General features: G+C 38.2%; 1 long non-coding RNA gene across 1 annotated transcript; it reads left to right on the top strand.

The window, feature by feature from the left end:
• The first annotated feature begins 331 nt into the window (after positions 1-331).
• On the top strand, positions 332-30035 carry LOC144318034 (uncharacterized). Its single transcript, XR_013383894.1, has 4 exons — positions 332-429; positions 1135-1176; positions 22685-22761; positions 29704-30035. It is a non-coding gene; the product is annotated as an uncharacterized LOC144318034 (long non-coding RNA).
• Positions 30036-60948: the final 30913 nt, after the last annotated feature.

Here is a 60948-nt window from a genome sequence, read left to right as displayed (position 1 = left end):
TTGTATATTTGTACCGCATTTTCTTCATTTCAGTATCTGTTGATGAACACTTAGGTTGTTTTCCTACCCAGTTAAATCCTTTGTGGACTTTGGATTTCTCTGAATTACCCTTCTAATCTTGCTCTCAGCTTCTTAGGACTCATCTGATTATATTGGGGCTGCCTGGATAATTCAGAATAATCTTCCTATTTTAAGTACATCTGCTTAGTAACCTGAATTACATCTACAGATTCCCCTTTGACATGCACTGTAACATATTCATGGGTGTGGTGTTTCATCATAAACACACTCTAAGGACTAGGGTGGGGCATCTTTGGGTGGTCATTTTAGAAATTCTCTCTACTACATCCTTATTTTATTTCTTCCATAGAAGTTAGGAATCTCTTGTCTCAAGCTGCTTTTAGGATTTTCTCTTTATCTCTGAAATTTGTAAGCTTCACTATTATATGTTGGGGTGTTGATCGGTTTTTGCTGGTTTGGGGAGGGTCCATTCTATCTCTTAGATGTGAATGCCTTTTCCTTCCCCAGATTAAGGAAGTTCTCAGCTATGTTTTGTTCAAATAGACTTTGTGGTCCAATCTCTCTTTCTCCACATCTTCTGGAATTCCAATAAGATGAATATGATTCCTTCTCAAACTATCATTTATTTCCCAAAGCCTCTCCTTGTGGGTTCTTAATTGTTTTTCTCTTTTTTTCCTTAGCTTCCTTCCTTTCCATCAACTTGTCTTCTATGTCACTCACTCTCTTTTCTACCTAATTAACCCTAGCAGGTAGAGTATCCAGTTTAGACTGCATCCCAGTTAAAGTATTTTTAATTTTAGCCTGATTAGATCTCTATTCTGTAGTAAGAGAATCTCTAGAGGTCTCTATGCTTTTTTCAAGAGCCACCAGTAATTTTATAATTGTACCCTTGAATTGTATCTCTGATATGCTACTTAAATCCATATCCATAGATCTGTGGCAGAGTGTATTACTTCTGGTTCTTTCTTCTATGGTGAATTCTTCCATCTAGTCATTTTTTCCAGTGCAGAATGGCTGTATGAGTGAGCAGAGTCAAAAATATCAACCATGACCTTGTAAGAAGTGATCACTTTTTTCTCTGTAGCTTTCTAACGGTTTCTCTTTACATCTCAGGTTGAATTCATAGGTGTTCAGGATGGTGTGAAAGTTATCTAGGTAAGTTTGGGGGACCAGAAGAAATGATGACCACTGTTCTGCCATCTTGTCTCCCTCTACATGCTTATCTTAAACTGGAAAAAATTATAAATAGAAACCACTATACAGTTTTATGTAAACTAATCAGTAGTGTTGGGCATGTTTTTTTCTGGGTAAGAGATGTCCCATCTCTTTTAATACATAAAATTTGTTACCTACTGATATTTTAAATTTACTTGTTTAATCTTTCCACCCTTCCGTCTGAAACTACTGTGTTAAAAGGGGCAAGGATCAGATCTTCGGTAGGAGCGTGCCTAGATAGGAATGTCCCAATCATGAAGAAAATCAGGTTTTGTGACCTGAAACATTTGGAGGAGATTTTTAGTTATGGGGAAGGGGAAAGGAGACAGGCAGTATGAGCCTGCTGTAATCATACTAATTACATGATTTTGTTTTCATGAGGGATAAAGAATCATGACTTTTTGGATAATCAAAATTCCCTGATAACCCTAATATTCAGAATGCCTTTTCACTTATTCAGCTAAGTATTTAATGATCATCTACCAGGTTCTCAGGCACTATTCTATGCATCAAGAATAGAGTGGTGTAAAAGGCATGCCAGGTTCCTTTCTTCTCAGGACTTCTTGTTGCTTTATACTTTAATGATCAAAGGAGTAAAATGACAAAAAAAAAAAAAAAAAAAAGGAGAGACAGGGAGTGGTCATCTCTTCTCATGGATCATTGTACTCAGAGAGCTTCCCATACCAATCTTCCTTTCTTCTTGAAGAGCAGCCTTGAATTTTGAGGGCTCAAGGAGAGATTCCAAAGAATTAGCCTTTACCAGTTTGACTCATCAGGGATATAGGACTAGGGGTAGATAGGGCTGGAAAATTATTCTGATTAAACACTAGTGACTTTTCATTTTTCAAAAGGTTTGGCGTTAAGAAAGGGAGAAATCACAAACAATAGCCTAAGGAGAAAGTTTCAGGGATGACTTTAAATATTCAGCTGGCAAAGTTCCAGTTGGTTTTATGGCATATTGGGAACATAGCTGGTGACATGATAAACAGTTAATAGTTCTTTGCTTTTGTGTTATCACCTGTTTGGTGTAACTGAGGCCCGTGATGAGTTCCCAAACAATATCAAAGTGTGAATACAAATTGCCAATCTTGAAAAATCAGTTTGACAGTCAAATAAAGCAAATTCCTGACTTTGTCTTTCTTTGCTACAGAGCAAAGAACACCAATGCCATTGAGCTTGTTTGAGAATAAAGATGAGGAAATTGTCAGTCATTAGGTACAGCACTAGCAAATGAAAACAATGCTTGAGAGGTCATTTATTATGAATTCAATTCAGCTTTATTTGTGGATATAAACTTGTAGTGAGTGTTTCTCCATTTCTTCTTTGTTTTTTCGAAAAACAAAAGCAAAAACAGAGAAATCCACAACACCTATTGTTATAAGGAGCAGAAAACATGTGTAGCCATGAAGATACTGAGAAAAGGCAGCAGATAAATTTGTATTTCTGAAACGAGGAATCTTTCTGATGACTGTAGAAAAGGGCAGGCATAGGAGTAAAGCATAGTGTGCTTCTTGATGAGGATTTCACCCTGGATCCATATTACCCCAGGATCTGACCAGCACAAACCGAGTCCAGTTTTCATGCAGGAAGAACAACCTGCCACTTCTGTCTCGAATCATTTGCTGTATGAATTTGGGCAAGTTTCTTACCCTCTTTGAACCCTCACTTTTTAGAAAAAAATTTTACAACTGAAACAGGAAAACCCTGTTTTCTAGAATGCTACACGTATGAAATCATGTGTCAAATATCTAGTATCTTAATTGGCCCATGATCTGTGCTTCATAAATGGAAACTATCATTGCTATTATGACTGACTTTGCAAAAAAAATAGCATTTCTACATACTTCTCAAACTCTCCCCCAAAGTTTGAAACACTTTGGTACATTTATTATTAGCTTTGAAACACAGATTAAGAAATTGGCAAAAATATGCAGAACATTGTTCCTAAGCCACAGAGGTAAGAACATGCCAGGTATTGTCTCCTTAATCCGTATTTACAATGCCCTGAAAAGTTCTGAGATGGCCTGAGTGATACATCTTGCACTCCTTCCAACATTCTATTGACAGTCAATAGGAATTTAACTCATGTAAAAGGCCTGGATCAGGCTCTCAGACAAAAAGCATTGTAAAGGTGCCCAAGAATCAAGAGGTGTCAAATAAGTGGCCACCATGAAAGCAAATATGTCTGGGTACCCATTAGCTGTAATAAACAGAGTGCATTTGGCAGTTTGATTTCAACATGGATGTATCAAATAGATTGCCAAACTATTTTTTTTCCATATAAAATGTCAGGGAAAGAAGAAAGAGGGGGCTGGTAGTCCCATTGTTGGATAATTGTGTAATATTGTATAATGAGAATGGGCCATCTGATAGTCAAGGTATGTCTGCTGCATAAAGGCAGCACTTTGGCAGGGCAATCGACACTTCTTTGACCAACCTTCTAAGCACTGGCTCAGAGTATTTCAGCCCCATCGTGTAGTAAATGGCCAGTGTAGACTGCCATGTATAGAGGTATAAGCATTTCTAAGGGAAACTTAATTTAGCAAACTATAAGAAAACACTCTTCTTGGAATATATCTTGTAAACTAGGGCATTAAGACTTTCTAAAACATATTGATTCAATATCTCTTGACTGACCTTAAAAAAAACTGTTTAAAATCAATGTCCTTTTATTTTTATCTTAGCATTTAATTTCATTTGCATATGACTAAGTCTGTTTCTTTTTAGTAAATTTAAATCGCGAGAGTTTGGTCCCCAACACAGAAAGAATGGCATTCTCTAAGATAGGGCTGCCAACTCTGGCCAGCAGCATTGCAAGTAAATTTGATCTCTGTGCTTTTCAAAACTTCTTAGATGTGATCACTGACATTTGGCCTGATGAAGGTATCCCTGAGGACTGGAAAAACCCCGAGCTTGCTACTGCACTGACATGCAAAATGTCTTATAATCTGTCTTTATCTTTCATGGCTGCGGTGGTCTGGATAAATTAGACCAAATTGGGCTAAATACTGTCCTTGGCTATACTCACGTAGCTGTTTTCAAAAGCTAATGGGAGCTGTGTGTGCACATCCAAGGACAGAATTTGGCCCCTTTTGTCTTCACACAAACAATTGTTTTAGTTGAGATGATTATTCGTGAGTGTTTTATAAGTGGTGTTTTTGCCCAGTTTAAATCTCTTTTCCCTTTATTCTTCATAGTCAAGACATTTATGAATATGAAACCATGTAACTCCAAATCTTCCATTTCCAGAAAAATAAAAATTCCCCCAATAAAACCTGTGGGTATTGCAAATGAACTGGGACAGAAGTAAAGCAAGTCATAGAAACAACAGTAGACACAGAAGTAACACTGAGGAGAAGTGCCAACGCTCATTAATGATAGCAATCTGATTAAAATGCTTGCAGCACATTGATCCTTGGTCTCTCAAAGGGTAATCTGTCATTAAATAATATTTTCAAGGAAAATATAGAGATCGAATATATTTATTTATTCAGATGAAAAAAAAACTCCCTGAAATTAACCCTCAATATAGCTCTTTCCTTTTCCCTCAAAAATATATTACATAAATCTCACTTTTTTCCAAAGGCCAAACCTTTCGAAAAAGAAGAGAACCAGTCTGATAGGAAAGTTTTTATTACCACAGATTGCAACCTTGGGTCATCTTTGAATTTCCTTCTAGAAAATCATACATAGAATCAGGCTGGGCCTTAAGGTTTTGGAGGGGACTTCTTGCATAAATCAATATGAGATATAAATAATATGAAAGATACCTAGAATTTTTTGACTCTTTGAGGCATTTGCAAAGGTTCACTCATTTCTTTTGTGCTTTGAGCAAATCTCTTTATTTATGGTTTCTTTTTGCCCTTTCTCTGAAGATGATTCATTTAAGAATGTATTTAGTTATACATTAGAACAGGACTTTCAAAGCTCATAGTTATATACACCATCCATGCATTTACAATGGCAGGTTAAATATTTTCAGTTTATGCAGGGTTAATAATTTATGCAAATATAATCCCACTGATTTGAGTGGTTGATAATTTGTCTAACATAGTGGATATTTTTTTTTTTTTTTTTTTTACTACCTGCCAGTATGAACAGTTTCCAGGTCTTTGAGACCTATCTTATCTCTGCTTGAAACATTTTGAATTCCAACTCCAAAAACTTGACATTAATAAAACATTAAAGTTCCAACTTAAGCCCATAAAAGTCAAGAAATCCAGAGTTAAGGTCGACCCAGCTCTCTTAACTCTGTTCTCCTGCATGTATGCATGGGTGATGGAACAGCAGTGCAGGCTGTTGCTTAAATCAGTCTTCCTGCATAATCTGAAAATGTAATTGAATTAGTGTATAAAGTATTTACATACCCTGCAGTGGAGAGCCCCACATACTATATTATCCACATCCCCTCTCAGGGTCCTCATTTTAACTCCTCACTGCAGTGTTCCTGCGAGGCTTCCTCAAACATTCAGAAATTGGACTTGCAAATACAATTTCCCTTCTTTTACGAGGCTTCAAGATGAGTGATGCACACTCAGCTTTCCTAGTTGCCTTTCAGCTTCTGGCCAGACAGATAGAGTTTAGGTAACATTCTTCCTTTTGGTTAACATCCTCAGGAGTTGCTAGGTATTAGACAATGCCATTCTGTGGTTAAGGACTATTTTATGCTCTAATTCAACCAGATGCAGAACAGTTGCCATATTAATATGAAAACAGAAACATTAGATGGAGTTTCGGAGCATCTAGCTGTTTAGCGGGGCTTTAGGGGGGATTTTAAGGTCTTTGGTTTCAGACAGAACCACATTCCAACAGAGACCTTATTTTACCACTTAACTGTTACTTAAAACTTCCAAATCTCTGTTTTCTCCTCTGTAAAATGGAGGTAACCATTGTCTTGATTTCTAGGACTCAATGAAATTGTGAGGATTTGAAGAGATGATGTGTATAAAGTGCATGAGGTGTGTAGTAAACACTTAATAAATGGTAGCTGTTATTATTATTATTAAGATTTATTTATTTTAGAGAGAGAGAGAGAGCAGGAGGGGAGGGGCAGAGGGAGAGAGAGTGAGAGAGAATCCTAAGCAGATGCCCTGCTGAGCACAGAGCCCTGGAAAGGGGGTGGGTGCACCATCTCAAGACTCTGAGATCATGATCTGAGCTGAACCAAGAGTCAGATGCTTAACCAACTGAGTCACAAGACACCCCTGGTGTCTATTATTATCATCCCTCATTTTGGTAGGAAATAATAGCATACTGCTTCAGTCCATTCATTTTCCTTCATCTCTCATTGAATATGAGATGGGGGTGGGGTGCCTCGTAGAATTTGAATGTTCAGAAATGTTAAAAATGAAATCTAACAGTAAGCCTAAAAAGATGCCTATCCTCAGCCATGATTCAAAAAAGTACAATGATACCATTTTCTGTCATTCAGACTGGCAAGTAAGAAAACAAATGGTAATATCCTGTGTAGGGTTTGGGGAAACAGGCTTTCTTATACACTACTACTGGTATAAACTGGTATCCCATTTTGACAGGCAGTCTGGTAATGTATATAAAAATTTAAAACATGCGTCTTGTTTGACTCAGCAATTTTACTGCTAGAAATTTATCTTCAGGAAATAATCAGATGAATTTTCAAGAATATTCATAAAAGTCTTATTGAAAAATTGTAGAGAACCTAAATGTTAATATGGGACTGTTAAAATAAATTATGGTGCAATCATACAATGGGATACTACGTAATCATTAAAAATGAATGAATTTTACATGTGTAATGGGTTTGATTGAGTAGTCATAAATTGCAGGGCAGATATTTGAATGGCTTCTATTTTTTTCCCAATAGCTGTTACCACTGCTCTCTGTGGAACCTCCCTTTTCTTTCTGAGCAGCAGATTCGCTTAACCATATCTCAGTCTGTTTGTGGAAGTTTTCAATCACTTTTGGTCATTTAAATAGTTTCATTCTGTTTATTGAGACCTAAGGTCAGCTTCCTGGGTCTGTGACCCATGCAGTTGTACAAGTCTGGTATTCAGAAGGTCCTGAACTTCATTTAGTATGTGGCTGTTGCTGTCTTGGCATTCTTAAGAATGTTATTTTACTTATTTTTTAAAAAAGATTTTATTTATTTATTCATGAAAGACAGAGAGAGGCAGAGACATAGGTAGAGAGAGAAGCAGGCTCCCTCTGCGGAGCCTGATGGGAGACTCGATCCCAGACCCTGGGATCATGCCCTGAGTCAAAGGCAGATGCTCAACCACTGAGCCAACCAGGTGTCCCAAGAATTTTATTTTTGAATTTGTGTTTCATAAGTGAAATTTGATAAGATAATGGAACCTGTGTATGAGCAGAAAAGATAAATGCAGTGAATGCACCTGGCCTCCTTTCCCATCCCATTGGCACACAGCATTCTCAATGCTTCTGAGCACAGAATTCCAGTTAAGCCACCACATGTGGAGTTTAGTGAGACTCAAGTGGGTACAAGGTAAGGGAGTTCCATCTCCAGCTGAGCAGGTGGGGGCCCTAACAGCTCCAAGAGACCATTGTGTTCCATGGAAACCAAAACTTGCTTTGAGTGCAGAAAGATATAATGGCATTCTAAGAAAGGTGAATGACAAGAAACCCTATCATGTCCTTTCATACATGTTTTAATGTCTTACACCTGTGTATTTGCCAACCACTTGTGCTGAAATGATGGCATAGAAGTAAAGGGAGAGAAGAGAAACACATAATTACATTTCCTCTAAGTCTTCCCTAACTTACTGGTAAGCTGAAGGTAGACAGTGTTGTAGAAGGTATACCTATCCAGGGGTGAAATTAATACAGTTGAGTTAGCTTCCACCTATACATGTACAGGTATGAGCTGTAAAATGCAAGTTGTATAATTCTGGTAATTCATACATGAGTTAAAAGCTGTATATTTCCATTTGAAACTGATACAGAAAATATATGAATGGTCATATCCATGCTAATAATTTTAATTTTTAATTTTTCTTTGCTTAGAATATCACACAGTAAAAAAAAAAACAACAAAAAGCAAAACAAAACAAAACAAAAACCCCCCATGATCAGTTGATGGAAAGACTGCAGAAGAACAGAAACGGATTTATATTTTAGTACTTAATGTCACTTTTTTACTACTTTTTGAACACGATCCCCTCAGATGAACTGAACCTCACAAATCCTTTAGCTGGCCCTGATGCTGATGGTGAAAGAAGCAAATATATTTGCTACATTTGTTGTTGTTGTTTCTTAGCATTGTTGACAGCACTCTTCTGTCAACAGTCTATGATTTTCTGGGAGGCATCTGTCCTTAGTCCATGTGACTAGGAAGTAGTTGATTTCACAACTGGCTCCAGGGGCTTATGTGAGACTCAGGCTTGGTCAATCAGAGTATTTCATTTTCTTGGGCATATTGATTGGTTTGGAGATGATCATTTGAGCCACGTTGATCCATACAGATCCTACGACTTGTGTAAGAAATAGTAGGAATAGAGTCTCTGCCTTTTGTTGCTAGAATTTAATCTTAGGACAGTTGATCTTGGAGCTGCTGGTAGACACCAGATGGACCCCAAGAATACTACCATCATGAAGAATGGCAACAGTGAGAGGTAGATAGAAAGTGTATCCTGGTAATATCATTTTAGTCCTTGGATTAAGCTATGCCTGAAGCTAGCTGGAGTTTTTAGGTTATGTGAAACCTTTTGTGCTGAAGATAGTTTGCATTAGATTTTGTCCCTTGGAACAGAAGTCTAGCATAGCATGTTCATTAATGATTGTATATAACAGATCTCTCTAAAAATATGTACCAAACTGGTAACAGTAGATATCCGGCCAGGGAAGATTATGAAGAGGACTTTCATTCACAACTTTGTCCTGTTCTCTGGTGTTAGAGTTTTGTAAAGCAGGTAAGGTATTTATTATTTTACAACCAGCAAAAGCGATAAAGATGTTTTCATTTTGGAAAAAAAGGTCAATGATATTTAATCTCAATGTAGTAATTTCCCATATGGAGACAAAAGCAGATGTCTTAGAGTAGATCTTGCATGGAATATTCAGCTATAGGAGCTGGTATTCCCATGCCAACTTCTCTGCAGAATAACCTGGGCATGCAGTGTAGCCACAGAGTCAGAACACAAGCCTTTTACCAGCATTTTCACTGGCCGGTGCCATGAAATTCTACCGCAAGAAACAGCAAATAGGAGATTATTGAGTTTGGCCTTGCTAACTGCCTAGAGGTGAAAAATTTAATCCTCGAGCAGGAAATTTTTTGTCTTACTGTGTTCTAATGCATGCTTGTGTGACTAGAAGGAGAACATTTGGGTTCAAAGAGGGCATTGAAAGGCAGAACGGACTAAAAGCAAGCAGCTAAGCAAGGTTAGAGCAATCTCATGGAGAGAGTTGAAAGAACCCTGCAGAGCACCTGGGTGGCTCAGTGATTGAGCGTCTGCCTTTGGCTCAGGTCATGATCCTGGGGTCCTGGGATCGAGTCCCACATCAGACTCCCTGCATGGAGCCTGCTTCTCCTCCCTCTACCTATGTCTCTGCCTCTCTCTCTGTGTCTCCAGTGAATAAATAAATAAAAATCTTAAAAAAAAAAGAACCCTGCAGAAATATTTCCACTAGCCCATGGTTCTGCAGGTGGAATTGCTGTACCACGTTGAAGGTACCCAGTGGTAGGGTTTTGTGCATATCGTTGTGCTCAGGGCTCTTGGAGACACCAGCAGCATCTGGAGGGACTGGGATCAAGGACCCCGTTTGTCCAGCTTCTGCACAGAGGTGTGTTTGGTCAGGCCCAGCTGAGTGCCCTGTGGGCCATCCTCCAGAACAGGACCCCATCTTCTGCTCATGATCACAATGATCACAGCCCTCCTCTTCCCTGCTTACATACTCCTCTTCCCTCCAAACCAGAACACACCACAGGCATCTTCCCCGATCGATTGTATAATCTAGGAAAATTTGTTTCTGACATTCTCAACGCTGAAGACTTCCATGGATTTCTCTCTGTCGTTGTTTTTTAATGTGCATGTCTGAAAGCACAACTGCTATCCTTCATCTGTATTCATTAATCAGGTGTTTTCTTTGATACTCGTTTTGGCCGGGTGAGAGTCTGAGGACACTGGTTGAGGTGGGAGGTGGAGAGGAAACGAAGGGAGGAGCTGGGCCTCTGGGAGACAGCTGTGGTGGCCCTGGCACCATTTGCTAGTGCTGATCTTGGGGATGAGTGTGGCTTGTCCCAGTGCTGGGGGGGGGGGGGTGGTGAGGGTGAGGGGCAAAGACTATTTAGCCAGCGCTTGGTTGGTTTGTTTTTAAGGCAATATGAACATCAGGTAAAATGTTCAAATGGAACAAAAGAGAACACAGTGAAGGATCATTCTTCCTGCCACCCCACCCCTCTTCTGTCCCCGGAGGTCAGTGCTGCTGGCTTGTGCATTCTTCTGCGGAGCCTGTGCTCATGTATGCCTACCTGTCTCGTTCTTCATCTTGGCATCACCTTGGCTTGGACCTGGTAAGTAAGATCCTATCTGCAATCTGAAGATAACACTCAGCTCTGCACTTTAGCATTCTTTCCTTAAAGTGAAAACAATGACTAAAGAAACACCTGCAAGAGCTTGAAAGCCCCTCACTCTGGGTACATGATTAACTCCTGTACCTGGTTTTCACACCTCCCGTTGCATAAAGCCGAGCAGGTGACTGGTACATTCTCGATTTCTACAGCATGCGATATTTCCAATTCACTGCAAAACAAAGTTCAAGCTGCTAAAAAAGCTAGTTTTTAATTACCTTGAAATGCGAGTTGCAAGGAGGCAGCCTGACAGCTCTCATCAATGAGATCAGTAAGCTGTGAAGACATGTGGCCAGATATGTCTTGTCATTAATATATACAGTGTGATCAGATGCCATCATAATCGTTATTATTACAAGATCATAAAGATTTGAAGTAACAGAAAAAGCAAGTATCTTTGTTTGAAAGGTCAGTCAAAGAAGTAGGCTGAGCTCATCAATAAAACAGCAGCACAAAGATGAGTACTTAGAAGGAATTCTTATCAAAATCAAGTAAGGAAAAAGTTTTACAATAATGTGGGCAAATGAGGTCCTGGTAGATTACTTTGCACTGCAGTAAATTTTGGAGTAAATAATAGCAATGATTTTCCAATGTCTGTAATCAACACTGGCTAGGTATATAAATTGACTCAGATAACTGAATATTTGACTAAATTGTCATGACTGAGGTTTTATAAATTTAAGCAACGGGATACATGTAATTATAAAGTTACTGAAGAACCAAGTTTCCTACATAAAGCAATTACAATGCATTTTTCCTTTAAAAGAGTGCATGTGTGTGTGCGCGTGCGTGCACATTCTGCACGCTTTGCCCACAGATCATCAGGAAGAGGGCTTTCAAGAGGATCTTTTTCTTGCTGTAGTGTCAGATCTTAAAATAAGATTTAAGGGCTGGAGAGTCTGATTGAGTGAGACTGAGCCGTGATTTCTAGTGGCACCGCTCACCAGAGCATGGAGAACAGAAAACGCTCTTTCTAGATGTTGGAGGTTAGACGTTTTGGGACATGTTTTAATTCAGCCTTTTCTTTTGAAATCAAATATATGCTGTAGCTACCTGGAGATGCCTAGTTGCTTATTATAGTTAATGGATTGTTCATCCTCTTTGTCCTTGGGATAATCCTAAGTGTGTGCATAAAACCGAGATCATGTTGCCCACAAAACCCTATCAGCCTAGGGTTGGTCCACAAGGTGTTGAGCGTTCACCAGAGCAGATGGGAAAGATCATGTTTAATAAAGAGTCAGAGGATTAGGTGGTACAAAACAAGCGAAGGGAAAGGGATGATTTTATTTCAGGAGAAGCTCTGTGCCACTTCCTGGACCCGAAGCCAGAGTACAATGAGCCCAGAACCGTGACTTTGGGCCCCGTCCCCCGCCTTGCTGACCTGCTTCCCACTCCACTGGCATCACCGCCTGAATCTGTGAATGACTCAACAGACAGCTTCTCAGGCTTATGAGGATGGATGACGTGAGTCACCCACAAATGAATATACATATGGGGAAATAACAGAATTCTGCTAAATATGTTTATAGTTGAACAACCGATACATCTGAGCTTGACTTAGAAAGGGGTGTGCAAAAGTTTATATAAATGACAGTTAAAAAGATAACTGTCACAATGTTTACTGATGAGGTTTCTGTTTATCTTAATGTTTAGAAGTTAAGTGAGAAAAAAAAAAAAAAAAGAAGTTAAATGAGAAACGGTAAAGCCTGAGCGGCTATGGGCCTGAATTTATCACGACAACTCGTGGCCCACGGAGGTGGCGGGAAGGTGGAACCACGCAGTCAGAACTTCCTCCAGAGAGGTGAGGCTGTGCGGCCTTGGACACCTGGAGCACGACCTCATTTATTTTTCACCGTGTTTACTGAAACAATGAAACGTAGGCCGGGGAGGCGATGGCAGGGCCTTGTGTGGCTCCCTGATCTGGGTTCTGGCCTCCATCCAGGAGGCCAGGGAGGGGCGAGGGGCAGCCCTTGGGTGGGGGACCCTGCTGAGCGGCAGCAGCTTCAGGCGGCTCCGCTCTGTCCTTTGTCCCCGGCCCTGGGCTGTGCCCTTTGCTGTCCTGCTCAGTTTACTGCCAACGTCAAGAGGCACTTCTCATTTAGTGGCTCCTGGTCTCAACTCCCAACAGCCTCGGGGAAGTTGCCAAACAAACCTCCCTTGCTGGCCTCCCCTGCTGGCCTCCCCTGCTGGCCTCCCCGCCCCACCTGGTGTGCAGCAGGGCTGGCTGTCTTGGCAGCACACTTACCCACGTGGAAATGTGCTTGGGGATGTGTTAAACGGAACCGGGGAATATTTCAAACCATTCCTTCAATAATGGAATTGAAACGTTGTGCTGCCGCAGTGGCCTGGGATGGAAACTTCCGAGTGGAAAGTGAGATCCTGATTTTTCTTGAAGACGAAATGGGGCCCGGGGTAGGTGGTTTTCAGGCTTTCTCTGTTAATTTTGGGAATGGACCTTTCACAGGTTTAGTTCCCTTTTGTGTTAAGCCTTCGGTTTTGTTTCTATGTCGACTCTGGATAGAAAACTTGGGATTGGTCTTTTTACCTTGATTCTAGTCAGCAGGCCCGGAGGTGAAGCAACAGTGCATAACAGCCATTAAGAATCATAAGCAGATATATTAATTTTAATGTACAATCGGTGACCCTGATATGGTATCAAACGTAAAAGAGCAGGGCCAGTCAAAGGATCCTACATTGTCAGATGTCCATAAACCCTGGATCTCAAGTATGAGGCCTGGAAAGAGAAAGGTCTAGCTGGCCGGCCTGCCTTCCTTTCCTCCTTCCCTTTCTCTTTTTCTTCTTGTATCCTAAGGGGATTTTTTTTTTTTTCACAACAGAACAAAATATAACTTTTACAGGAAGACAAGTATACAAATTCCCTGAAGGGGTGATTTAAATCTACCATTCAAATCTTACTTTAAGTTCTCAGAGAGTTTGTCTTAATTGTGTATGTAAATATCTCACAAAAGATACCACAGCTTGTGATCTTTGAACAGAGACACACAAAGAAGTCCAAGCTTTAGGATTCTCAGGCCCAGATAACATAACCTTAACTAATGTGACAGCAATAAATATTTTTACTGTTATAGAGTGATTTTTATCAAATATAGGACATTCATGTAGCATCTTCACGGTGTCTGCCATGAGTGAGTACCGGTAGTGCTAGTCTTAGTATTTTTCTTATGGGTGATTCAGCCCAAGGTGTCCAGGTATAAGGACTTAGGGCAGCCCCTAAGGAAGACATGAATGAGTGTACCTTTCATTCTGGTCTGGGGTTAATTCCACTGGATCACTTCATTCAAGGTAGACATAGAGAAGTTATTGTCTTGGGGGACATGAATTTGCATCTGGAAATTGTTACATGAGCTATTACATTGGAAGCAATGACACTCTCTGGCAAGCCCACTAGCAAAAATTCCTTTTTATGGACTTGCCCAGCTATGGAACAGCTGTTCTAATTCCAACTTCCATGATGGAGCCAAGGACTCCAGGAGAAGTTTCTGTCGTGGTGCATGATGATTGGACTGTACCTCTCTACATACCAATACCAGATGCCACACAGTTAGTGGAGTCCTCATCATAACCTAAGGTAGTTTTTAAGTTGTCATCTCTCTTGCTTTTTGTGACTATTTGAACCAAGTGCTATTGCCCAGTCTAATTTCCCAGCCCTTAATGTGATGGGCTTTGCAAACAGGCACTAAGGATATTAAGACTATAGCCTTTTAATCCTCTGATGAGCCCTTTTAAAATGCAAAGTAATTTTTTCTCACATGGTTCAGCTGCCAATGGCCCAGTGTAGGAATTTCTTGTATAGCATTCTGACAATCCTGCGTAACCCCTTGTCGGACCCACTCGGTGATGGGGCACTTACCAGTTCTTAATCTAGTCCCTTCTATTTCAGCAGCTTTCATTAGCAGAAAGTTTTTCCGTAGAAAACTGTAATCTACCTCCTTGCACCCCAACCTTTTGCCTCTGTTCTTCTGCTCTCTGGAGCTACGAAATGTAGATCAACAAGGTGACATTGAACCATCAATACTCTTTTGGGAACACTCCTTCAACTCTTCTATCACATAGTCCACATTTTTCCATCTTTGTAAGCTTTATCACATGTTTCTCTTAAGTTAGAATTTCAAAATATTAAAGAGAGTTAGTTTTCTTGTTCTCCCTATATCTTCACCTTTCCAGGCAAAATTTATATCACTCATTATTTCAAAAAATGTTTATTGTGTAGCTACAAACACTGGGTTAGATGGAGTGGGTGACATTGGGGTGATTCAGATAACTGTTTCTCATCGACTTTGCTTACCGAACTGGCAACACACTGGCCAACTTCAGTGTGTTGGAACATTCCTGTCCTTCATTTCTAGATTAAGAGCCCCTTGAGGGTAGAGATCAGGGCTTCTCATGAATATCCTCAGAGCCTCCTCTTACACACATAAATGGAGGCACAATAAATGTTTTCTGACTTTCCTTTCTCTAAAATCAAGGCCCCTATTCCTGATCACAGTGTTATTATTCCCTTGGTTTGACCAATTCTGAGCATGTAGAGCTGTGATACCGCTTGACCTGATCCTGACTTTGCATGTGGGCTCACAAGACCTTGGTCCACATAGATGGCTCTAAGATTTGGTCTCACATGTTATCTCATTTTAATGGCCTAACAATCCCCAGAGGTGGATGCTGTTATGCCCAGTTTTTCCATGAGAAAACAGATGGAGATAAAGGAGTTAAATGGACTTAAAACACAGGTGTTCTCTAATTCCGTATTCAGGACTTTTTCTAATACAGACGCGAACTCCTAGTTTTCCACCATTTTTTGAATTTGCACCTGAGGTTTTTATCCCAGGGTAGAATGATACCTTACTGGATTATCCTTACTAAATTACATCTTTTTAGTTCTGGTCTATACTTCTTGAATCCTTCTGGTATCTTAATATGTTTATTTTACCATCTTTGCTCTTCCTTTCAGTTTGTGTGCTCGTTACCAATAGGCTGGGTTTATTCTTTTACATAACTTATTGATGAGAAAGGTTCTTGGGCCAAAGGCAAAGAGAAACCTTGCGCCAGGGTGACATTGAGCCATCAATACTCTTTTGGGTATGCTCCTTCAACTCTTCTATCACATAGTCCACATTTTTCCATCTTTGTAAGCTTTATCATGTGTTTCTCTCTCATGATATTTTCCCATTCCTCCCTGCCTCCACACATCTTGATGTACTATATGTTTTAAAATATGAGGGAGAAGGTGTGCTTAAGAGAAAATGAAAACCTTGATGCAAACTAATGCATTTTCCCAAAAGAAACACTCATTTCAATGTATACATGCAAAACCTTAAAAGCTGATTAAAAAATGTATGAAGAAACTCATGTGGAGGATGTTACTTAGGAGCTGAATTACAGGATTTGCTTGTCTCTCTTTTTCTCTTGCCTTGGGCTATCTAGTCTAATTACAAAACTTGCCTTTCATTCTGTTTAGTGTTTTTCAGCTATGCATGAGAAAAGTTAATCAAAAAATAAAATGAAAAACTATGATGGCTAATCGAAGTCCCATACACAGATTTCTCTGCTGTTTCCTAGCCCATCTGCGGGGATGAATTCCAAAGTGTTACCTTTAAGGCATTATCAGAGATACTGTGCCTACTGGTCTCTGCTTCTGTTAAAGAAAGAGAAAAGATACCTTTAATTTCAGAAGTTTCCAAGATTGGAAGTGGAAAGAAAATCATGGTTTTTCCTATGTTCATTTATCCCTTACCTGTAATTATTGGAAGGCTTTATAATCATAGAAGACACTAGACCAATAAACCCAGTGAAGGGCAATCTCTTTAGAGCAAATAGAAAAAGGCAATTTACCATCCCATTTTGTCCTCTAGTATGCTCTTTTAGGGGAGGAAAATAATTCTCTTTCCTTCTACCCATCTTAGGTTCATTGATTAGGGCCCTGCAAATTAGATTGACAAAAGACAGATTAACAAGAAAAAGCCAACAGGTTTATTAACAAGTGCATCTTATGTACACATGGGAGTACTCAGTAATGAGTAACTCGAAGGAGTGGTTAGAACTTGAGCATATATAACTTCTTAAGAAAAGAACAATACATTCTAAGGCACAAGACTAAGAAAAAGGACTCAATTTCTAGGGTAGCAAATTGTGGTGAGGTTAATATATGGGGAACTCATAGCAGATAAATTCTAGTTAGTGGAATTTGTTATATAGAATCCTTTGGTGCCTTCTCTAGGCTGGTAAGGGTCTAGAGTTGTCTTTGGTAATATCTGTCCTTCCTGGTAGAGGGAAGAGCGGATGCCTTTACAAATGTGTATCCTGCTTTTAGGTGAATGGGGGAGGACAGATAGGTTTTCTTGTATCTGTTTCTTCTCAGTTACCTTAAGCTGAAAATAATCCTATGCCAAAGAGGCACATTTTGGGGTGGTATATTCTGCTCCCTATTGCTTCCCTATTGCTTTGGAAGGTCATTGAGTTAAAAGAATTGCTGATTCTTGGCCTATCCTCTTTCTGGCTTCCTTGTCTAGAATGAAGACCCAAACGTCAACCACTAGAACCAATCCTGGCTGTGGCTTTGTGTTGATTTTTCTCAAAGGCTGAGATGTCATCTTAAACCATTTCAAATCCCCTCTGTGACAACATTACTGCAACCAAAAACAATGTGATAGAGTTAGCACCTTTAATTAATTTTGTTAACTAACCCCGATAAGATCACAGAACTGTTTCTTTGTTCTTTGGGAGATGAAAGAAAAGGTATAGGAGAAGTGTGGGAGATTGGAAATCTGATGTTGTTTTGAAGGGTTGGTGGCCATGGTAATGGGTTGATGGTGGACAAAAATAGCATGTTATCAATGCAAGTTTGTGGCATTTTGTCAGACAAAAGAAGATTTCTGGATGGTGTATGTCCATGGCTCCTGTGGCCTAAACAATCCTGTGTTTCTCAGTTGTTTGAAGTGAGTGGTGTTGAGAAGGAACATATGCTTCTCCCCTCCATGCAGAGCAATGAAATTTGGAAATATGTGCTAAAAGAGAGAACACAGTTTCCTATGGCAATTTATCTCCAAGAAAGGACAACTTCCTGGGATAGTGATAATGGTTGCTAAAACCTCACTGAGAAAAATAATTCAATCACCCAAACTTGGGCTTAGCTCATGCTGCAGCTGGCTAAGTAGAGTGGCAAGGGACCATCAATCTGCTTTGGAGTGAGGTGTGCTTGGGAATCATGTGGATGGAGCTTCCCTTTACTGATACTGGATATGATAAAAGAGGCCTGGGGACTTTCAGAGTAATGTGTACCATTCACATAACACAGCATTGTGTAAGTCTTATGAAGTGTGTTTTTTAAAAAATGCTCTTTAAACTTGCTTTCATAACAAGCATAACAGCCTAGATAAAATGAAAAAAAAGTTAGAGTCTTTTGAGGAAATCTGTGAATGCTTTATCAATAAAAGCAATGCGAGCAAAGTCCTGTGCACTTGTTTTTTTTTTTTTTTTTTGTAAACATTGGAGACCAGGGACCCCAAGGCATGAAACATGTAACCTCCTATTTTAACTCCCTGGCTGAGACAAATTTGGTATTCCAAATTTTAGCCAGCAGCTGACTCAACAATTGGGAAGCCAATCGACCAAAAGTTCCACCTTTGACTGTTTCACGATCATATATAGGACAGACAAAAATAGTTAGAAATATTCCAGAGAACCATCAACAGCATGGAGTGAGAGGTAGAGTCTGCAGCTGTTTTGCACACTAAAAAGAGATATTCTTCTAAATTGAGGTTTAACTGACATACAATATTATATTAGTTTCATGTGTATGACATAATAATTCAATCTTTGTATATATTGCAAAATGATCACCACAATAAGTCTAGTTGACATCTGTCACCATACATATAGAATTTTTTCTTGTGATGAGTACTTTTAATATTTACTTTCTTAGCAATTTGCAAGTATGCGATACAATATTATTACTCATGATTGCCATGCCATACATTAAATTCCTAAGATTTACTTATTTTACAACTGGAAGTTTGTACCTTTTGACTCCTTTCACCCATTTTGCCCACCTTCCATACTCCACCCCTTCCTCTGGCAACCACCAATCTGTTCTCCAGATTTGTAGGATCAGTTTTGGGGTTTTTGTTATTGTTGTTCTTTTAGATTCCACGTATAAGAGAGATCCTATGGCATTTGTCTTTCTTTGACTTATTTCACTTAGCGTAATGCCCTCAAAGTCCATCTGCATTGCAAATGGCAAGATTTCATTCTTTTTTATAGCTGAATAATATTCCACTGTAGACAGTTGACCTTTGAGCAATGTAGGGTTTAGGGGCACTGCTATCCTCCTTTGTCCCCGCCTCATGAAGTTAAAAATCCATGTATAGCTATTGATTCCCTAAAAGTTGAGCTACTAATAGCTTACTATTGACTGGAAGCCTTACTAATAACAGTCAATTAACATGTATTTTTGTATGTTAAACTATTATATACTGTATTTTTACAATAAAATGAGCTACAGAAAGAGAAAATACATTTACAGTACTGTACTGTATTTATTGAAAAAAAATCCACGTATAAGTAGATCCATTCAGTTCAGATCTGTGTTGTTCAAGGGTCAGCTATATATACACCACAATTTCTTTACCCATTCATCCATCGAAGGGCACTTAAGTTGTTTCTAAGTCTTGGCTATTGTAAATAATGCTGCAGTGAACATGAGGGTGCATGTATCTTTCTGAGTTAGTGTTTTGATTTTCTTTGGATAAATACCCAGAAGTGGAATTGCTGGATCATATGGTGGTTCTATTTTTAATTTTTTGAGGAACTTCCCTGCTGTTTTAAAGAGGCATAATTTATAACTGAGATCCAGCGAGCTGCCCAGGACTCCACTGAGGTCTCTTGCTTTATTACCATGAAAGTTTTGGCCACATGAACATAGAATAACGGTAAATTGCAAAATCAGCAATGTGGTGTTATGAAAAGATCACTGACTCCCGAATCAGGAGACCTGAGTCTTTGTCCCATGTGATAATCATTAATCACTATCTTCATTTGTGAGCATTACTATATTACTATACACGGGCATCTTTGAATATACTTTCTCTAGCCTGTGCAAATCCTGCAGCCAGGGAGATATTATCCCATGTTCAAGTTTTGGAGAGATTAAGTAACTTTCCCAATGGTCATTCTTCAGGCCTGACTTCACTCTAGCATTTTTAGGAAGACTCCCAGGAACGTTCTGGTTTCTCCCCTCTGTCACCTCACAGCCCTTCTTAGTACTGCTCCCTTGTTGATGCTTGCTTATATATCTCTGGTATGTTCTCTGTAGCCTTTGTCACTTCCCATTTTTGTGAGTAGTGTTCTCAGTGTGACACCTTTCCTTCTCCCCTCTCTCTCATTTCTAAATTTGGAAGACATTAGGGGGAAAAATCATTAAAGTATAGAAAAATACCATATATCCTACTACCCCAAATAAATAAAGTTTACCATTTAAAAATCCTAGCTTCAAATATTTTTTCATTAAATAAAAAAATAGCACCTTACCAATCAAGTTGAGGTTCACATTACACGTTTTCCAATCCCATTCACCTCTTCCTTCTCCAGGAGTAACCACTAATTTGAATTTGATTCCTAACCTCTCAAGCTCTGTTTCTTATTTTTTGTTACACACCGTATATTTGTAAGCAGTGCAAATGTCATTTTATAATCTGTTTTGTTAAAGAACATAATGTAATTATTGCATGTATCTTTTAAAAATTTGCCTTATTTCACTCAATATATTTTAAAAACTAGCCATATTGGTGCATGGAAATCTAATTTATTCTATTAATTTAAACTGTAGTATTCCATTTCACCAACATAAATATCTTATTTCTCTAATCCTCTGCTTCTGGACATTGAGGTTCTTATAGGAAGCTATTTCAGTGTATTGGTTTTTCCTTTACTATTAGACACTAAATTCCCTGATTCAGGGACTGTGGATCACACCTTTTTATGCTTAGCATTGTCATTGCAATTCAACCAATGTATGCTGAACGAGTTGATGAAAATGTCTGAGCAAGTGGAGGTCTTCAACTCTGAGAAGGTTACCACGATTGAAAGCAGGTAAAGGGTAATGCCAAAGAAGTTAGTTGAAATTCCTTTTTTTCCCCTTGTATTTATGGATATGGGAAAGTAGGGTAATAAAAAACTACTTGAAATGATACTAAGGGGCACCTGGGTGGCTCAGTCAGTTGAGCCTCTGACTCTTGGTTTCCACTTGGGTCATGAACTTATGGTCATGAGATTGAGCCACCTGTCAGGCTCCATGCTCTGCAGGGCCCAGGGGTCTGCTGGAGATTTTCTCTCCCTCTGCCCCACCTCCCACTCACACGCTGTGCATGTGTGCATGCTCGTATGCTCTCTCTCTCTTTCTCTCAAATAAAAAAATAAGAAATAATACTGAGATGAGGATGGATAAGTTAGTTAATTTTTTTGTGATCCTAATGAAATTTGTAAAAGACTAGTAACAGGAAATATGTAAAATAATTGATGAAGCTACAAGCAAAAATGCTTAGAAATGTGCTTAAGAATGTTAGAATTGATTTATGGCTGGACAGTGAAAGTTCTATATCTACTTCTAACTAGGTCATCTCCATGATTCACCTTGGAGAAATCTAATTACCCTTGAATATTCGGCCTTCAATGTGTCAACATGAATGTTTTCTCAACCTGGCTTCATGGAGATATGGAAGCTGTGCTTAACAGATAACATTTTTCTTAGGAGTTATTAAGGTCATGGTCTATTTCTTTAGTTTTGTGTCTTCCCTTTTAACCCACTTGCACTTTTGTCACTTTCTGATTGTTGTCCAGATGGATCACATCCAATAATGGGGAGAGAGGTGTGAGGTCAAGAGATAGGGGTTGTTGCAAGGAAGAAATGAGTTTATACTTGTGAAACCTTAGAATAATGTCTGTCATAGGCTTAGATATCAATACCTGTTAATTACTACTCCTCTCTTTTATACTTCTCACAGCAGATATACAATAGTTATTTTATAAGCTTTATTCTAAGTCTGCCAGATGAGTATAGAACTCTTCAGGTCTCTTCAGCCCAAAGTTGTAATTTGTTCTGAGAATTCTAGTGGACAAATGACAAGGGTCTCCAGAGTGAGAAGTGAACTCCAAACACTCTCTATCCATCAGGGGTATCAAATGATCAAGAAGGGACAGCAGGGTTGGGCATTGATTAAATAATTAGAATGAAGCTATATTAAGCTTATTACTTCATATGTAGCTTCTTGAGATGTTGGATATAATCTGATAGCTATAGAACCACTCTTTCCTATTTACCCATAACTCAGTGATCTATTTATTTATTTAATAAATATAACACACTTCTGAGGTGCCCAATATGATTCCAGTTACTTGAGGTACATCAATGAACAAACAGGAAAGAGTTCCTGACCTCCCATGATTTACATTCTAGTTCGGGAGAACAGAAAATGAGCAAAAAATAGAAGTAAATTATATAGAATACGGGAAGGTTGTAAGTGCTATGGAAAAAGAAAAGATAGATCCAGATAAGGAAAATCAGGAGTACGTGATTGAGGTAGAATGATCAAGTTTCACTGAAAAGATGAAAATTGAGCAAAGACTTGAAGGAGGTGAAGAGATTGGCTGTACAGATGTGTGTAGGCGGAAGAGCTGGCATCAAGGCTATGCCTGTTGTGTTTGATGTGAGAAGGGCTACTTGATGGCAGTGGAGTGAGCAAGGGAGGAAGCAATAGGAGGTGAAGTCAGAGGGATTATGGAAGGCCTGAAGGCCATTGTGAAAACATTAGTGATCCAATGGAGGGCTTGAATTAGTATTTCAAAAGACCACTCTGACTTCTGTCTCGAGAATAGGTTCTAAGGAGCCAGTCTAGAAGCCGGGAGGCCTGTTTAGAAGCTATTGCAGCTCGAGGAGAGAGATGGCAGTAGAGGTAAGAAGTGATTCTTTTTTTTTTTTTTAAGATTACATTTATGTATTCATGAGAAACACAGAGAGAGAGGCAGAGACACAGACAGATGGAGAAGCAGTCTCCTCACAGGGAGTCCGATGTGGGACTTGATCCCGGGGCTGGGATCATGCCCTGAGCCAAAGGCAGACGCTCAACCACTAAGCCACCCAGGTGTCCCAGAAGTGATTCAATTCTGCTACATTTTTAAACTAGAGCCAGTATCCTAATAGATTAGATGTAGGGTATAAGAGAAATAAAAGGACTAAAACGCTCCAAAGACTTTTTTGACAGAGCGTCTGAAAAGATGGAGTTTACATCAACTGGACTGTCTGGATTAGATTTGGGTAAGAACATCAGGACTCCTTTTTTTAGAAGTCTATTAGCCATCTGCATATACCAGTCTGAAGTTCAGGAAAGAGGTCTTGGGTTTGGCATATAGATAGATTTTAAAACCAAGGGATTAGATAAGATCACCAAGGGAGTGAGCACATACAGAAAAGGCCAACAGCTCAGAGCTGGGAGCAGTCAATATTAGGAGCTCAGGGTACAGAAGAGAAATCAGAAAAGAAAAAAAAAAAAAAAGAAATCAGAAAAGAAAGATGAGGAGTGATCAGTGAGGTAGGGAGAGAGGTGGGTGCCCAACAGAGAAAGGAGTGGTCAAATATGTCAGATGATGATGATGACATGTCAAGGTAGATGAAGAATAACAGTAGACTCGTGGATCTAACTCTGTGAAAGTCCTTTGGTAACTTTGAGGGGGGCAGTCATTGGTTGTGTGGAAGTGAAGGGTTAAGGGAGAACGGCTGGAGATGAATTGCAGATCGCAAGTAGATGAATTGCAGAGAGTGAAGACTAGTCTCTGAAATGGGATTTGAGCACTCTGTCTTCAAGGACTCCTCCACTCGCTCATTAATATGCCCCAAATACCAAAGTCAGGATTTCCTTACTTTCCTTTTAGGAGAGCTCCTGGATTCAAAGTTAAATTGGTATCTCAAAGTTACTGACACGGTGGTATGGATTTGTCTGTTTGCACTGACTCCTGGGGTGACAATGATATTGTAGGATTTCAGAGCTGTAAGTGATTTTAGATATGATATAACCCAGGCCCTATTGACAGGGGTATATATAGGGAAAGTGATTTGTTCAAGGTCACATACTTGATGGATGACAGAGCTAACACTAGGATCCAGGATTTCTGTTCTAGTGCCTTTTTAGTTGCATAATATTTTATCTCGAATTCGATCCAACACATGTGTAGGACAAGTAAGGACACGAGGAGGTGTTATGGAAATGTCTGTTGTGTGAATGAATGCATGCACGTTCAACAGAAGACCAAAGACAAGGCAAAATTTGAAATGTATGGGAAAACCAGTTCAGGGTCCATAAGGCGGATGGTAGGAGATTTGCTTCGAGGTACAGAAGAAAAAAAGCCGGGGTGAGAAATTATAACAGCTAAGGAAGCAAGAAGTGAGAACTGCACACTGCGGTATAAGTGCTTTTTTACCTTGAAAGCATCAGAGATGTTTAAAATTATTTTAAAAGTAAGTGCAAACTGTTAATGAGGGTTAATGGGAAGGACTAAAGATGGAGCAGCTCTTTACTAACAAGAACTGGGATGATGGCATTTTTTTAAATCCTTGCTGACAACATAAGAAAACTACTGACTTGGAGGCAGCAAGTTTACAACTGCCTGAAAATAACCAGATACAAGGGTTTCAACTTGCTGGAACCCTTATTATATGCTTGAATGACTCCTGGAACAAAAGAAAGCTGCGCATGATTGTTTAGGAAAGTGTAAGATAAACAAAGCGTATGTTTCCTAACATCTACTGACTGTAATCTGATAGTCTTGTTATATTGGTCTCTGCTCATTTTAAGGTGATGTGATGAAGATGACTTTAGTGGTTCTCAAGTTCAGTACATAAATAAATGATGTGAAGACTCCACTTTAACGCAGGCCCCTCAATTTTTCATACGTATTTGCTGCTTTTCTTTCCGAAGGGAGAATGTACATTACTTGTTCTCTTGGAAACATTCCATCCTTTTTTATGCTTTTCCTTTCTCTTTTGAAAGATCCCCCTCACACTGCATAAATAGAAATGTCCCTGAGATTCATTTGATTTCATGGATGGCAGAGTACTCATTTCAAATATCTTGGGGAGAACCGGATAAAACAGCGACACTCTCCTGCCTTACCTGATTGAACGCTGGGGACCGTCGGAGGGCTCGATGGCCGTGGGAAATCGTAATGGGAACCTCAAGTTGGTTTCCACTTTAGGTTCTGCGCCTTGGATCCAGTGGGGCTGAGGGTATCAAGAGTTAGTACCCTCTGATTTCACTGTTCACTGTTCCAAGCGCAATAAGCGGTGCCTCTGGTTTGCCGGCGGGAAGGGAAAGGCTCCTGTCGCCTGGGTGCTGGTGGCAGTTCTGGAGCGGCGTCGGCCGAGAGCTGGCTGGGAGAGGGGACTTGTCCTCTCGCAGCCCTTACTTGGTCAGGGTGAAGGCAGGGGAAGCAGGCGGGGACACCCTACACTCCTGCTTCTCAGGCTGTATCTCTCCGTGGGAGAGGAGAGAAGCCGTCTATCTCCAAAGCTGTCAATCCGCGCCCCCCCCACCCCGCCCCCGGCCACCACTAAAAGCCACCTCAATTTATGTCTTCAGTTCTTTACACTTTGCGGAGAGTTTATTGTAAAGATGCATTAACCGGGAAGACGCCTTTAAGATATATTGTGCTCAGCTTCGGAGGGAGATAGCAGTTTGTGCAGAGGTGCCCATGGTAGTTTAAGGAGGAGAAAAAAGAGGGGATCCCTGGGCGGCTCAGTGGTTTCTGCCTGGGGTGTGATCCTGGGGTCCCTGCATGGAGCCTGCTTCTGTCTCTGCCTCTCTCTCTCTCTCATGAATAAATAAATAAAATCTTAAAAAAAAAGATATTTCACAATATCATTTAAAAAAAAAAGGAGAAAAAGGGAGTAGTGCTTGACGCTGCTGGAAGCATCCCTAGCATCCCTAGCATCCTAGCATCCCAGCATCCCAGCATCCCTAGCATCCCTAGGATCCCAGCATCCCAGCATCCCTAGCATCCTAGCATCCCAGCATCCTGCATCCCAGCATCCCTAGAATCCTAGCATCCCTAGCATCCCAGCATCCCAGCATCCCTAGCATCCCAGCATCCCTAATATCCCAGCATCCCAGCATCCCTAGCATCCTAGCATCCCAGCATCCCAGCATCCCTAGCATCCTAGCATCCCTAGCATCCCCAGCATCCCAGCATCCCTAATATCCCAGCATCCCAGCATCCCTAGCATCCTAGCATCCCTAGCATCCCCAGCATCCCAGCATCCCTAGCATCCCTAGCATCCCTAACATCCCAGCATCCCAGCATCCCTAACATCCCAGCATCCCTAGCATCACCAGCCCAACGCCCGCTCTGTTCCTAGGAGCGTACGGTTTGCATCGCTTATGCCTCCTCACTCGCTTCCTTCTCTTCATATTTAACATCGTTTCTACTCATTCCCACTTGCATTTATTTATTTCGTTCGTTCGTTCACTAGCTCCTGCTCCCCTGGTTTTGCCACCTACAAGGAGGTGGATGTTCACGTCACAACGTTGGGCCTTGCCCGCCGAGTTCGACCATAGCCAGGCAGGCTGGCGCTCCCGGGGTCATGACCCTCGGTCTTGCTGGCTGGGGCCCGGCGATCCCTCGGCGTCAAGTGTGTACCGAGTCCCCGGGGACCGGAGGAGGGCCGGTGTCCTGGGCAGCCCGCCGCAGGCCCGAGGCCGAGAGCAACAGGCCATTTAGTTCCTTTTTCTCTGCGCACACGGGATCGTTCGTGTGAAGTCCTAGTGTGCAAGTTTAAATGAGCCCTCAACGGTGTTGTAGGCGCTGACAGTGTTCCGAGGCCTAAGCCACGTCTCCAGTCTAGGGAGTTACTGGTGTAGGACATTCAAGGATGGGAGTCCCCGGGGAGGTCTGACAATCCTTAAGATCTATGGACGAGGTAGTCGGTAACCGGCTTCTCTTTTTGCCAGGTGGAACAATGTACCATTAGAAAAAAAATTCCTGTGAGCTTTGGCAAACAATTTTGTGTCTGCTGCTTTAAAAATGATGGATAAATTAAAAGATAAGAGAATACATCCAAGTGACTTGAGCAGTCGAATGCTGAGCAGAAATTATACATCAAGTCTGGAATCACCAAACTGAAGCACAGGCTTGTCCATTCTTTTTGTGTGTAGTCTGAGGTTTGTTTGGAACTCTAAAGCATTTTGCAAATTATTGGGAAGTTACTACGTGTGAAAAAGCAGAGGAAACCCTAAAATGGGCCTATTTTAGGTTTTTCTTTATTTCGATTTTCTTTAGGTTCTTAGGGTACTTCTGAAGCATTTTATTTCTATTATTTTTTCTTCTTCTATCGCTAGATGTACTTACTAAGATTAGAAAATGTCCAAGGGCTACGTGACATGGTCATGACATTGAAATCCTTTTACTGCTTTATCTCGTAGGACTCCAAAACACCAGCTGGTAGACATTAGTTTCTTAAACGCTCCTTGAGCAAGTCTCAACCCTAGGATGTTACCCCACTAGCATAGATCCTTTTCCTACCTTTGCTTCACAGATTGACATTTTCTGATCCTTTAGTCTTCCATTTAATACTTACTTTCTCCAGAGAATATTTAGTGAATGAGTGAACAAACTGGGTACCACTTTGTAAATAAATCTCAACTCAGAATTATGACTAGGTGCCAAAATGCCTCTTTCTCTCCTAAATTTCTTCTTTGTTTCCCCTTAGATTTGGTTCTTTTTTCTTCTTCCCTTTCCTTTTTCAATTCATAATATTAATTTTTGACCTATTATTGCAGTTGGAGTAAGAATGCAAAGCACATGGGAATAAAAGTATTCAACATCTTTTATTCATTAATGCAATGTTTTCTGCTTAGTACTTTAAAAGCTTCAGTGAATAAATGTAAAGACTATCTAAAAGACAATCAAGAAATCAAAGACCATTTAAGTGAGGCTGCCATGGGTTAGGAATGAAAAAAAAATGCTCAGTTTTAGTAGTAAGGAAGAGAAATAGGAAAATTTCTTAAAAGTCACCTGGTTTGGTGCAAAGAACATGAGCTTTAGAAGGTAGTGGGAGAAGGTGAATCACATTTGAGTATCTGTAATATTCAAGGCACTATAGTAGTTAGTGCCTCTACCTAACATCAACTCTCTGATGGAGGTACAATTAATCCTATTTTATGGAAGCAAAATTGAGTCTCATAGACTCAGTATTTGTCTAGGGTCGCATAGCTAGTACAGAGCAGAACTGATTTATTTTTTTAAAAGATTTTATTTATTCATTTTATTTGAGAGAGAGACAGAGAGAGAGAGAGAAAGAGGAAGAGACTTTGAGCCAGAGGAGGGGTAGAAGGAGAGGGAAAGAACCTCAAGCAGACTCTATACTCAGCATGGAGCCCGATGCAGGCTTCAATCTCACAACCTTGAGATCATGACCTGAGCTGAAACCAGGAGTCCAATGCTTAACTGACCGAGCCACCTAGCTGCCCCAAAGTAGGACTGAGAATTAAAGTATGATTCTAAAACCCATGTTCATTGTAGTGTATCATAGTCATAACTAGAGTTAGGTAGACAGGTTTGACTCCAACCTTCAAAGTTACTAACTTATACCTGTTTCATTTGATAGATTTCTCTGTATATTGATACTGAGTGAAGAATAGTTTTAATAATATGTATTTAATATTATGTATATTTTACCAGAGGGAACTAAAAAATTCTGCCAGCATATGCCACAATTAGAAAATTGAAGACATTAAATATTAGAGTAATTCCCAATAGTCTCAGCAACAGCTAAAGACAAAGAAATGTCATATAAAGTTCTACTTTCTATGATCATTCTGTCTAGACGGGGTCTTTGTTATAGAAAAAGCCTCTAGTCTTTACTACCCAAAGTTGTAATGTGTTATGTAAGTGAAATGCAGACAAATCAGTAACCTCCCTTAGAGACGAGTCTTTTTCTCGTGAATGGCTGTGGACTCAGATGAGGTCATCATCGATGAAGATACATAGGAACCGCATTTGATTAGGGTTATGGAATGGTATAAATTAAACATGATACAAATTCTGGAGAAATCACATTGAGGTTACAACACTACATTGAGGGCATTACATAATCTCTGGTTGGGCTTGGCTAACATTTGCTCACTTCTTGACTTCATATTTAATCTGAGAAATCCTTGAGGGGAATGTTCTTAGCCAGGGGCTTCATTCGTGGAACTCTTCTCTGTAAAGTCTAAGAAAGTCTTCCAAAATATTACCACTTCTGCAGTTCTGGACACTTCAGCTACCTGATTGAAATCTTTATTTAGTCCGAATGTCAGTCTTTTTAAGGGGTTCATTTTTTGGTTTGGCTTTTAATCAGTTTTGTACAAAAACATATGGACTGTCGTGAGCTTGGTTCTGAGAGGAGAGATGGAGTGATGAGGAATATATTCTTTTCTGTTTTCATGTTGATCTTCAGTATCATTGTCTGCAAATTGAAGGACTTAGACTACATAACTGGTTCTTAACCTTTTTGAAGCCAGAGCCTTCTTTTAGAAGCTGATGGAATCTATGGATACTCTTCACAAAACAAACAAACAAACAAAAAACAAACCATACCTAGCTTCAATTTTAAGAGGTTGACATACTACTTAAAGGACTCTCAGGAACCCAAGAACCCCTGGTTGGAGAATCTTCAGACTAAATGACCTCTTGGGTCCCTTCTGGTTTCAGATATTATATTGTTCATGTTTCTATGATGATTTGGATGATTATTATGATGCTAGTAAAGATGGGATATGAACCATTTAGGTAGATTTAACTTTTATAGCTATAAATGACAAAACACCATCGGATAATTTCCTTCTTTTTTTTTCCCCCAACAGAATTTCTGAATCATGTCTGCTCTTTAGAATCACCTGGGGGAGCTTTTAAATATTCCAATGCCTGGCCACACCCCAAATCACTTAAATCAGGCTCTCTGGAGGTGGATTCCGGACATCAGTTTATTAAAGCTCCTCAGTTGGTTTCATTGTCCAGCCAGTTGAGAGTCAGTGCTCTGGCAGGATTAAAACATCTTCAGAAGTTCCAGATAACAGGAACATCAACCACCAGCTGAAGATGAAAGGACATTCCATTCTTTCTCTGCTTTCAAATGTCTGGTACTGAATACTGTTTTTCCAGCTCAAAATAAGGGTTTGAAAACTCTTGTGTGTAATCATGCCTCCCAATGTGTTATGATCTTGTCTAAGCTGGGCAAGTGTTACAAATTATAAATGGCCTTCCTGGTACTGTATATAGATGTGGGAAGGACTATATTAGGACATGCTCTACTCTGCCACAAGCACACATCAATAGAGATTTGTTTTCAACATAAGAACAATTGCCATTGTCATATTCCGAACTGTGTGCAAATTGTTTTATTATAAACTCACTGTTGGTCCCTATTTAACTGGGAAATCATTTGTTCTAAATTTATCTATTCTCTCTGCATGGCATTGACATTTGCTGGCAATGCCAGACTTGCTTCACTTATAAGAAAAAGATTCCATGGAGAACAGGCAGTGCTCTCATCTAACTGATTAATAATCTCTAGAGGATTTTTGGAACTGGCATGTTAACTCTTCCCGCTCTCTGGCTAATTTTGACTTTCACTGAACTCAGAAACACAAACAATGGTTTTCATGAAATGGAGCAGTAAAAGCGTTCTTCATCAGACCAGCTCTCCAAAGAAAGAATACTCACTGGCAAAGCTTAAAGATGAGAAATGAGATGTGTAATGAAAAGTTGTTTGTTTTCAAGAGTTTTACAAGTCAATTTGGGTCACTTGATCAGCCAGATTTTTATGTCTGTACTAGGCAACCATTACATGTTTTCAGATTGAAAAAAAAAATATCCATCTTTACTCTCCATGGCATCTGTAGTTTGTTGAAACCATCCTTCAATTTAATGCAGACAAAGACTTTCTAAAGTCACATGATCTGTTTGAGTAATAGGAATCCATTAAGATTGAACAGAGATATCCTATATTATAGTGATTTCTCCCTTTGTGGATTTTATAACTTTCCTACCAAGCTCTGGTGTTTTAAGATGACATTTTGAACATTGGATTTAACTACCTGAAAGCCTATGACACGGAATTGCCAGCAGCCAGCTGGTAGCCTGGAAGGACCTTACTTAGTCATGACTATCTGCTTACTACTTCTTTTTAGTATAAAGATAAACTGCTTCAGGAGGATGTCTTGATTTACAGACATCCTTTTGTTATTTCCTTAGAAATGCTATTCAAATATAGAACTAAGGGAAAAGTCAGATATAAATCTTCAGAGCCATTAAGTGGCACAATCTGAGTATAAATTTCATGGTACCAGTGAGGGTTCCAGATCTTGATAGTGACTGTTGCTAATCCAAATATTTCCACTGAGGAAAGGACACTCATTAATTACTGGTCTAAACACATGGAAGCACCAGGAAAACCTTTGCTTTATCCATGGTATGTTTGACTACAAACAACAATGGCATACATATGTTTATGTAATTATTTCCTATGTGTTTCATTTGAAAGCTAGCTAAAATTTATGTTGCCCACTCTTGATAAAAACTAAAAGAAGTAAACAATAAAAGCAAAAGGCAAACTGGTTTAACACTGACTTGACAAAAGGCTCACTTTTGAATTGGTATCATTCACCAGAAGACAAAACACTGGCTATTATTTGGGCTTTGGTTATAGCACAGCATGTAGTAGGGTGTCAATAATAAACATAGAATAAAATTAATGAAAGCATCTGTAATGTATATTTGAACATAAGAACCATATTTTGAATAGAAGATCATATGTGCTTTTTCTTTAAAAATCTATAAAATTTATATCAAACCTCACAATTTTTATTATGAGTTTTCATGATTAAATTATTGCCCCATCTACTCAGGCTGCTTTTAATATTGCCTTTGTTCATGTAACCATGGCAACATCTTTGGTATCTATACTTCAGGTCCTGGTCTTTCATTCCACAATGGGTCACTTTGCTCTGCGTCTTTCATAACAGAAATCATCTGAGGGCACAGGCAGTCTTGGAATGGGATTATATTTTTCATGTCCTTTCTGTTAAGGGCTGACTTGTGTCCTCCCAAAATCCTCATGTTGAAATTCTAACTCTAGGCCTTAAGTATGTGACTGTATTTGGAGATAGGGTCATTAAAGAGGTAATTATATTAAAATGAGGCCATTGGGATGGGCTCTAATCCAATATGACTAGTATCCTTATAAGAAGAAATTCAGACACAGATATGCACAGATGAAGACCATGGAAGACACAGGTTAAAGATGGCCATCTACAAGTTAAGGAGAGAGGCCTCAGAAGAAATGAACTCTGCAACATCTTGATTTCAGACTTAAGCCTTCAGAACAGTGTGAAAATAAATTTCTGTTGTTTAAACCACCCATTCTGTGTTACTTTGCTATATCAGCAAACTAATGCAACTATCTTGATTTTCTAAATTTTTATTCTTCCTTCCCAAGTATCACTGGCCCTTGAAAGTTTGAAATATATTCTAAGCTTCATGTTTATGCAAACTTTCAAGTTTGTTTGCTTTCCTTGCATCTCCTAGACCACCAATAAATCTGACCATATGATTTTTCCCAGATTACCTCCTTCTCTGATATTAACAGTTACATATTTCCTAGTTTTTGCAACATATCAAATAGGAGATCTTTTAGGAAGTTACTATAAATCAGAAAGGGTTTCTTTATCATAGTTTTAGCTAAGTCATCTGAAAAGGAATATTTTCCATCTATGACAGGGAGGTGTATCATTTAAAATGGAACTTGGGGAGGAAATACCAAGAGACCTAGATTCATTTAGACTATGAATATGCATAGACTGTACATTATTATTTTTCTCTCATAAGCTTGCCCATTCTAACATTCCATAGCAATGAAGAAATACAAAGACACTGAAACAGATGATTCAAACTTTGTATTTGGCATGGGATCCGGTGTCCACTGAGATTCAAGTCTGGGGTGTAGGGAATGAATCAAGATCAGCCTGGTAGAATAGGAGGCCATCCAAATGCTATGAAGAGTGAAGGAAGCCCAGGGAGGCCTTTGTTTTCCCAATCTTTCTTCAACCCACAAGCCATGGTTCAAAAGGCTGTTGTTAGAGAATTTATGTTTTGGGTCAGGAAAACTTTTAATCATTAAAAATTTCTTCAAAAACCCAAAATATCCTCAGAGGAGCTGAGCAGTATTTGGCCCTATGGTGGTAATGTGATGAAAGTGACTTTATTTAGGGTTATTATTAGTCTGACAAATTGGAAAAACAGTTGAAACAATCCTTTCCCTTGGATGATGTTAGGGGCTACTTGAGATCATTCCCTAATTAGGGATTAAAAGCAGTAGCTCTCTGGGGATTTGGATGTTAAGCCTGAACTTAATGTGCCACGGAGTTTAAAGGGTAAGTATGATGATGGGCATATCATGCTCTGTGCATTGAGTAATTTCCAAAGGCTTCATGTGAGGGCAATGTGCAAACAGCTCTGTACAATCATGCTTAATGAGAAATCATATTTTAATGTATAATCATGAAATGGTTACTTAGATAGCCTTGGAAGTCTGAAATTTGTCATGTTCCTATGGAAAGCAGGCACATGTGCAGATATATTCCTTGTCATGCCATTAACCATAAACTTCTGTTAATAGGCACTTCTGATATATTGATAATGAAAGGATGACTAATGTTTCTAATGATGACCCTGAGGCATGACAAAATTCTTAAATGCTTTTTGAATCTTCAAAGAGAATAAGTTACATTTCCCAGGACCCAAATTTATTTTTATCATATTCTAATTCCCTGGGAAGTAGTAGTAATTTGTATATAGTATGACATATATATTCAACATGGTAAATGCAAAAGTAGGGGCTTTGGAATCAAACAATTTGATTTATATCATGGCTCTTCATGTGCTAGCCCAGTGATTTCAGAAGAGTTCTGTAGCATCACTCACCCTTGGTCTTTGGATCTAAAAAATGGACATAACAATATCTACCTTGCAGAACACTGTAAGAACTAAATGATGTAAAATAAAGTGGAACATGCTTGCCACATATAGGTGTCAAAAATGTTTAATTCCTGTTGTCCTTGTCCAACACATTAGTCAAAACTCTCCATTTGCTGACCACATCAGATAAAGAATTTGCTATCCATCTAAACAGATTAGAGGCATGGAAAAAAGATTGCAATAAGAATAGTAGGAGAATGTTCCGTTGGAGGTGGGGCTGCCTCTTACCTAGGCTTGTTGTCAGGGTGCTGGCTGCTGTGGCTTTAATTTGCAGGCTTATTTTCTTTAGGATAATGAATTTTTATTTAAATTTGGTGAATTTCCTTTGAGCTCCTTTTAAGTCATCTGAACACAGGAAACACTTTTTCATGCTTTTAGAGTTTTTCTGATTGACTTTGTTCTCCAAAAAGGGCTGATTTTAATATTCTAAGTGATAAAAAGTGCCTTTGACACGATTGAAGCAATTTAATTAGTAAATCCGGAAATTATAAAGGATTGGAAATCACACCCTCCATCCTTTTAATAAAACAGAGTAGTGCAACTTCTGATAGGTGCATACCACGTGTTGAAAGAATTCTGTACCACACACATTGAAAGAAAGGAAGGAATTGAGAGAACTTTGTGAGACACCTACTATGGGAATTACATGACTAGGCAATTATGTGATCAATATACCTCATGGATCAAAACTTCTGTGGTTTCATAATAACTTAGACAAACTACATGTTAATCATTTAAAAATGCAATATAATGAAAGCCACACATTGAGATCAACATATTAAGTAGGAAAAAGGGGCTAGCATAATCGTGAGGCAGTCAAATTTTTGAATTAGTTGACCTCAGAGTATTTTAATCTTGGAGTAAGTAATATACAAAGGATCATTTAATGTTATAGCTAATAGGACTTTTAGTGTCAGGCTGTCCATCTCATGATGATAGCATATGAATTATTTCTAGTCAGTTTACTGTGAGTACTCACCTATAGTGTGTCATCACTAAGCAGGGAACATGGCTATAACTGCTAGGCATAAACATAATAACATGTTCAACTGTAAAACTATCTACAATATATAAATACTGATGCTGTACTCAAAAGCACCATCATTTTTTATTGCCTTGGTAATGGAGTGTTCCAGAGAGACATGTATATGGATGATTAGTGATTGGTGGGTTTTGTTCTGGTATTTTCAAATGTTAAAGAGCAACCTTGATCACTAGCAGTTGGAGGAATCAAAGAGTAGCTGATTCCTCTTAAAAAAATGAATTATAGGGTCAAACTCTGATAATGTTTCATTATCATAGTTACCTACCTAAATTGTAGGTAATGATAAGGAATATCAACAAGTCCACTTCAAATATGGTAGGTAAGAACACAGACTTGTACTAATATTACTAATATTAGGGCATTATTATAAGAATTATAGTGTAGTTTTTACTCATAATAGCAATTTATAAATAATGGGGATAATTGGGTAATTGGATCTTTTCCAATATTATTTTAATGATATTTTAATTCAAAATAATAATGCAATGTAATTGATAATAAAGTTTTTGAAATGTAAGATTAGTCACTGGCTGGGTAAGTTTAAGAGACACTTGGTGATTTGGAGAGCTAAAAAGGTCAACCGGAGAAATGAAGAAGCATGTGCACATGGGTTGAGAATCAGAAGAGAATCATACCGATGAGCCAAAGACATAGTAGGTTTTGACCCAATTCTTGTTCACAATGATGTTTCCATGTTTTTGCTTTTGCACTGAACCAACTTTTGCAAGATGTGAGTATTTGGGGATGGAGAACCTTTCAGAGAAACTCTGAAATGGGTGGATCTGTTCAAGAGTTGAGCAAGGCTTATGAGTCACAAATCCAACTCCTTAAAACTTGGTGAGGTCAAGTTGACCTTTGTGACATGTTTGCTGTATATCTTTTTTTTTTTTTATCTCTGTTAGACACTGATAAAAGCTAATACATGATTTGTTCATTTGAAGCTTCATTTTTGGTGTCATCTGAGCAGAAAGTTCCTTTCAGTCTTCATTTTTTGTTCAGGGATGCCACATTCTCCAACCAATTTCTCATAACTTATGGAAATTGTGACCACATATAGACTACTAATATTAGAAGAAGGTAGCTTTTGACCTATGACCGATGTTTCAAGCTTTAGTATCTTTGTGGTAATTGGTAAAGATCTCAGTTGTAGTCAAGACATAATATGCCAACTATCTTGAGTATTCTTTGTAGATAATTAAGTTTTCCAATACTGGCAAAATAAAATGTATTATTTCCCCAAATTTCAAAGACTGCACTGAGTTTGGGGCACTGTCAAGAATAACGTAGAGGTCTTTCACACATGTGAGTAGAATGGCGCTGTCGAAACTGCTTCTAAATCACTGTACAATTTTTTGGTACCTCACCTTAAGAAAAGTTACGATCTATGTGTATCACTACTGGCATCTTTGCCCTAGGAACTAAATTCCCTTTAACGTGTAGCTATGCTTCTATTAATAAAGAATCAGGATGGCACATATGGTTTGCCTAGAGCTGGTTGTTTCATTATTTCCTTTCTTTTTTCTTTCTTTCCTCTCTCTCTCTTTTTTTTTTTTTTTTTGCAATGAGCCCTAAAGCCCTAATTTGCTTCAGCTGCTGTAAATTGGTTTGTAGTAATTTTTACATCTTCATCTTGCATTGACATCCATAAATATAAGGGTATATATTAAGTCCTTAGTTATATTTGTGGGAACCCATGATCTGATAGGACTAAAGTGTGTGTTAAGGAGATCTCTAGGCATATTTCCCCCTGGCATTACACAATAGAAATCAAGAAGGTCTAAGTAGGAATAAACATTGTCCATTTGGGAAGAGATTGGTTTCAGAGAAATAATTAGAGTCTAGTTTATGCACTACAATGCAATTATGAAACATACGATGCTCCATGAAATATCTTTATGTTATTTCCTAGAATCCTGAGGGCACTAAAATAACCTGAAGGTAAAGAGAAGGGGAGTAACTTCTTTGTTACTAGGGGGCAGAGTTGACTGTCAGTAAACCTGTGAATTAATGTAGTATTTATTTTTGGCACCCTCTTACTTCTTCTTTTAGTGTCCCATTTCTCTTTCAAAGTGTTCTCTTCTTTGCTTACAGCTACAATCAATTAAGTTCCACCAGAAGTAGCTGCAAATGCTTTCTATTGCCTTTTTGGAGGGCTTTTTTGCAATTTAGTGAGAGCGTTTTGATGACAAAAGAGGTTCAAAATAGAAAAAAGAATGAATTTCTAATGGTGGAATTTCAAACTTCATGCTTGACAGGTAGAGAGAGAGATACCTGTCAGATGAAATCACTCTGATTACTACCTACTCCAAATGGGCTCTGCTTGGGCAAAGCTGCCCACAGGGATTGCAGCACATGTGCTTTGGAATAGGCATGCCTACAGAGAGGGCTAAAGTGTTGGTTTCTTCAGTGCTGAGTGTAGCAAGTCTTAGGTAGGGCCATTAGGTTATTTATCATGCAATTAATGAAAGCCTGGCTATCTTGGCCCACCTGGAGATGGCTTTGAGGGCCATTTTATACCCAGAGCCCCTGTGAGTCTGCTGAGGTTGGTAGGGCCTGCATGACAGCTTGACTTCTCCTTCTGCCTATTTGTGCTTTCCAGCTCTCTTCTCCAGGCACTGAGGGACCTCTGTAATCAACACTCTGTGTGCAAAACTCTATCTCAGAATGTGCTTCCTGGAGAAGTAAACTACTATGGACAAGAAACTGATTTGCCTCTTCAGAAATCCTGCAGAATTTTCCCAGCAGTGGCGGTGGTGGCCGACAAAGGGGACACTCGGTGCAGGGCAAGGGAGGTGCTCAGGGCAGACTTCCAGCAGTTCAGGAAGAGCCCTCAGAAGAACCAAGTGGGGATGATATGCAGCCCATTTAGAACATGCCCAGATTCTGGAACCATCCTGCCCCAGTTAAAAAAAAGGGGGGGGGGGAGCTCTATCACTTACTAGTCTTGTTACTGGGCAAGTTACTTATCCTCTCAGTGCCTCAATTTCCTTATTAGTACAATGGAGATAAATAATAATAATGATGATGTCATGAGACTTAGATGACTTAATATATATAAAAGGCTTATAATGACTCCTTGTAGATAGTATGGGATAGGTAAAAATTTGCCAATAATTAAACTTATTTTGTGTTCACACTGGGCAGCATTTCACAAAAAAGCAATTTCTAAGGGGTAGTTGAGACTCTTGAGGTTTTTTTTGTTGCTTTCCCAAATCAGTTACACATGTTACCATTGTTATTTAAATCAGTAAACTTTTAAAACAATTTATGAGGATACAGTATTAATAGCTCTGATGTTTTCCTCAAATGCTACCTCTCAGTTATTGGTAGTGGTTTTCTGTTGAGTTAGCCAACCACCTGTGCTAGAAGGAAAATCAATGAATGAAAATAGTATATTTGACTCCTGGTTCTTTTAGCTCATTTCAAAGGATTTAGGAGACTTGTGAATGTACCTTCTTTTCTTTTCTTTTTTTTTTTTAAGCTGAAACCCGTGTTTTAGTCAGACTTCCTTAGTTATTACCCAGTGTCCTTTTTGTGTTCTAGGATCCCATCCAGGATACCATATTACATATAGTTATTATGTCCCAGGCTCTTCTTCACTGTGACAATTTCTCACTTACCTTGACAGTTTTGAGGAGTGCTAGTTAGGTATTTTTTAGGCCATCTCTCCATTGAGATTTGTCTCATGTTTCTCTCATAATTCCATTGGGGTTATAGATTTTTGGAAAGAAGATTACAAAGTACCATTCCCAACACATCATCTCTCAGATGTATACTATTAACATAAATCATCACTATTGATGTTCACCTTGATCACCTGGCTGAGGTAGTGTTTGTCAACTCTTTCCACTAACATGTTATTCTTTTGTCCACTTTCCAAACTCTGCTCTTTGGAAGGATGTTGCTACGTATAACCCACAATTAAGAAGTGCAGAGTAATGCTTCATCTTCTTGAGGATGGAATATCTACGTAAATTATTTGGAAATTTTTTGCAGAGGAGATTTGTCTCCATTTATTTTTTCCAAAATGTTATTTATTTAAGAGAGGGAGAGTAAGAAAGAGGTGTGTGTGGGGGGAGATCACAAGCAGTGGGGAGGGGTAGAGGGAGAGGCAGACTACCTTCTGAGCAGGAGCCTGGTGTGGGACTTGATCTCAGAACCCAGGAGTCATTACCTGAGCTGAAGACAGACTCTTAACTGACTGAACCACCCAGGTGCCCCATATTCTCTCTCATTTATTCAATCATTTATTTATACCAATATGGATTCATGCATATCTGTTTTATATTTTGGATTATAATCCAATTGTACTTCATTTATTTTGTTGCCCAAATTTATTTTCGTTTTTTTAAAGATTTATTTATTTTGTTTTAAAAGATAGACTTATTTATTTATTTAGAGAATGCGTGAGGTGGGGAGGAGCAGAGGGATAGGAAGATAGAGAAACTTCACAGACTCTTTGCTCAGCATGGAGCCTGATGCAGGGCTGGATTCCATGATCTTGAGATCATGACCCCAGCTGAAACCAAGAGTCCAATGCTTAACTGACTGTGCCACTCAGGTGCCATTATTTATTTATTTGAAAGAGGGAGGTGGAGAGAGAGAGAAAGAGGGAGAGTACGAGCAGGGGGAAAAGCAGAAGGAGAGACAAAGCATTCCAAGCAGACTTCTTGCTGAACATGCAAAGCTTGGCATCTGGCTTTATCCGACAACCAAGAGATCATGACCTGAGCCAAGGTGGATGTGTAACCGACTGAGCCACTCAGGTGCCCCTGTTTTCTTTTTTGATTTTAAGACAAAGATGTTTAAGTGGAACTGAGATGACTTATATTTTCTGTGGATTGAGAGTCTCAAAGAACCTAGATAGGGAAGATAATGCGTATTGGCAAGTTTTCATTTAATCTCTAGACAACTAGCTAGCATTTTTAAATAAAGATGATAGCTTCTTTTAATTGGTAATATTTCTTACTGAATTAGGATTACTTACTGACTTGTTTTTTCTCTGGAGCTCCAAGGTGTTGCCTATTTAACTTGAATCATTTGAAAGTAGCTTCCTTGGTGTGCAGACATTTTTATTGTTTGGAAAAATTCAGTAGCTTAGGCCTCAGTAAATATTAGGGTAATAATTATGAAGTAGTATGATTGAGTCAGTTATCACCCAGGGGTGACTTAAAGTTCAATGTTAAGAGGAATGTGTATGCATTTGATTATGCTTAGGACAATTAACCATTTTAAGCGGCCACTTTAGAAAGTATATTACAAACACTTCATTCTAATCACAGTGATGCAATTCTGACACAGTCTACACGCTTGAACATTTGTGTATTGGTAATATAGAGAATATGTGTATTTATAAGTGACCCAGGTGGTCACATTGCCAGTTTATCAATATCAATTTTTACTGCATATCCACAAGATTTGCAGAGCACCTTTCAATGCTGTTTTTTATCAAAATATTTTGAACATGGTGGACAAATATTCAAGGGTATTTAAAATGAAAAGCTATATTCATGGGTATTTAAAATTAAATATGAATGTCTGCCTCTTTGAGGAGAGAAAGCAAAACTCAGTTTGGGCACTTTAGATAAACACAGTTCACTGGCATTATTTAGAAATTATCCGTAATTCTGAGTGGTGAACCTCTTGTGGTTTTGCAGATATTGAGTTAGTTACAGGATTTCAGAGGCCCTAAACATTAATGATAATGTTAATAACATTTACTTTTTTTCGAGTGTCTAAGATGCGCTAGGCACTCCTGAGGGATTTTGAGAAGAAAATCTCTAATGATAATTCTGCAAAATTGGCATTATTGCTATTTCCTTTTCATATCTGAAGACAGTTGTCACTCAGAGAGCAGTGCTGTGGCCTTATTTCATTTTTTTTCAACACACCAAACTGGTTTCAACTCAGGATCACTGTGCTGTTCCCTTTGCTTTGAATAATCGGCTCCTTCCTAGCCTTTGCATTCCTGTCATTTAGATGTCTCCTGGGGTATCATCTCCTTGAGCTCTTCCCTAACTCCCTAAACTCTTATCCCACTGCAGCCTCCCTCTACTCACTCTTTACAGATTTAATGTTATTTGAAATTATTTTCCTCCTTTATTTATTTTCTTCTCCCCACTAGAGGGAATTTAACCTAGAGGATTTTGCCTTCATGAAATGGGGACTTTAGTCTAGTTACCACCACTGTATCTGAAGTCCAGAGTAGCTGTATAATACATATCTGTTGACTGAATTAACAGATAAATCCTATAGACCTAGTGAAGGATAGAGCTGGGATTTGAATCCAAGTCTGTTTGGCTTCAGGGTCTATGCACTTTCTGCTCGATCACTTTGTTTTCCAGCTGGGTCTAGTGTTTAATATCTGAATAAATATCAAATATCCAGGCTTGATCCATGATATTTGATCAAAAACACATTTAAGTTTTGGCAAATAATTCTACTAAAAATAAAAGCCGATTGCTTCAAAGATTCCATAATAATATGTTTTTCTTTGCTGCTGAAGGAGTGACCCTAGTTAACAGTAAACTGTCATCGTAATTCTAAATATTTGTTATATTTGTATAGACTTATATATATGTCACAGACTCTGCACCCTTCAAAAAGTGATTCTTTGTTAGATTAATTTGAATTGTTATAGATACATAAAAGCAGGGAAGAAAAAGACTTTGTATTTAAAAAAAAAAATCTTTCACAATCCACGGTTTTCACAAATTTGGATTATCCTCCCCAACAGTTAGATGGAATTACTGAGGTTTCACTGAATTTCTAAACTCTTTCTCACCAACAGATGTGTACAAATGTCTCTTTTTTGGGGGTATGTAAACCATCACGATTTCAGGAAATGAGGCCATGGTTGAGACATTTGAAGGAAAACAAAGTGTTGAAGAACAGCTGACTGCATAACTAAGAAATCAATCATTGCCCAGGCTGCTTTATTGGCATAATTGGCAATGATTTATAGAATGATGGCAGGAGTCCAACTGGGCATGTGTATCCTTAATACCATTATAGCACTCTGGCATGGATCTTTGTCAACACGACATAATTGGACTGGGGAAGAAGTTTTAGAGACACCTATTTAAATTAGCTAATAACTAACAAGAAAATATTTTCCATGAATTTGTTTTGTTCAATAGTGTGAAAATTTGTGAGATATTATAATGGAATCCTGAAACAAAATTGTGCTTAAAGCAAATCAGAAAATATGCCTCAAGTGCTTGTGTAATATCTAGTGTTTAGCACATAGCTAATGTGATATTGCTTTATTAACCAATATTGTCACATGAAAAAAGTTATGTACAGAAAATAATTATGTCTGTTGAGTGCTTAGGACACAGGAAGGGACTTAGAGGCAGTGAGTGTGCAATTGGCCAACTGATAGATTTGGTTCATTTAGAAGGAGTAATGTAAAGTTTATCTACTGTGCTGCATCTTGTAACTTACTTGTTAAATTTATTCAGGAAAGATGGCTTTAGTGATTTTTCTGGAAACTAACTAGTGGGTTGTGAGAGATAATTAACAAAACTTCCTGTTTCTTCTCTTGGAACAGATGGATATTTTTGAAATGCAGCAGAACACTGAGCTCAGTTTGAGGGCATGCATAGTTGAGTTGCTTCTATTTGTATAATGAGGTGCTACTTGCCTATATTCCAGAGGTCTACAGCCTTTTATCTGCAGAGTCATACAACTGGTTTCCACGGAACTAAGCAGCTAAATGTAGCAGCCAATATTGGCGTCAGAACCAGACTTTTAAGGACACTGCCCCAAAGCAGCTTTTCCCCCCTCTTGTTTTTTTCTACCTGATAAAACACATCTAGTCTATCTTACTATCCTAGCTATATGGGTGCCAGCATTTGAAAATGGCCTAGCTCTCTGGGTGGAACTTATTGAAAGGACAGATATGAAGCAAAGGTTCATTGCTAAAATGTCAGGGTTTGGAATCAGTAAAAAACAGTTGAAAGACAGGGAGAAAGAGAGGACAGCCCATGCACAAAAATTTCCCTGTTGATTGAATATTCAGATGAGAACTGCTCCTTGTGACAAGTCAAGATTTTGGCAAATGCAGATGATTATAGCAGAAAGCAGAGGCTTTTAATGGAGTTTCCATATTTCTGATATTTTTCTTATACCCAAATGGCCAATGGAGGTGTAAATTCTATTGATAACTCTTGAGAGTACATGTTTATATATTTGCTCTTCATGAGGGGGGAATTTACCATGAAGCTAATAAAGCTTGGCCTTTTATTTGTAAGGACCTCTTCCAAGTTCTTCCAATGAGGGAACTTAGGAATCTGTACTTAATTTTGTTCTTTATTTTCTGAAAGAGTCCCTCCCCTCCCCCAAAAGAATAAAGTTCACATCCACACAACCTAGATCAGCTCCTGTTTTTTTTTGTTTTGTTTTTGTTTTTTGTTTTTAGATTTTATTTATTCATGAAAGACACACAGAGAGGCAGAGACACAGGTAGAGGGAGAAGCAGCCTCCCTGCGGGGAGCCGGATGAGGGACTTGATCCCAGGACCCCGGGTTCACAACTTGAGCCGAAGGCAGACCCTCAACCGCTGAGCCACCCAGGTGCCCCAATCAGCTCCTGTTTGTAAGAAGGTGGTAGAAAGGGCTTTCTAGTTTTTAGAAGATAAATGATTTCTCGATAGTATCTGTGGAAGAAGGAATTTGGGTTGACTTAACCCACTGGTTTTCACTTAACTTGATTAACTAAATGAAAATCCCAGAGAAAGGGATGGAGACATGTAGAGAGAGCCATGGGATTACCATGAAATTTGTTAGGTATTCAACTTCACTGTCACTGAGCAATAGAGATAAATATGATGGGGGCTTACGAATGCTGCTGTTGGTCGTAACTGTGGACTGTGAACTCCTTGAGGGCAAGTTGAAAATGCTCCATTTAGAGATGTTGCTGAACAGTGGTCTCCAATATCTAAAATAAGCCATAGTGGGGATCCCTGGGTGGCGCAGTGGTTTGGCGCCTGCCTTTGGCCCGGGGCGCGATCCTGGAGACCCGGGATCGAATCCCGCGTCGGGCTCCCTGCATGGAGCCTGCTTCTCCCTCTGCCTGTGTCTCTGCCTCTCTGTCTCTCTCTGTGTGACTATCATGAATAAATAAATAAAATCTTAAAAAATAAAATAAAATAAAATAAAATAAGCCATAGTGGCTCATTTAGATAACCTGGGTCCTTAATTAACTACAAGAGAAGTAGAGCTTAAATTGTTTCAAGCCAAGTGATATATTTCCTCATTTGTGCACTATAATAAAGATTAGGAATACACATTTTGGGTAAAACTCACATAGAGTCCATTTATTCCCTTATTCAAAAAAATTTGGATAGTATATTTATTATTCAAAGTCCAAATCCTTACTATGATATTAAACTGTAATAGAACTTTCCAGTTTTCTACCACCCAACACTCCTGCTATCCATGTTCCCTTCTCACCAGAATACACAGCATCTCCAAATATTATGCTCTGTTTTCACACTGATTCCTGAGATTGAATGCTTTTACTTCCTACCTGCCAAGTATAGTATCTTACACCCAGTAAACCTATATTGAAAGTTTGTTACATTATTACTTCATCTATGGAAAAAAAAATCAGAACTTGCTTAAAGTGAGTGTGAAGGATTTGCTCCTATACTGAGCATAATTTTTTATGCTTGTTTCAAGAGAAAATCCATATTCTTTGGTATGGAATACTGGAAATAGTTTTGAAGCTAGTCTTTGCTTTCTTCTCCAGTTTCATCTCTTACCATCTTTGTGCTCATGACTGTCCTGCCTCCTGGCCTTCACACATATTGTTCTTAACACCCGGAATATTCTTTTTATCCCATCTGTCTCAGCTTCCTTCCCTTGGCTAATTTGTGCCGGTCCTTTGAGGATCCCTCAGCTCAGGAGTCACCTCCTCCAGGAGCCATCTTTCACCTAGACTCCCCCTGCTGCCTCCATGGGGTTCACTGTTCCTTTTATATGCTTTTATGGTTATTCTATAATAGCAATGATCATATTTAGGGGGGGAATTTACTGTTAATTGTATTTTTTTCATTAGACATAATAGCTCCTGAAGGGCATGATATCTATTTACTGTGGTATCCCTGGACAAAACATAGTGCTCAGCCCAAATATTTATTGAATAAGTATATTTTGGTTATCTATAAACAACTAGTTATGAGAGTTATAGATATAGAGAAATGTGTTTTGCTTACATATCCTTGAGTTCATTAGAAGAAGCCTGCTAAAGTGGAGAAGTGTTACTATATAGCACTTATACTGCCAAAAGTATAAGTTAGATGTCAAGGAAATTCTCATACAAAGTGTAGGCACACATCCCTTCTATCTCTCCTGAGGAAGAAAAAAGCTGTCTCCTGCTGTTACAACTCTTATAGTAATACGTTAATATCACAGTGGGTAACATGTCTTAAAAGAATCAGAAATTGGTCCAAGGACACAGGGAAAATTGCTACTGAAAATCATTTAAGTTTTTGTACAGAGAAGCTTTTATGATATCACCTAAATGAAAAAAAAATGTTTTTAAAGCTATATATCAAGAGCTACATTCTACATGAAAATGAAAAATAACAACTGAAGAAGAAGAATAGCACTCTGTTCACTTTTTTCAAAGAAAAGAAAACCTGGGTGTATTTTGCCCTTTGTATTCTGTTTTCTAGTAATAAAATACTTAAATACTTAAACTTGCGTTTTGGTGTTAAGTTGTACAACATAGCCTTATATTTAAAAATAGCACTGCTGAGAAATTGGTACAGTGGTTTTATTTCAACTGTGTCACCCAAGGTAAACTTTAAGAATTCTAGCAAAATGGCAGACTGAACACAAAGATCTGGAAATAAAATAAAATATAGGAAATACAAAGGAATCAACCAAAATAAAAGGAGGGGTGCCATCTGTAGATGAGCTAATTCAACAAATTTCTAAAAGGTGGAAGAATAGAAGCCTGTTGATGACTTCAATTCCTTTTTTTTAATTAAGAAAATGTCAGCCCAGGATACTGAAGCATGGACAGTGACAATGGAAAGAACTGACCTGCCAGGAAAAACCCTAAAGGAACTTTAGTTCTGAGTAAGCAAATACAGTACATCCATCCAGATATTTCACCCTGATTAGTGGGTGTACTTGAAAGACAGAACAAAGGGAAGGAAATGATCAAAACAATGGAAGAAAAATATCCAGAGTTGAATAGAAAGACACAAGTCTTTGTTTTTAAAAAATCTCACTCAATGTTGAGATGAATGATTGCAAAAAGATGTACACATCTAAACACAGTGACATGACACTTTAGATATAAGGAATAACCAGTATGTCTGAGAGGTTTCCAGAGAGAAAATGTAGGCCAAAAACAAAGGAGTAAGAATGAGGCTGAAAGGTGGCAATCCTAAATGTATGGGATCTTGAAGACAATAGAGCAATAAATACAAAACCTGCAAAGTTCTGGGAAAAAAAATTAGAACCAAACAAAATATTAAAGGAAAAACAGACTTTTTCAAACATGTAAGTACTTGGAACATTTACTTGCAGGCACTCTTGGTTAGAAAATTATAGTGTGCTCTGGAAAAATGAGGGTAAATATCCATGAAATAGAAAAATAGTCATAAAAGAAACTGTGGAACTCAACCAAGAGTCCAGGTAAAAAACATTGAAGCATGACAGTTGGGCTGAATGCTTCTGAATCCCCCTGGAAGCACGACTCTGGGAGGAAAGGAATAGATTTGAAATTAGATGAATGGGTTAAGAGCTGATGTCATGAATGACAGGGTGAAGCAGGCATGGTTTTTCTCTTTTAAGAAAATAGAAAAGAGAGTTAGAGAAGGGGAAACAAACAAAAAAAACTGTACAGGAAAGTCACAATCCAAATAGGAAGCAAACTCAAATGTAGCATGAGTTTCATCTCTGTAGAAATACAAAAAATAATGCATGTGACTTGCATGTTAGGAATATTTTCCTTTGAGATGCCTGGGGATATAATATTGGATCTTGTATTACATAGGGTTTGGTTATAAGTAATAGATACCTCTGAGTATCAGAGGCTTAAGGTAGATTTATTTTTCTCTTGCATGAAAGAAGGAACTTTAGAGCTGATATGATGGCTTTAAGTTCCTTGAGGAACCCAGGATCTTTCCATCTTGTTGCTCTGCCAACCTCCACCTATGGCTTCCATATCAAGGCAATTGTAAGAAAAACTCACATAACAAACTATTAGAAGAGGATTCTTCTGGAAGTAGAGCTAGAATAGAGAGGGTCAGAGCAGCTATTGCTTTTTTTATTGTAAATATATATACTGAATGAGTGTGTATATATATATATATATATATATATATATACTCTATGTACAAGTATTATTTTGATTAAAAATACAAAGGATGAAAGAATTAGTAAAGGGAAAGATTCATTTCATATTCCTTTAGTTCTAATGCCACCTTCTGAAAGAAACCATGCTGATTGCCTTTCTGAAATGCTATAATCACTCTTCTCATCCTCCAAGAAGCTCTCTAGTTCATTATCTTGTTTTTACTTTTCTTCATTAGCAGTTGTCAGTATCTGCAATCTTGAAATTTTATTTATGTGTAAATTGACACCTCCCCTGACTAGAACTATAAAGTTCTATAAAGTGAGGGATATTTAAAAAATTGTTCATTTCTGTGTCTCCAAAACCCATAATAGTCCTTGGAATATAGTAGGCATTTCATATATATTCATTGAATAAACAAACAAATATTTAGAAATTACTAGAATCAGAAGCTTGGACAGGAGCTTTATCAGTAAAAAACCTATAGTCCATAGTGGTATCAAAAAATATTGTAAGAAGTGTCTTAGGTCCAAGTTTTATAAGATCACATTCTAGCTTATTGAAGTATTTTTGCAAAATGGTCTGCATTGAAACAACTTTGGGAAATGATACATGCTATATATACCCTAGAAGATTTATAATGTATTTCGGTATATAAAAGGTTCTGATAAGAATTACAATAAATAAATAAATTTGCTTAACTCAGCATTGACCTGAAACTCTTTTATCTCATAATAATTTCATTAGGATCTTATAGAACTAGATCTCCATGGAGCATATTTTCAGAAATGCTATTAAATGCGTTAAAGATCATATAGGGAACACTGTATACAAGTTTTGAGGAATACAGAGAAATAGGAGAAATACAGATTCAAATGTGATGGGACAGTGATCATGGGGTTCTTGTCACTACATGTGGAAAAAAATAAGTGTGCATTTGTCCTCCTATTTCTCTCTCTGGACAAACGATTGTGCTTGGAGAGAAGAATGTTGGGATGGAACTGTATGGCTGACTATAGAAAGTGGTTTGTCTCTTTTACACCAACCAGAGGGCCATGCTGTTAGCTACTTACTACACTCAGAAGTTCAAGGTTGTGTACTTGTGTAATTTCATCCTTTCATTGCTAAATCATGCACCTTGAAGCACACCAGGTACAATTGAGGCTTTATAGAAAGACTCCTAACTCTGGGAAACGAACTAGGGGTGGTGGAAGGGGGGAGGGCGGAGGGTGGGGGTGAATGGGTGACGGGCACTGAGGGGGGCACTTGACGGGATGAGCACTGGGTGTTATTCTGTATGTTGGTAAATTGAACACAAATAAAAAATTTATTATTAAAAAAAAAGAAGACATGAGAAATTTTAAGGCAATTAGAAATATTTAACCATTCTGGTATACGTTGTACTCCTCCAAAACACTCACAAAGGTCTCCCAATCCTATGTTTATTTACAAAGTTATCAAGTGAAGCTAATGTGTTTTTAAATTATATGTCTCTTTGATTTTAATTTTCTTAGCATAAGGTGGGGGTTTTGGGGTAACAATTGAAACAGGTAGTTACCTTCTAAACTCTGCACAGCTTTATTATTATGTTATACTAATCATAATTCCCAATCATTTTGGTCATGTTTTTTGTGGATATCTATTTTATGGATCATAATTATAGTATGAAGTACTTAATAAGTTCTGTTTAAAGATTCTTTTCATTCTAACTTCTGAGGTAAATCAAGATTAGTTTGTCCACTTTGTAGTTTAGGAAGCAAAAATCTTTAGCCATTCCAGTTAAATTTGGTCTATTAAAAATCCACAAAGGCTTTTTCCAATAGCATCACACCTATTCTTAAAGATTGTCATGTTTAAACTTTATTGACTAATTTGCAGATCTGCTAAAAAACAGCCCAGATAAACAAGGATTTCTTATATTTTTCCTACAGTTGGGACCCCATATATAGAACTGAAGTGGTTGACTTGCTTAAGAGTCAGTGATACTGCTTTCCTGGGCTTTTACATCAAAACATCACATACATGGAAAAGCCATTTGGATCTTTAGTTAGGGCTCATAGTAGACTGGCTTTGAATCAAATCCCTGACTTGGGTTTTGTAAGGAAATGTCTCAATCTGACCAGTACATATATATCGAGCCATTTGAGATTCCCATTTTTTTTCTTGGCCCAAACTGGTTGACTCAACAATTTGGTCTGTTCAACCCAATAGAGGTAGAGCCCAAGAACCGTCTTAGCTCTATCTGTCCCTCAGGCAAACTAATCTCTTATGTTAGTCAGCTCCAGCTTCTCTTGATTCAGGTAGCATATTTAACTGTTTCAGGAAAAAGAAATGGTAGGACTTGCTCTGGTGTAAAGTGAGAGTTAATTTTCCAAGTTTGGCAAAATATAAGAAACCACTGTATTTTGGTGGATGAGTGAAAACAGAAACCTAATGGTGTTACCAACTATCAGATGTTTGAATTGGTACTTTTAACTGTTGTGCCAAAAAAAAAAAAAAAAAAAAAAAAACCAAAACCAAACCCAGGTCTAACAGCTTAAAGAACTTTAAAGAAAAACTTTCCAAGGCCTATCTTGTTTTTCTCTGGCTAAAAAATATTTTAAAATCTGACTTGATCGATGAGTTACATTGTGTTTAACTGTCTAGAGTATGGCAGAAATACTGCTATGCGAATTCCTCCAAATTCACCTGGGTTGCTGATATGTCGCACATGGGCTTGACACCAGGTTACATGAAATATGACTGTCCTGTCATGCTATTTTAGCTAAACTCCAGTAGGGAAGCATCAGAAACATCAATATTTTTGGTCAGCCTTTCCTAAGTTTTGGTCACAGAAATAAATGTTTCAAAGTTCCTCAATAAATTATTATATACCTTTAACTCCATGAAGTCTGGTAGCTCCCCAGAACAAATCTGGTTGTGTGGGGTGAAGAGTAGAGAACAATGTCCCTTGTTGTTGAACAAGAGAATGGTATGATCAGATCTCTATGGGAGGAGTGTGAATAATAGATCAAGCAGTGTGGCAAATTGTATTTTACAAAGATGGAAGGAGCAATATCTTCCCTACAACCATGCCATGCTCCCATCAAGAGGTAGAGTACACATTCCCCTCCCCTAGTTCCTCATCCCCAGCCTTTGAAACTGGGTGGGTCTTTGAAACTGTGATTACGTAGATCAATAGAGTTTGGTGAAAATGACAGTCTATGACTTCTAAGGATAGGATATAAAAATGTCATGTCCTTCCCTCATAGGTCTCTTGCTCTTGGAATCCAGACATCATGGTGTAAGGAAGCCCAAGAGACCCATGGAGAGGCCCACGAAAAAGAAGGACTGAGGCTCATTGCCCAGGGTCCTGGTCTAGCTCTAGTCAATAGCCAGCACCAATTGGCTAGTATGTGGGTGGACATTGTGAAAGTAGATCTTCCAGCCCCAGATAAGCTATTATAGCTGGTGCCACACAGAGCCACAAAGAGCCATCTTCAGTGAAGTCCTGACAAAATTCAAGATTCATAAGCATAATAAAGAATTATTATTGCTTAAAACACTATGTTTAGGGTGATTTGTTACATAGCAATAGATAACCACAACAGCTCATTTGAGTCAGCCTTAATTGAGGTACAGACAGTACAAAAGGAGCAAACTGTACCTCCTCCTCAATATATTTCCCCCTTTGCTTTCTTTCACTGGTCTAAATCATCCCAGTTCCTTTTGCCTTTCCTTTTATCACCTACTTCTTTCTCATTGTTTTGATTACTCTTCCCTAAATCCCCTCTCAGGTTTTAAGACCCCAAGCTAGACACATTATGTTAATAAAGGCTTGATTAAAGCTGAGAGTAATTAGAGGATTAAGTGTAATTCCTACATTCTATTATCTTATTTATAGAACTTGATGGCAGGCTCTAAATTTTAACAGCAAGTGCTGAATTTAGGACTTAACCTGACACTGGGTTCCTTCCGACTTTAACATTTTTTGTTTAAATTAAATATTGCCAGCATCTAGAAAGTTATACAGGAGACTACAACAAACACCCACCTGGTCTCTCTTGTATCAACTTTTAACCTTCTACTATTTTTGCTCTTGATTAAAAAGATTATAATAAATTGTAGATACAATTGACTAGCCCTGATGCTGTTCCATCCCCCAGAAAAAAACTTTTTTTTTAAGATTTTATTTATTTATTCACTCACTCATTCATTCATTCATTCATGAAAGACACAGAGAGAGGGGCAGAGACACAGGCAGAGGGAGAAGCAGGCTCCATGCAGGAAGCCCGATGTGGGACTCTATCCCAGGACTCCAGGATCATGCCCTGGGCCAAAGGCATGCGCTAAACCTCTGAGCCACCCAGGGATCCCAAAAACTACTGTTTTAAATGAGTTGTTCATCATTCCCATTTATGGGAATGTATAAATATTTCATACAATTATGACACATGCATATATCAATAAATAGTATATAATATTGGCTTGTTTTAAACATTTATTATAAATGAAATTTTTGCATATCCTTCTGCATCTTATTTTTTGGATATATCCATTTTAGCTCCTGTATGACATTGTGTGACTATAACCATAATTAGTCATATCCACTGTTGATGAACATGTAGATAGAATCAGATTTTTGCTGTTTACAGGTCATGCTGTAATGCACATCTTTGTACATATCTTCTTATGTACATTTGAAGAAGTTTCCACAGGGCTATACCTAGAGGATGAATTGCAGAGTATTAAGGATACATACAACTTCAGCTTTAGTAGATATTGACAAATTGCTTCTTTTGAATGTGTTTCTGCCAATTAAATTTTCATCAGAATTGTTGAAAGTTCTTGCTCCTTCAAATTCTTACCAAAATGTGGAATTATCAGACTTCCTAATTTTTGGCAATCAAATGAGTATGAAATTCAATTTAATGAGTTTTACATTTCATTGATTACTAAAGCTGTAAAGTATCTTTTGTACATTCATAGTCTGTCTATTTCTCTACTGGATTTTTGTCCATTTCCTATTCATTTGTAGGATTTACATACAAATCTTGTATATTAACTTTTTTTTTTTAACTTTTTGTTAATTATGTGTGTTGCAGATACTTTCTCCCAGCTTCATAGATTGCATTTTAACTTTGTTCAGTGTCCTTTATTGAATGGAAATTTTAAAAATTGAAAGTCAAATTTATTTATCTTTTTCTTTATGGTTTACCCTTTTTTCTGTTCCTACTGTATGAGTCTGTTCCTTTCCAGAAATCATTAAGTATCATCTCTATTTTATTTTCCTCAAATGTTTTAGCCATTTATTTTTTACATTTGGACCTTTCTTTCTTTTTTTCCAATTTATTTTTGATCTGATGTGAGGTAGGAATCTTTTTTTTTTTTTTTTTTTTTCTACCTGGATAACTCACTGGTCTTGACCTTGTTTTCTGAATTGTTACTCCATCTGCACTGATCTGTAACACCACCTCAGACATAAACATTTCTATGTAAGTGTTTGTTGATTCTGTTCTCTTTTATCTGCTCTCTTGTTCTATCTGTCTAGACTTGTATCAAAATCACACTGTCGTAATTAATATAAGTTTATTCTCATATATGATAGAATATGATAGAATAAGTCTCTCCACCTTATTTTTCAAAATTATGTTAGTGATTCTTGGCTTTTTCCTCTTCTCTGTGAATTTTAGGATCAGCTTGTCATGTTATTCAAAAATACTCTTTGGGATTTTGATGGAATTTATTTGTGGTAAAATTAACATCTTTATAATTCTGAGTCTCTCTGTTCACGAGCGTATTCTATCTCCATTTATTTAGGTCTTTTTTGGGGTCCCTGTATAAGGTTTTATAATTTTATCCATAAGTAGAGTTGGTCCTCATTATTTTGGATTTCATATTTGTGAATTCATCTACTTCCTACAATTTATTTGTGACCCTACATCAATGCTCACTGTGCTTTCATGGTCATTCACAAACATGTGCTGAGTAGCAAAACATTTGGGTTGACCAAGACACACCTGTGTTCCCAGCTGAATTCCAGCAAAGTGATGTTTGCTTTCTTGTTTTAGGTCTCATATTGTAAACATCAGTATCCTTTCTGCAGTTTGTTTAGTGTTATATCTTTCATACTTTTGTGTTATTTTTTTGTGATTTTAACTGTTTAAAATGGCCCCCAAGCAGAGTGGTGAAGTGTTATGTAGTGTTCCTAGGTGCAAGAAGGCTGGGGTGTGCCTTTCAGAGAAAATACATGTGGTATATAAGCTCTGTTCAGGCATGAGTCATAGTGCTGTTGGCTGTGAGTTTAGTGTTAATGAATCAATGATGTATATTAAATAAGGTCTTTTAAAACAGAAACACACATGAAACAAGGTTATATATGGATCAGTCAGTGAATATGTGACCGGAAACTTGCAGGAACACTACCTTGTATTTCCCATAGGAGCAATGGTTCAGTATTTGCTACTTGAGTGTTTGTGGCAACTTTATAGAACATAATTACTATAAATAATGAGAATCGACTGTATCCTAAACATTTTTTATTATATTTATTTCAAGATACCTTATATTTTATATAATTGTAAATAGTATCTGTTTTTACATTATATTTTCTGTTTTCACTGGTGTTGAGTATATTGATTTTGGTATGCTGATCTTGTGTCCCAGCTTTGTCATTTTACTAGCTGCGTGATCAGGGCAAGTTTGTTAGTTTGCTAGGGCTGCCCTAACAAAGTACCACAAACTGGGTGGCTCAGACAACAGAAATTTATTGTCTTGTAGTTCTGGAGGCTAAAAGTCTGAAGTCAAACTCTTGTCAGGCTTGTGTTCCCTCCCCACTCCCCCTACCCCACCCCTACCCCCCCCCCACCCCCCAAAAACCACAGGGGACTCCTTCCTTTCCTCTTCTGCTAGCTCCTAATGGTTGCTTGGAATCTTTGGCATTTCTTGGTTTGTAGCTGCATGACTCCAATCTCTGACTTTGTTACCACATGGCATACTTTCTGTGTGTGTCTATGTCCAAATTCACCTCTTCTTAATGGGGCATCAATCATATTGGATTAAGGCTCACCCTAATGATGTCATCTTAAATTGATGATATCTACAAAGATCTGATTTTCAATAAGGTCATATTCACAGGTACCAGGGGTTAGGGGTTCACCATGTCTTTTGAGGAACACAATTCAACCTATAACAAACGGGTAAGCTATTTTATCTTTCTGTACATCAGTTTTCTTTGGAAATAGTAATTGTATTATTCTCAATCTAATTGTATTAGATTAATTACTATTATTAATTAATAATATATGGAAAGTACCTGAACTGTACCTGGCCCACAGTATGAATACAATATGTGTTAGCTAGTTAGGGGTGCCTGGGTGCCTCAGTCACTTAAGCATCTGTCCTTGGCTCATGTCATCAACTCAGGTCATTCCATCTCTTGGGATCAGAGCCCCAAGCCCCCGAATCAAGCTCTATGCTCAGCAGGGAGTCTCTTTCCTCTGCTTCACCCCTTGCTCCTTCCCCTCTTCTCCTCCCCCTCCCTACCCCACCCCTTCCCCTATGTGTGCCCTCTCTCTTAAATAAATGAATAAAATATAAAAAAAAAACAATAAAAGTAAAAAAATGTATTAGCTAGTTAAATTACTTTTATCTAACCACTTTTTAAACTCTGTTCCTCATTTCAATAGTTTGTAGATTATTTTGAATACACTCTGTAGATAATCATGTTGTATGAAAATGGCAATTTTGTCTTTTCCAGTCTTTATACATTTTATTTTCCTTTCTTACCTAATTATTGTAAGACCTCCATGACAATATTTTATAAAAGCAGTGATAATAGGATAGTGGGCATCTCATTTTGTTATTTAAATGGTAGTTATTCTATAATTTTATCATTAAATATGATGATTGCTATAGGTTTATAATGATGTCCCAGGTTAAGAAAGTTTATTTCTGGTCATAATTTTTAAAGGGTTTTAAAAAGCGATTTTATTTATTTATTTCAAAGAGAGAAGAAATTGAGAGAGAGAGAGAGAGAGAGAGAGAGAGCATGCACATGCTCTGCTGAGCAAGGAGCCCAATGCAGCGGATCCCAGGGCCCTGGGGTCATGACCTGAGCAGAAGGCAAACACTTAACTGACTAAGCCACGCTGTGGCCCTAAAGGGTTTTAAAAATAAATTTTGAATGAATATTAAATACTTTAAAAATGCATTTCTTAAGATACTTATGGTTTTTTTTTCCCCTTCAATATCAAGTACCAAAGGACAGGAATGAGGAGCAAAAGGAAGTTTGGGCTATGGGTCAGGAGTAAAGTAGAAACTAGTTGGAATCAGACTGGGTCAAGAACAAGGGAAGAAACAAATTGCATTCGAAAGACTGTCTTATTTTGCAGGTGCAAAATATATGGGTGTGGAGGACTAGCTTAGAGTTGGTAATAATAATTAATAATAATAACAGCAACATTATAATAGTTAAATTAACATTCCTCACCAAATCCTTTCAATGCAACTGAAGTAAAAGAACGTACATTTCCTTTTGTAGTTTACAAAGTACAGTTATTTTGTGAGCTCTAACGAAGCACTGGCATAAAAAAATTCTGAAACAATGAAGGAAAAGATGTTTACAACACTTTGACCCAGGAGACAGTATAATTCCAATTTCATGCTTAGTCACAAAATCATCCTAAATAACTTGTTGAAATTCAATCTGTAGTGTGGTATAAATTCTATAGTTAGCCAACTCCTCCCCAGTTCCTCAGGCTCCCTGGGAAGGCTGATCATTAACCAGCCTCCCCGCCCCCCCAACCCAGTTCTTTCTCCTAATCAACTAATTTTTATTGTTATTTGAAAGTTTGTTGCACTGGGATAAATCATCTTTTTTGGGACACAGACAAGGTGAAAACCTGGCTCAGGTCCATATAAAACATTCTGAAACCTGTTTGTGATGAGTGTTTGGACAGGCTTTGTAGCTGATGTATCTCTTTAGATGACAACTGGGTCCTGGCCTGTACCTCTGCACTCATCTTTTGTTTATACCATCGATGACTAATCTCCTGTTGTTTACACCTTAGGGGTTGCCTCTTGACTTCAAACCCTCAGAGTGAAAAAAGCAGAGGGGAAGCAAGGAGCTCATGGTATCTGGAATCATTTTGGAGTTTCTGTGAAGTGAGAAAAACTCAGCATTGTTTACTTCTCTACTCCTGAGCTATAAATCCTAATAATTGGCAGCGGAGTTATCTATGATTGAAGGCTATAAATGCAAAAATCAAAAGGCGATTTAAGCATGTTTCTGGTCAGGTTTGAAACCTGCTTCAATAAATTCCAGTGGAAAAAAGAATATTTCTATCTGCTTGTTTTTCAGGTTCCTAAAATGACCTACAAAAAAGTAAATGCTAAGTAAGAATTATAAATTACATTGAAACTGTCTTCTCATTTTCTCCCTCATTCCTTCCTTCTTTCCCCTTCCCTTTTTCCCAACCAACACATACCTTGTAGGTGTCCATCCTATATGTCAGAGACGATGATAAGTACAAAGTACCTAGCATGGTTTCTAGTTTATAACAAGTACTCAGTAAGTGATTACTATCCCTAATGAGAACATGACAAGTTTTCTTTAAAAGATTTTATTTATTTATTTATTCATGAGAGACACGGAGAGAGAGGCAGAGACATAAGCAGAGGGAGAAGCAGGCTCCCTGCAAGAAGCCCAAAGTGGAACTTCATCTCAGGACCCCGGGATCACAACCTAAGCTGAAGGCAGACGCTCAACCACTGAGCCACCCAGGTGTCCCAGAGTATCACAAATTTTGGTGTGATTTGTTATCACCTACGGTGAGCACGAAGGAGAGGCTCCATTGTGATGCCTTTTTGTGGTCAGAAGTTGATGTTTGTGATAGTGTAGTCCATTGGTCAGAAAAATGGCAACAATGATGGTACACAAAACCCAATTTCTAGTGGCATTTCTATAGGGAGGGTGAAACAAAATCTTTCCAAAAGCCTTGATTCAAACATTGGGCTAATGAGGACATGTGGCCATAGATGATTTGAGGACTGTAAAAGGTTAATGGGTTCCTATTTAAAACTCTATGTAAAGATTTTTTTTTTTCCAGTTTGGAGGACTGCTTTTTCGAAGTTCACACACAAATTCCTTTTTTTATAGCGGGTAGGCTGCCTTTCTCAGCTGCACACTGTCATTCCTAAACAATCCCGGAGCTAAAAATTTTAAGTGCTGTCACCCAAAATTGCTAGACAGAACTTACTCTTTAATTTGTCTGTCACTCTGTCTGTCACTCCCCTTGCACTCTATGGTGAGGCATTGGTTCAACTGTCATATCTTGAGTTCCTTTACAGTGAAAAGAGAGGGCCTGTTTTACTCTTGCAGTGGCCAGAGTGGTCACCTACGACTGCGCAGGGCTATTTTGATCTAAAACTTGGAGGGGGAGGGGTGCATCCTGCTGACAAGGTGCAAGTAATGTAACAAATCCTTATTCTTTTTACATGCATGATCCCTTACCTCAAAACTGCCAATTAGTAGTAAAGACTCAAAAACTGAGAAGCAATGATGGGGATAGGTTTAAAAACTGGTCACCCCAACCTTTTATTATGGTTGTACTTTAAGCAAATGACTTGCTGTAGTGCCAAGCTCGGTAATGCTTCACAGAGGCAGGTGCATTTGGCTTTCTTAAAAAGAAGATGTAAGGAACTTGCACAAATCAATGGGTGGGAAAGACCATTAAATAGCTAATTACTCTTCTTGACTTTCACCTATTTGGTGTATCTAACCGGGAGGAAAACATTTGGAGGGGAATAATTTACTCTGTTCACCTTTTTCTCACTCTCTGAGCATGGAATTTCTGGAGGCAGTTAGCTGGTTTAACTATGGGCATCCTGCTTGGCCTCCACATTTTGGATTTAACGCTCAGTTATGTGCTGCTAAAGGATGCTACAGATTCCAGAGGGGAAGGAGAGACTGTCACAGTCAAGGCTGAGTTATAAGGTCCCAAGAAGAGTCTAAAAGTAAACTTTGGTTTAATCTCTCCCTCCTGAGCTAAATCCTTTGATTATTGTAGGAGTTCTTTGGGTGAGGGTAGGGGTAAAGAAAGAGTATCTCCTGCACTCCAATGTTATGATCTTATCCTTTCCTGCTCCCAAATGGGGACCTTTGGTCCCTGTCAGTGTGGAGGCCCACCCTCCTCTCATCTGTGTCAGCCCTGGTACTAGACCACAAAGCACACTCGGTATATGCATGGTTTCTTACAAAGACCTTAATAATGTAGGGCTTTTGTTCTATGTACTCCTTGCATATAGGGTTCTTCTATCTGTGATTTTGGCTTTGGACCTGGGAGAGGGGGAAGGGGTGAGGGGCAGATTGAGGATGATACTAGTGTTCTTCACTGTGCTGTTCTAAAACCATACTCTTCTCTAGCCTCTGCCCTAGGGCTCGGGCTTAGTTTGGCCTCTGTGCCTCTTTGATCGCCCCATCCACACTGTCCTGTTCTCCACTGAGCTCACATTCTACATCCTTGGGGATGCGGAGGTGATGAGGCTGATCTCCAATCACTGTCCATCAGTCAGAGCCCCAGATGCATTTGATTTTGCAGTGAATGCATGTCTCAGGCCTTCATTCTGGGACCTCTGCAACAGTAATATATGCTATCTTTTGTTGTTGTTGTTGTTTTTAAATGAACGACTTGATTTTTAAAGCAAAATTATTCAAGGAAATAATATTAGGAGAGGTTGGAGGACATAAAACATTTTAAATACTCCACCTACTGATGTTTTCATATTTTAAAAAAACATATGTCAACTTTTGGAAATGTGAACAGGGAAATTTCTGGGTCTTTAATCGAAGGGTCAATAGTTGGAGAATACATATCTCCCTTTGCAAAAGTTATTTTTTGGGCAATTCTCTAGGAGTTGGCATTATTGATTTTAAGTTAATCATCTTGTGTAGAATGTTCTAAAATAGCAGATGATTCCCACAGCTCAGTTTACATTTGTTCCCTGATCTCCTCCCATGTGAGGAGCTCTTATTTTCTGACTGGCTTCCTTTCTCTCCTTCTCCTCAAATTTCAGTTAAAGTCCATTTTGGGAACTTGTGCCTATAGTTTAAAAACTTTATTGATGAGAGGCTTTGCTTTAATATATAATGAATGAATCAGAACTCTATGTCCAAGATGCCTTTTTAAGTGCCGACAAAGTGTTTTAATTTACATACTAAAGTCTTCATTTTGTTCTTAAACCTTCTGGACTTGCTTGATACATTTATCAAGTATGATTCCAAGAGTTCTTACATGGGCAATGTGCAGTATGTGCTTAATAGATAACATTAATAAACTCATACTCAATCACAACACTAAAAGCCACTTCCATCTGGATTTACTGGCAATAAAAAGAGACATTACAGAACTTTGGGAATTTGATCAAGGCGCCAAATACTAGTCTTAGATTACAAAATTGTAGAATCTAACTACTTGGGAAAACAAAGCAAACAAGGACAGACTTTTGGTAAAAGCTTTGCACTGTAGATTAATAATTAATGTGTTAAATGTACTTTGTAATAAACTCTATCATCATGGATTACTTTTGATAGCTAAATTGGCCATGATACCCCAGCGTGGCTTCATTGACTCAGGCTTTCAATTTTACTTGCTAGATTTATCAGGTTAAACGACAATGAACCTATTACAGGGCTATTTTAACTTGTTTAGAAATCATAATTAATTTAAAAATATTGATGGAGACTGCAAAACCTCTACAAAAACTGGCAAAATTACAAAAACAAATGAGAAGGTCTTTAAAAAAGAAAGTGGCATAATCTACTTTTAAGGTAAATAAGTAGCATTCAGTAGGGAAAAGCCTTTCAAAGAAACTAATTAATGTTTTTTATTCAAGACAATGTTGAAGGTAGTGCTATCTTATTATTATATGTGGATAATGAAGATGAAAGATTCAGTAAGTTAGTCTAAAAATAGTCAAATGTTTCAGAAACAAGCAAATTATATCTTATATATATATTTATATATATATATAAATTATGTTCATCAACTTTGAGGTCAGAAATCAGAAGTAGGTGTAAGAATTAAATGTCTAGAAGACTGAGAAAAATATCCTTTGTGATGTGTTTAAGTCCAGAACTCTCAGCATTTTTTTCAGAAATTGAATATAAATCCCACCAGAATCCTTTAGAACACACGGAGAATGGCAAACCAAATAGACCATCTCTTAGAAAAGTGAATTTTATTTCCTCAATCTTTGCCTTAACCTTAAGGAAATTGCATTTATTTCTATTTTCATGGGGCACTCCATTTTCAGATGAGGGATATTCAAGGGTCATGCTGGAGTGAAGGTACAGAGTTACTACACAAATCTATAATTTATCACTTGTTTTAAGTCCTGTATTCCCTACCCCCAAGAACAATAATCTCACACACATTTAGAACATTACTTGTTGCAAAGGGTTTTTGTTTTTCAACCATATGATGCTGTTCATTACTAAAAACTCACACAAAACAACACTATATTTATTATGGGTGTATGTAAATAGATTATGTGAAAAAAAATCCACCACTCTGTAGAAGGAATAAAGATTGAAGTCTTCATCTAAGGGGCGGAACCCACAAATCACTCTCACAAATATATTTCTTTTACCCTTGAAAACTTGTAAAGTCCCATTTTTATAGGGAAGCTCCTCTCACAAATAGTTGAGAACCTACTCCATTTCAGCTGATGGGAT

Source organism: Canis aureus, chromosome 8 (genome assembly GCF_053574225.1).
Source record: "Canis aureus isolate CA01 chromosome 8, VMU_Caureus_v.1.0, whole genome shotgun sequence".
NCBI classification, from domain to species: domain Eukaryota; kingdom Metazoa; phylum Chordata; class Mammalia; order Carnivora; family Canidae; genus Canis; species Canis aureus.
Note: the sequence above shows the minus strand (reverse complement) of the source record. Positions and strands in the feature narration are given on the sequence as shown.